At 36.8% G+C, this 72,089-nt stretch overlaps 3 protein-coding genes, 1 long non-coding RNA gene and 1 other non-coding gene across 7 annotated transcripts; 2 read left to right on the top strand and 3 right to left on the bottom strand.

Moving 5' to 3' along the window:
* The first annotated feature begins 9,956 nt into the window (after positions 1-9,956).
* Positions 9,957-10,955, top strand: LOC141706184 (uncharacterized). Its single transcript, XM_074509001.1, has 2 exons — positions 9,957-10,111; positions 10,234-10,955. Exons 1-2 carry the CDS (start codon positions 10,055-10,057, stop codon positions 10,849-10,851), a joined length of 675 nt encoding a protein of 224 aa, XP_074365102.1. The 5' UTR covers positions 9,957-10,054; the 3' UTR covers positions 10,852-10,955.
* A 4,777-nt stretch (positions 10,956-15,732) lies between these two features.
* On the bottom strand, positions 15,733-40,926 carry LOC141706182 (uncharacterized). Of its 3 annotated transcripts, none has more exons than XR_012568696.1 (4): positions 40,583-40,926; positions 39,742-39,851; positions 38,274-38,364; positions 15,733-15,953 (listed from the first exon to the last, which is right to left on the bottom strand). It is a non-coding gene; the product is annotated as an uncharacterized LOC141706182 (long non-coding RNA). The 3 variants fall into 3 exon arrangements; XR_012568695.1 differs by having other exon boundaries at positions 39,772-39,851; XR_012568694.1 differs by lacking the exon at positions 39,742-39,851.
* A 4,918-nt stretch (positions 40,927-45,844) lies between these two features.
* Positions 45,845-46,177, bottom strand: LOC141697364 (uncharacterized). The gene has a single exon (XM_074501693.1). The coding sequence runs from the start codon at positions 46,175-46,177 to the stop codon at positions 45,845-45,847; it is 333 nt and encodes a 110-aa protein (XP_074357794.1).
* An 8,471-nt stretch (positions 46,178-54,648) lies between these two features.
* Positions 54,649-56,414, bottom strand: LOC141697356 (uncharacterized). The gene is made up of 4 exons (XM_074501681.1): positions 55,669-56,414; positions 55,155-55,473; positions 54,934-55,109; positions 54,649-54,820 (listed from the first exon to the last, which is right to left on the bottom strand). The coding sequence occupies exons 1-4, from the start codon at positions 56,412-56,414 to the stop codon at positions 54,649-54,651; spliced, it is 1,413 nt and encodes a 470-aa protein (XP_074357782.1).
* A 1,429-nt stretch (positions 56,415-57,843) lies between these two features.
* On the top strand, positions 57,844-57,949 carry LOC141709335 (small nucleolar RNA R71). The gene has a single exon (XR_012569918.1). It is a non-coding gene; the product is annotated as a small nucleolar RNA R71 (small nucleolar RNA).
* Positions 57,950-72,089: the final 14,140 nt, after the last annotated feature.

Genomic DNA, 72,089 nt, shown 5'->3' with positions numbered 1-72,089 from the left:
TCATGGAGCTACCTCTGTATCCTCCCAAAAGGATACAGTTGTAAAAGAGGGAATTAAACAGACTCTAGAGGCATCCTCTCAATAGGGTGTTTCTATTGAACAAAGCACTCTCCCTAGTGTAATTTGTAAAGAGTCTGCACCACAACTTGAGCTGTCTCAAGTTGATGAAAGAAGAAATAAGGATGGAACACACATTGAGAGCACATAAATTCAAGATCCCTCATCTATTTAAGGGGAGCTGCCAACACTCAATGCTAATATCACTAATTTTATATCTCAAATTCCTTCTTTATACAATGAAACACTTGAATCTACTTCTCAAGTGTTGCCAACATAACTGACACAGTTCAAGAAACTATGATCACCACCCAGGAACCACATTTAGATGGTGAGAGACTACTAGATGGGGTAGACCTTGATGATACCATCAAAACTACAGGGGTTTCATCATTTCTAACTAAAGATCTTGTGGATGTTTCTCAAGCACCTTCATGTGCTAGACAATCTTCACAGATTGAAAGGTTTGAGGGTAGTACTCCTGAGGGGGAGATATCTAAATCCTCTCTAATTCAATTGGAGGTTCCTCAGGTAGGGATTGAAATTGCATTGTCAATAGAATCTAGGAGTAAAATTGCCAATAATTCAACTATTGGTGAGGCAAGTATAGCACATTCAAGTTCCAGTTCTTTGTAAGAAGAACAAGGGTTTGAGGCCATTGTACATGACAGCAACCTGGTCAAATCCCCTCCAATTTAAATGGAGGTTCCCCTAATTGATGAACAACACACTGCCACAACTATAGTTCCCACTTTGAGTTCAACTGTGACTCCAGTCACAGGGTTACCTACTTCGTCAATAACCTCCACCTCAAACCAAACAGACATCCCATCAACCTCAAACACTACACCACAACCTTCTCACCTACTATCTCAATGGATGCAAGATGCTCAAGCCCAACCAACAACTGTAAATGATCTTTTGGTTGAGTAGATTGCAGGCCTAACCAATATTACCCAACAACTCCTTACCACAGATATGTCAAACCAAGACTATCAATCTATTCTACAATCTTACAAGGAGGATGTTAAAAAATAGCAGGAGAAAATTGCAGATGAAGCAGATGGTAATGTGGTTGCATGACTCTTAAAGGATTTCACAACAACCATGAAAGAGGCCTTAGCAAAATTCAGGGAAGAATATAACACAATTTTGAGTAGTAATGCTAAGGTTCTCACTCCTCAGGAAGTGTATGATTTCATGACAGAGGTGTACAAAGCTCAATTGAAGGCCTTTCACCATATTGAAAGAGCCATGGAAAGAACTCTGGTCAAGCATCAAACTGAAGTGAAGAAATTGATAAATGACAGGATTGATAAGCTGATGCCAACATTTCAAGACATCAAGACCAAGTTCAATAGATTCACAGATAGACTTCAAGTCCTCTATCTCACTCTTGTAGAAGAAAATATGTCCAAGCTCAATAAATCTTTCATAGATCTCCATGAAGTTATCCAGAAGCAAATCACTCAACATAATGGTGAAGAATGTTATTCAGAATTATGTTGGTTCTTTGGCAGCATCAAGCCTACAACAATCCTTGTCTACATCAACACCCCTACAAATCCAAAACTTGCAAGCTCAAATCTCATCCCTGCAAACTTTAAATGCTTCTTTGATAACTCAAGTTTCCCAACTGGCAGCTTTGGTGCAGAGTCAACAGAATGATATCAAGTAACTGGTAGACTCCCATAAACATATCCAGATGCAAAATTCTGTATCTCTGGGAGCTATTATGGGGCCTTGAACATTCCTCTTCCTGCCATGCCAAAAGCAGTTAGGCCAGAATACTCATTCCTGCTACTAAGACTAAGGGGGAGATAAAAGCTAGACTATAAAAATCAAAAGAAGCTGGACTGCAAAAATCAACATCACACTCTGGCCAAAGCTCCACTCAAATTAAAATTACTCAAGATGTTAGTAAAGACAGACTCCAAAAAGCTGTAGAAGGACCTTGTTAAGACAAAGAGTTCAATGAGCTACTCACTGTGCTGAGAGTCTCTCTTCATAATAACTGCATCACCTACAAAAGAGCTTTGGGTAACAATATTAACATTTTGAGAATAGTGCTGGTAAAGAATGGGAACTTCATAGACAAAAGAATAGTTGCCAATATCAATGACTGTGGTTTAGATAGGTGTCTCTCTCAAATCTTCAATCCAACAGAGCATATGACCTAGACGTCATCATTGATAGGGTGAATCCAGTTATTCCTTAGGATTCTCAATTGCTTGTAGAACTCAAAAATGCTCAGATAGCTGCTTTTCCTGAAGCCTATCTTTATCCAAGAAATGGGGTGGCCTACATCTGTTCTCAAACCAGAAAATGCAACCACTTTACAATCCCCAAACACTATGTTAGGGGTAATCTCAGATTGATCATGAGATTGGAAACAGATCTAAAGACTAAGAAGAAGAAGACATCTGAAGATTAGGAAGTAATAAGGATTTTGGGAAGATATTTACAGAATGCTGAAACCAAGTTTCAAAATACACAATTCAATACCAAAGATGATTTGGATGATGATGAGCAGAAGAAGAATGAACAAAAATCTTCTGGCTCAAATTGAAGTCAATCTTCTAAGGCAACAGGCAGTAAGGTGGATGAGAAGAAGAAATATGATAGAAAGAAGGGAGATGAAAGCAAGAGGAAGAAAAAGGGAGGAGAAGAAGGTACCAATAAAAATGTCCAATAGATTCAAATCTCACAAACTCAAACCTCCAAACCAAGACAAACACAATCTCAACCAACCCTACCTCAAAAATCTAAATTCTTGTACAAACAAACTACCAATACTTTACTCAATATACCAATCAGATCCAGCCAAGTCACACTAAAGAAAATCACAAACCTACCTTCATTCAAACCTCCAACCAAAACTCACTTCAAAACTGTTGGGAGAAAACCAAAGAAAATGCAAGCTGATGCTAGTGTCATCTGGAATTACTTCAATCAAGATGATTTCCTGCCTCTAAACTTGAGCATAACAGATGATGACTATTTCCAACAATTATCTGAAAAAATTGTCAGAGTTTAGGTTGTCTCTTTTGCGGAAGTCAGAATCTACTATTTGGATGGCTCCTTCATTTTGCTTAGCATGGAGGTAATGGAAACATTTTCAAGCACAGAATTGAAGCGGGTGATTAGCTTGATGAAAGACAAGGATAAAAGCAAAAGGATGTGGAAGGCTGTGAAGTCTGAGGGGCTGAGAGAAAGAAATGAAAGACATGCAAGAATAAGGGCTGAGAAGGAGGAAAGGAAAAGGCAATATGCTAGGGAGGTAGAGATGTTTGAGCAGAGATCAAATGAACTCAAGTCAAGGGAGATGAGTAGAATCTCTAAAGATGGTCATTTTCTAAACATTCAAGTTGACAGATTTTAAGATTCAGGATTGGTTCCCTCAATAATTACTCATTGGATGAATGGCTCAAGCTGGTGGAAGCTCTAAGAGGGACAAAAATAATTGAAGAACTTCAAGTACTAGTAAATCACAAGGACCTCATTAGGAAAGAACCAGACTATGAAAAATTTTCTTGATAGTTGTAATTGTTGAATTATGTAATCATCAACTATATAAAAGTTTGTATTTGTCAATCTGTCAATTTTTATGTATTTAATTTTAGCTTGGGGTTAGTCTTGTTATCAGGCATGAATTTGTGATAATCAATCTTTTCACAATTTGAGGGAGATTGTTGTGCAAGACATGCATGTATAATAACAAGACTAAGTCACATTGACAACCCTAAGATTTAGTTATTTGATAATCAATTTTGTATTTTGTATTGTATTTCTTGAGTCTGTAAAAAGGTTATTAGATTAGACTGAAGGATTTTTTTTATGAACATATTCAAGCTAAGGAATTAACTCTGGAAGAAGATCAAGCCATGATCATGGCTCAAAGATATCGATAAATCAAATGAAGATGTAAAGAACTGGAGATATCGATAAGTCATTTCTGTATGTAGAGAACTCAGAGATATCAACAAGTCAAATGAAGATGTAGAGAACTGGAGATATCGACAAGTCATTTCTGCATATAGAGAACTCAGAGATATCGACAAGTCAAATGAATATGTGAAGAATTGGATATATCGACAAGTCAATTTCTCATATAGAGATCTCAGAGATATCGATAACTCAAAAAGTATATAGAGATCTCAGAGATATCGACAAGTCATTTCTACATATAGAGATCTCAGACATATCGACAAGTCATTTCACATGCAAGGATCTAGAGACCTCGACAATTCAAGTATACTTATAGAGAACTCAGAGATCTCGATAAGTCATTATACTTATAGAGATGTCACTTCTCTATCGAACAAACTGGAGATCTCGACATGCCTCTCAAATACAGAATACAGACAAGTTAAAGGTTCAAGATTAACAGTCAACAAATGATCTATCAACTAGATTGAAAAGTCTACAAAGTAGCTAGAAGAATACAAGATCAAGGGCCAAGATTAACTGGACAAGGGATGGTCACATACCTGCAAGATTCTGCACAGATTTGTTAAGCTAAAAATGGAAATAGAAAAAGGTTCCTTTAGAAAGTAGTTTAATACATTTTAGTGCAAGTCTTGTAAACTCGTGTTGCTAGTCTATAAAGCATGCACTGGTCATTAGTTCACGAGTAACAAAAACAGATCAAATTTTCTTGTATTCTCTCAAGATAGAAGCCGAGTTCTTATATTTTTAAGAACACAAAATTTATAACAAGAAAAACTTAATTAACAAAAATTAAGTGAGTTTTAGAATACTATGCTTGTTGATTTATTTCTGTAAACACAATATCTCTGCAAAACCTAAACTGTTTTTTCAACTAACATGCAAACAAATTTAAAAAGACTAAAAATCTAAGAAACACATTCACCGCCCCCCGCTCGGTGTTGCATTCAATATCTAACATATTTGACGTGGTTAAAACTCTTACAAAAAATAATTTAACTTTTTATAAGATAACAAAAATATTGGATATGCAAATAATGATTTTTTTTGTTATAATTGAGATGTTAGGTGAGTTTGATGTAGTTATAAAAGAGCATATTTGGCGTATCCATAGCAAGAAAATTCATTCCCATCATCTCAGTCACAAAATTGAGAATGAATTAATTCAAATGTTAGTTAATGAATTGAAGTCTTTGATTATTGACTCTAAACATTAGTCATAAGGCGCAAATGACGCTTGTTATTCGTTATTTGGATAACAAATAACGAATCTTGTTATTCCCAAACAATCTAACAAAAAATTACAGAAGGGGGGGTCAATGTAATTCTGGTTTCTTTTCGATTTCAAGAAATTCTATCTCAAATATATAACTGTGTTTGATTAAGGTAAAGTGCTGAATGAAAATATTGAGGTAATCAAATACAAAGTAATTAAACACAAGTATTTAAAAACTTTCTGGTGGATTAAACTTTTCCACCAGAGATATATATAAGATCGAGAACTCTGTGATACAAATATTGTATACAGCTGCTTACAAGTAGAATTATAAAAGAACAGAGAAATTCTTCACAGATACAGCTTATCTATTTCTCTTGTTGATTGCTTACTTACTTCTTCTTTTTTCTACTTGCTACTCTTGGTTTATATATCACCAAGTTACATTGTAAAAAGACAAACTAATAAGCTAAAAATGTCTTGGTCTAATTATATGCTTCTTCATTTCTCCGTCCAGCATCTTTGAATATCTTCAAGTTAGCATGGAAATGGAAATGCTTCTTTGTTCTCTAAAACCTGTACATAGGCTGCCAAATTCCATTTGCATACAATCAACGCATGTGATTGTCAAGTCACTATCAACTGCAATTTGAATTTGAATATCCGTTGAAACTTCATTGGATCATCCGTTGAATGTGTGTTGAATCATCCGTCGAAACTTCATTAGATCATCCGTTGAATGTGACTTGGATCATCCGTCGAAACCTTGTAAAATCATCCGTTGAAAGTCTTCCATAACAGTTAACTCCATTTCACTTATGCAAAATTATGATGCATCTAATATTTACGATTAGCCAACATATTTTGCATATCAATCTAGTAGTCAACATGACTTTCAATATCCTACAACTTCTAGATCTTTAAGGTATTGTAGAATACCGGAATGTGTTACAAAACTTATTAATACATAAGCTACTCTCTCAACAGATGTTAGAGTGATCATCCATCGAGAGCTAAAAAACACTAAATTAAATCTATTTAGGTGTTTTGGTGAATTTATCATCAAGCCTATAACATATTCCTAACAAATCTTTTGTAAATTCTAGAAACAATTCTTCAGCTTTGACATTACAAAGGTTGATGATACATCTGGAGAAGGGCTTTTTGAGTCACTAACAGTTATTTTAGATAAGCTTGATCTTCATATTGATATTATAAGGGGAAATATTATGACAATGGAGCAAATATGAAAGGTAAAAACAAAGGTGTGCAAAACAGATAACTCGACATAAGAATCTTTGAGCTTTTTACACACCATGTGGATGTCATAGTCTTAATCTCACACTTTGTGCTATGGCTAACTCATGTAATTTGGAAATCTCATTTTTTGAAATTATGTAATGTGTTTATTGGTTATTTTCTTCATCTACAAAGAGATGGAGTGTTTTGGCAGAATCAATTAGACCTCGTGGCCTCACTATAAAGCCATTATCGTAGACTCTCTAGGAAAGTCATCTTGAGGGTGTTTCTCCAATAAGATATCAAATCCCAAATATAAGAGATGTACTACTTAAGTTAGCAAATACAAGAGATGATACCAAATCACGGAGTGATGCTGTGGCGTTGTTAGGGTAGAAGGGAATTCTAAATTTTGAATTTGTGCTCGGTTTTATTGTTAGACATGATATACTATTCTCTATTAAGATGTTGCAATTGGTCAACTTGAAGGGATGATTTCTTATTTTCAAAAGGCTAGGGAGAATGAATTTGAGATGGCTATGGAACAAGTTAAAAAAATTGCACCTGATTTAAGGATTGAGCCTAATCCCACTGCTTCACGTGCCAAAAAAAGGAAAAGACAATACGATGAATGTAATGAAGAAGATGTGACATTGTCGGGTGAACAAAATCTTAGAGTTAACTACTTTATGCACTTACTCGATCATGTTGATAAATCATTTTGTTTCAGATTTGACCTATTTAAATTATATGAGCATATTTTTGATTTTTTATGTAGTGTAAAAAAGTTGAAGTCTACAAGTGAGGATAGTTTAAAAGCTTCATGCATTAACCTTGAAAATTTTCTGAAGCACGGTGATGTCTCTGATATTGACAAGAGAGATTTTATTTCTTGAATAAAAATTTTGAGGGAGCTTACCGATTAAAGTTAATACGGCTATCAAGATGTTAAATTATTTGAAAATGATTGAAAAATGCTATACGAATACCACAATTGCTTATAGAATTCTGTTAATTATACTAGTTAGAGTGGCTTTTGCGGAAAAAAGTTCTTTGTAATTAAAGTTGAAGTCTTATTTCTTCTATTCGAGTATGTCACATAATAGATTAAATGGATTATATGTGATATTCATTGAGAAGGATACTCATTCAAATCTTAATTATGAAAGACTTATACATGATTTTGATAGCAAAATAAATAGAAGAATAATCTTTCAGAAGTAATAAAGCGTATATATTTACTGAAAATTTTGTATTAGCAATATTTTCTATAACGTTTTTTCATGTATTTTTACTTAAATTTTTATTTCGTTTGGGACCTCAAATATCTCAGGACCTACCCGCCATGTTAGGACTACTCCATCTAACTTTTTTTTTCTGCTAAATATACCTCATCTAATTTCCTCTGCAAACACCTATACAGACCACAGAAACATAACAGCATTTGTTGCAAACACCGAAAGGGTTATCTACTCTAACTTTTACAAACATAATTTTAAGTTATAAATAAATTGTTCAATGGATCCACACAAACACAAACAACATTCAAGCGGACATCGAGTTTATAAAATTGTACAGCAAATGAACTTACAACTTTTAAATCCATATCAAAATGAGTATAGATATATAGTCCATAGACCTATCAATTTAGTACACTATTAACACTCTAATAACTCTCTAAAATTATATAGCAACTGAATCAAGCACATATCTTTATTAAACATGATGAGCCTACTAGGCGTCATGCAAAGAAATTTTGGTTATCTAAAAACTTGATTTATTATACAACTGTTATACATTGGGAGTTGGTTGAAAATGTCATGTTTAGTTTTAAAATTTTATTTAAGTGCAAACACATTGTGGTAAAGTATAAATTAGCTTTAGTTTTGATAAAATGCGGAATCTGAATGTACATGTGCTGATGTGCATATTACATGCACTGAAGTCGAATCAACCACCGGAAATGGAGGGCCACACTGAAACTACAAACCATCGACTTGTCCAAATTTATATAGAGATAGCCAATGAGTCAAAGTTTGAAATATGGTGCACTGTATGTGTATCATTTTTCATGAACTTTGGAGCGATCTAAAGATCAATCATATTTCATAAACCAGAAAGTTAAGCAACAAAATGAATAAATTAGGAGAATAATAGTGCACCACTATCACTACTACAAAAATATCAATAGACATCAGTCATAAACTGATGTAACTGTTGTCTGAGTTTCAGAACCAATGTGTTCGTCGGTGTAGAGAAATGTTCTAATCTTTTACGTTTGTTTAGAACTGTTGTTTTTGACTTATTAAACAACAGTTCCATTTAAGAACTGATGACTGATAAAAAACTATACTATAGTTTTGATTTTGTTTCCTTTAAGCTCAAATAGATATTCTACTTCGCCCTTCGGTTTGTTATTGTTTCCACTTTGGAAGTTGCGCTCAATTGTTTGCAATGGGGTTTGATGTTTAAATTCACAATTTCTTTGAGTTGATGATCAGGGTTATAGTGCCCGGTGGTCCTTTAAGTAGCTTCGCCCATGCTGCCCGAGCTGGTGCCTCCATGCAGACATGTCGATCCCACTGCAATTTCGTTTAAAGCATAAGTACCCCACAACTTGTAACATTCATCTTCCCGCACTATAGCAACATATCCTTGTTACATCTCTTTACCTTCTTTTAGACTACATTCACTCAAACTAAAATACAATTTATTATGTCTGAAGTAGACAATGCAGTTTTCCTCTCCAGGGAACAGCTTAAATTAGATCCAGATCTCTGTAATGCTATAGAGAGGCAGCACAATGGAGACCCTTCCATTAGTGCACGACTACAAATTATGTAGTAGTATATTGCTATGTCCCATATATAAACAACATTACAGACGCGTCAACCTCGGTTTTATTATCAGTTGCATTGCATGGACGTCAGACAAACAATAGGATATGTTAGTGTAGAAACAAACAACCCTACAATTTGTTACAGTAATCATCAAGTTTAGTGGGATATTTTGCGACTGGGATAATAACAAGATGTTTAATGAGTTGCTACGACAGAGCTCTTGTATAGAAAGTTTGATATAGAATGGAGAAGGAATAATATAATTATTACTTGAATTTACTTATCTGATCAGAGAGATTACAAGGCATATAATTTATACTTGTACATTTATAACTTATCAATGTCATTCTTTGCAACTGGTAACACACAGAAGATGCATCTAGAAATATCAAACTCTTTAGACTTCTAAGATAGTAAATTCAGAAATGCAGTAGTGTTTCCCTATTTTGTTTACAAAACTATTTTATGTGCCATTTTGGTTTTAAAACACAAGATAAATATCTTTCTAGCAAGTGTACATTAGACATTATGAAAGTTTACCGTAAAAAGTGAGTTGTGAAAATTTACCATAAGCTTTTTATTTTTGCATTATTGCAGCACAGTGGCAACCATAAACCATTTCAGATTTGCTATAAATAGGCAAGGACAATAGACAGAAGGTCACACACTCACTCTTATTCTTTAGTTAAGGGTGCCTTCCTCTTCAAGCCCAAAACTCGACTAACCAAATTTCACACGAGACAGATAATTTAACATGGCTTGCTGGTCTGCTGAAAATGCCACCAAAGCTTATCTCAGAACCATCCAAATGGTAAGCTTTTCATAAGTTCTCCCTTGAATTCCTGTATATTTCTTTAGCAATCACAGAGTCTATACCCTTTACTCATGTTAATCTTTAATTAATTGATATTTCTAATAAATTTCATAATGCAGGGAAATAATGATAAAGAACCAAATGTAGCAGAGTTCATTTCAGCACTATCTGCTGGAAAAAATGCACAGATGATGGTGGTGGCTGGTGCTACTGCAGCTGGCTCACCAACGCTTGGACTAGTTGCTGCAGCTCATCAAACTGGAGGAAGAGTTATCTGTATCGTACGTGGTGAAGAAGAACTTTATACTTCGATGGATACACTTGGCTGCAACGCTAGTCGAGTTGAGTTTGTTGTTGGGGAACCTCAAATTTTATTATTAAGCGAATACAAAAATGCGGATCTTGTTGTCATAGACTGCAATCTTGAAAACCGTGAAGAGATTTTTAAAGCTGTGCAATTATCAGCTGGAAGGAATAAGCTGACTAATACTACTGTTTTAGGTTACAATGTATTTTGCAAGGATTCGTGGCAACGTGGTGGCTCCAAGACTCAGTTTTTGCCCATCGGAAATGGGCTGTTAATGACTACAATTGCAGCAAAAGTTGATTTTTCTGGTAGCCAAAATGGTGGTTTGGGAAAGAGAAGTCGCTGGATAGTTAAAGTTGACAAGTGTACAGGTGAAGAGCATGTGTTCAGGGTCAGGTCATCTCATGGCTGCGCTATAATCAAGGCATAGATTATTCCGACATGCTTAATCGTGTTGCTAAGAGAGTGATGACATATATTTATGAATGTAAATAGCAGATAGTCTTCTGAAAATTTAAATTTTTAAAGATTCTAGGCTCTAGCAAGCAAGATCTTGAATTGGTTTCTCCAATCAGATCTGAAGCTGTTCAAACAATGAAGTCATGTAAAACACTTAAGGCTGTATTTACGAAGAGTGCAATTGCAATTACAGATCAAAAAGAACATTGTCATAAACCTAAGTCATTAAAACTAACTGCTTTCGATTGATAACTACTACTACCGTATAAAACCCTGGTAACTCAGTAAGCCACCTTAAATCGCATTTGTGATTGAGTTACAATACTTCATTTCAAAACTTAACAAGGTGCATTAAAGAAAAGGAAGCTACACTTTGAGCAAAAGTTTGTGGAGCCATAATAACATATTAGTAAATGATTATGAATACTATGGTTTAGATGAAACTTTTTTTAGTTCTTAGACATGGAAGGGCTAGTGTGTGCATATCAGCTATAACATGTGTTGGATGCAAAATAGTTTTATTCCCCGGATCACATATGATTATATGAACCATCATATGTTAGAAATACATGATGGACACTTCTTCCTGGATTTTCTGAATAAGAAGCCATGGCAACGTAATACATTGTAAATTGTGATCCTCTTAGGTTAATGATTTACATAATTAGGTGGAGCATTACTTAGTTCTTCATACACTGTTCTAGTTAATGGCATCAATCTGCTCAGCAGAGTAGAAGTCTATTTGAAAGGGAAGGATATGACAAGGGAAACTTAATCAAATTGTTAGAAATGTGAAACTTAATTTATTGGGCGCTGAACAGTTTGAAATTCTGTTATTTGAGTTATTGTCGAATTTGTTTCAGTTATTGTTGAATTTGGGATGAATAGATAGAAAATTTGTTTCAGTAATATCGTGTAAATTTGGAAAATTAAACAGGCTGTAGGATTTGGGATATATGGATAGAAAATTAGATCAACTCATTGGATGGAGTTTTCTGCAGGGTGCTGGTATAGTAGCTTTAATTTGGAGGGGTCACCGGTCCACACGTGAGTCACACGACTAAGCTGTGCATGACATCTGATGGCGACAGGGGATGGGCAGATAATACTTCAATTTATGGGTTTGGGTCATGCATCGCAGGATGATGCTAACTTTTCCTCGCAACTTATGTCAAGTACCCCATCAGTCGTGTGATGATTAACTTTTCTTCCCGATTTATGCAAGTACCCTATCAGTACAGTTAGATGATTTTTGGATTTGTGGACTTCAAAACAGATGTGGATATGACAAGATTAATGTTCAAGCCTATATGGTCCAGACCTTGAATTGCCCGGAGTAATCAAAGGTCTGGAAAAATAAATCGGATCATGTAAGAAGACCTTTAAGTGCCCAGGCTAGACAATGAATTAAAACAGAATACAAAATATCTATTATAATTGTAAGAAAGAAATAATATAGATATACTATTACAATCTTTCTCCACAGGTCCTTAATTCACTAGCTCTTCCCATATGCTGCCCACGCTGGTGTCCCCATGCAAACATGTTGATCTTTTAGCAATTCGTTTAAAGCAACTTGATAAAATTCAGATCTCTGTAAGGCTATTAGGAGGCAAAATGCAGATCCTTTCTTCTATTCTGTTTAGCCGGTTGTTAAAAAAAAAGAATTAATTATGCGTGTAGCTTATGAGGGGATGGCCTTAGCTTATGGCATGAAGTGAACCATCTTCACTATAGTAATTATCTGACTTCGTGAGTACTAACGCTAGAGATCTCAAATCACTATTATCTTTCTGATTCATTTTAATAGCCACTTCATTATCTAATAGCTCTTAACACTTCAACTATATCAGGACCATTCATAATATTTCAGATATGATATGCCATTGGTATTTAATTTGGTATGTTTAGCATTAATCTTAACCTAAAGTCATTTCATAGTGACTGCTAAACATAAGTTACTTTAAAGATATATAATTTCCAACATAGAATTGATGAAGCACATAATGACTGCTTTTGTCATGACTCATGACACACACGGCTAAGCACTGCTTTAAAACCAACTTATTATTAGGACTGGTTTTGTATGCATGTAATGTTATGTCCAAAAGATAGAAGTATAACTCATTCACAGACTTTCCCCTCGAGATCACAGATGAAGAACATTACAGAGGCTTTATATGAATAATTGTGAATATGTGTATTATCAGCATCTAATCTATATTTTGTAAGTTGGAAGTTTTAAATCACTGCATTACAAAGGTGGGGGTTTCAAATTTTAGTGAAAAATATAGGCGGGATTGACTAATTAAAGAAAATTGAAGACTGTGGAGCAGACAACCAGGATAACAATGTTATGTACAAATAAACAATTCTGTAATTTATTAAATAATAGCCTTCATGATCCCAATATATAATGTTGCCGAAGGCTCAAAACCTTTACTTGGGTATCTTTGATAAAAAAAATAATATTTTACTTTTTACAGGAATGTAATGTTAAGAACCAAATGTAGCTGAGTTTATTTCAGCACCATCTGAAGGAAAGAATGCACAACTGATGATGGTTGCTTGTGCCAGTGCCACCACAGCAGTCTCGCTAGCGCTTGGACTAGCAGTTGCATCTCATCAAACTGGAGGAAGAGTTATCTGCCACTGTAACTGGTGAAGAACTTCAATTGTCTATAGATATACATGCTGCAATGCCAGTCAAGTTGAGTTTGTTGTAAGGGAACCTCAAATTTTGTTCTTAAGCAATACAGAAATACGGATCTTGTAGTCATACACTGCAATCTTGAAAACAGTAGAGAGATTTTTAAAGCTGTGCAAGTAACAGCTGGAAGGAGTAAGACTAATGCTAGGGTTTTAAGTTACAATGCATTCTGTAAAGATTCGTGGCAATTGAGTGACTCTGAGACTCAGTTTTTTCCCATCGGAGATGGCGTGTTGTTGACTACAACAGCACCAAAGATGGCGTGTTGTTGACTACAACAGCAGCAAAAGTTGAACTTTCTGGTGGTGAAATTGTTGGTATGGGGAAGAGAATTTGTTGGATAATTAAAGTTGACAAGTGTACATGTGAAGAGGATGTTTTTAGAGTCAGGTCATCTCATCGAAGTACTATTATTAAAACAAAGATTATTCCGATATGCTTGTTAGTGTATCATCCAAGAGAGTGATGACATTTGTAAGAATATACAGAGCATATAGCTAGTCATCTGGCATTTTAAAGTTTTGAAGATTCTAGCAAGACAAGATCTTGAATTGGTTAATTCTCCAATCTGATCTGAAGCTGTTCATACTATGAATAATATACATGCTTTTGTGAAACACTTCGTCCGACTCACAGGGAATCCTTCTCATAAAACTAACTGCTTACAATCAATACTAAAATCTCTGTGAAATACCCCGTCAATCATGTAATGATTAAATTTTCTTCCAAATCAAGTACCCCATCAGTACAATTAGATAGTTATTCGTAAGACTTTAAATTAGATGTGGATAATGTTCATGCGTAAAATTATATCTAACCGCAAGCGCACAGTGTCTATTGCTAGTACAAAGTGGCAAGTGCGGGTCGTATCCACAAGTAGACTAAATTTTAATAATTTCAATTTAACTGTTATTATTTATTTCCGCGAGAGAAGAACGAATATTGAAGGTTTTTAACTAACTTACTTATGCAAATTAAATATGTTTTTAAATCAATTAACTAAAGGTCTAGGGCGATGCAGGTCACCATGTTTACACCAAGCTAATCATAAAAATATAGCAATCCAGTGGGTCAAGTAATTAAAGTAAAATTTAATTTTTCTCAAGCATTAACACTTTCAGAAATCCAGTGATGCTCCCGCTCTCACTTTCAATACTGCTATCTATGTGTGCCTCTAGTGAGTAAAATTTTCCGATCTATTACCCCTAATGCATACAGATAATCTATGATATTGGCCAATTACACAGATTAAGTATTAAAACATATCAACTAGAATTACCTTTTACCCATTAAACTACTAATCAAATTAAAGCATATTCATGGTGCAAACATGGCTTCCCTTTGCGCCCTAGAATAAAACTACTCACTCATAGTAGATGTAAAAGCAATAAAAATAATGATGAACGCCATGTAAAACATATACTAATGAAAACAAGAGAATAAGGAATACCTTGAACTTTAAACTAATGGAGAATAATGAATCCAAGCTAAAATAAGTGTATCCGATGAAAGAGATGAAGAAAAAAACCATTATCCCATATATGGCCTCTAGCAACACCCAAAAAAAAGTGTAAAACTGGCCAAAAAATATTACCTAAAGCAAAAAATTGGGCTATGGTTACACTTTTTTAAAATTTCGTGGTGTTGGATTTGCTCGTGCTACAATAGGGGTTTATGGTAACAAATTTTGAACCTTTGGTAACATAGCTGAAAATGTAACAATAGACTCCATATGGTTACACTTTTGGTATCTATGGTTACAAAAGGCAGGTGTAACCATAATTATATTGTAACACCCTTAAAGATCTAGTAACACCAAAAATATGTTGCAATAAACTCTTTTGCAACATCATATTTGCTATTGTAACACCGGATGATAAAACAGTTCTAATCTTTGGTAACATCTTTATATCCTATTGTAACATTTCTTTTTTAACACTTCTGTATTTATTGTAACATTTTTTCATGTTTTTACCAACATAAAAATATCTACTAATTACACTTGTAACACTAAAAACTTAAATATATATTAAACTTAAAATTTAAATCCAAAGTTCAAATACAATACAAAATAAAAAGTTTTAAGTTAATTAAAATAAACAAAGTTTGCAAATTCATCCAAAAACCACAACTTTTGACCACATTTCTAATTAAACAAAAATATTCTCAAGTTCTAACATCAAATTTATCTTCCAACAAGTTCCTGCCTTGCCACAAACAATTCATGTGCTTCCTCTTGTGCTTTCTGCAGCTCCACTGTGAAGGACTCAACTGATTTGAGGTCAGCTTTCATCCTTGTGATTCTGTCCCTTGATTTTTTATTCTATAGCTCCCATATGAGAAGGCAGCATCTGCAGCTCAAACTGTACAGCAACATGTTATTTCCTTTAAATTGTAAAAGTCTAATATATTACTTTTCCTGCTTATTACTTTTCCTTTATATATAGTTATCAACCAAATTTTCTAGAGCTTAGAAAATAAGGTAAAGGAACAGGCAACCAATATACAGCTCAAATTACAAGTTATTTTGAAAAAAAAACTTAAAATGCTACACTTGACAGAGACGCACAGAGAGGGAGAGATGACCACAAAACCAATATCACAAAGTTTATAAGCGTTTATATATATTATATGCATTTACGTATAAAGCCGCTATCACAAAGTTTATCCTGAGTTCTGAGAATAGAAAGATACGTAAAGGAAAATGTGAGCATCAATAATGAGAACATAAATTCGCAAATAACAGACTTATCATTATTTAAAAATCATTATAATTACAAGATACAGAGCTTAAAATCAGCCACTGTGTGCAACATTTTTAGAAATATGCTGAAGCATATATAGCTGCAACATATAAGTCTCACACTAGATATCAGAGCTTATAGTGGTTGTATAACTAGACTTCAGAATATTTAGATATTACTGAAGCTTAAATGATAAGTGTTGTGAATATGTTGTGTACTTGATGATCACTTAAACAAAATGTCTAAGTAGATTTTACTAAGTGAAATTATGTAGCACTCGACGGATAAGAGTTTTAGTCCCGACTGATAACTCATTATAGTCCCGACGGATGATTAACTTATTATCCATCGAGTGAGTAGCTTATTTAATAATAAGTTTGTAGCACAGTGATGTATGCACCTTTGTATAGAATCTGTAGTAGCATATAAGTCATGTTGACTTTAACTAGATATGCAGAATAGGTTGATTAACTGTACATAAGCAATGTCTTGTAATTCTGTATAAGTGAAATGAAGTCAAGTGCCAAAATAGCTACCGACGGATGATTAACAAAGCTTCGACGGATGATCAAATGACTATCAACGGATGTTTAACATAGCAATCGACGGATGATCAATTAAGTCATCAACGGATGATCTGAAAGTCGACGGATGATCATATCAAGATTCAAACATCAGTTGAACAGTGAAAGCTGACACATAGCCGTCGAGTTGGATACAAACACACTGTGGAAGCCCATTAACTGGGTAATAGAGGACGAAAAGCAGCAAAGATCAAGACTGTTAGATTTTATATTTGTTCAGTTCTTTTGACTTTGTAATCTTGGTAATATATAAACCAAGAGAGTAGCAAATAGAAAAACAACTGAGATAGCTGAGAAACATAAAAACAGAGAAATCTTTGTAAGCACAATCTTTAGCATTTCCTGTATTCTCAGCAGTTCTATTTTGTAAGCAGCTGTGAGCATTTCTGCACACAGAGTCCTCTCGATATATTATATATATCTCTGGCGGAATTGTTTAAATCCACCAGAAAGTTTTTAAAGATTCTTGTTTTTAATTACTTATGTTTTGATTCATTCAAGTTTACATTCCGCATTGTGCTAATCAAAACAAATATATCCATAATCGAGTTGAACATTTTTATTTCAAGAAAAAGGTTCAAGAATTCCATTCAACCCCCCCTTCTGTAATTCTTGCTATATTGTTAAGGGACTAAAAATTGGTATCAGAGCAAGCTCTTAATCTACAAAGAGTTTAAAGATCAAAACAATTCAGTAAGATGAACAAGAAAGATGTTGGAGTCAAGATTCCTTTTCTTGATAAAGATAATTACCATCATTGGAAGGTAAAGATGCATCTTCATATGCTTTCTCAAGATGAGGCCTATGTGGACTGCATATAAAGAGGCCCTCATGTTCCAATGAGAGCTGCAACAGGAAATGAACCATCTGTTCCAAAGCCAAGGCATGAATGGTCTGATCTTGATATTGAACAAGTCAGGAAAGATAATGTAACTCCTTAGTTTTGATGATCACAACACAACAAGCCATCATGTTGTTATTTGAGAATGTTTGCAAGATATAACAGCTTGATATCAGTGCTGTTTAAGTATCATGACAGCAAGCTATCATAAGACAGTAATCTATTTCAGCAAGCTATGATCACGATTGTCAGAATAACAGCAAGCCAAGATGCACAGTCCAGATTCAACAAGGAAGTCGAATTTCATGGAGATGTTATAGGATCTTCATATATATCAGTTGTAAGGACTTCTTTAATATAATATACGTGCATGATATATAGAGAGCTCATTTATAAAACATTTTTACTTATTCAAATTGATTTCCTAAAGAATAGGAGTTTGTTTCTCTTTCAAACTCTTTCTCCTATCTTCTTTTTAAAACGTTTTATCCTCTACTAAATAGAAGAGATATTTTCTGAACGTTGGACTTCTGTGTTTCTCTTCTATCTAACGTATACATGAACGTTGGAAACCATCCCAACGATCTTACACGGTAGAATTGGATTCTAGCCGTTGTAATTTGTTGAGGCTGTTTTCAAATGTTAATGTATGGTTATATATATGTGGTTTCTTGCAGTTTTATGACTGAGGAATTTTGCAAGCAAGAACACATACAACTCCTGATCTTTATTGATTTCAAAATACTCTTGAGCTCTAAATATATACACGTGTTTCATCTTAGAGAGAGTTTATAGTTTGAGTTGTAAACTTTATCACTGATTTGTATTGTTCAATTGTATTGATTAGTTGCTGGATAAGTTGGCTAGGGAAACAAGGGTTTAGTGGTACTTGCTAGAGGAGTTTGTACTACGGGGTAGTATAGTACTTAGAGAGCAGGTTCTTAAACAGGGTTTCAGCAAGCCATTATCAGCAGCTGGGATAAAGGGAGATATATTGTTGTATCTTGTAGCTGTAACCTTCATTGATCAATAATATATTCTCTTACCAAGTTGGTAAGGGACCAGGACGTAGACCATAGGGGATTAGGGGTCGAACCTGGCTAAAATTCTTGTGTGTTCTATTTACTTTCCTGCACATTATTTTCTGCATTGCATTTAGTCATCTCAGCTTACTATCATTGTCAGATTATAGTTCAGTTGGTAAAATCTCAGTAAGCTATTATCGGGTAAAATCTAAAAGTAATCCTAGTTAGCCATAATCACCTATTTACCCCCCCTCTAGGTGTAATTTCAGTTGGTATCAGAGCTTTGGTATACTAATCTTTCTGTAACAGGAATAATATTCGATCAAAATGGCTGACAAATATCCCGAAGGAACCTCAGATTACCGAGCACCTCTCTTGCTTGGTACAGAAAACTATAACTGGTGGAAAGGTCGCATGGAAGTGTATCTATCCAGGGAGCCACTAGCTTTGAGAGTTGTTCAGAAGGGTCCTTTTGAGTTCAATGACAAAGAAGGCAAAGTGAAAGACGTTGATGATCTCACAGAGGCTGAACTAATCAAATACAGCTTCAATGGAAAGGCTAGGAATTCTCTCATGAATGGGTTATGTCCTAGTGAATGTGATAAAGTCTCTTCATGCAAATCAGCTAAAGAGATATGGGATACTCTGGAATTGTATCACGAAGGATCCAAGAGTTTAAGAAAGGTGAAATTGAGTAAACTAATGAATGAGTTTGGAAATTTCAAGCTTCAAGATGGAGAAACTATTCGAGAAAGTCAAGCTAGATTCCAGATAAATCTGAACGCCTTAAAGCAGCTTGGCAAACATATCCCACAAGAGGAAATCAACATGAAGATACTTAGTGCTGTGCCATTTATCTATGAACCAAATGTAACAGCTCTAGAATCCTCTCCAACTATAGATACTATGGATCAATTGGCTGTTTTTGCAGAATTGGAACAATTTGAAAGCAAAATCAAGGAAAGCCAATCAAGTTCTATGCAAGCTCCAGTTGCTCAAATGAAGCAATTAGCTCTTCACACTAATGATAGCTTACTGGAATCTGAAGATGAGTCAGACGAAGAACTAGCTTTAATATCCAGGAAGATCAGAAAGATGATCGAGAAGAAGAACAAGCTGAAAAGAGATAAAGGCAGATTTTCCAACAACAAGAAGCCCAACAAGGATTCTAAAGATCAAACATGCTTTGAATGTGGAAAGCCAGGCCATTATAAGCGGGACTGCTATAAATTGAAGTCAAAACAGCAAACTGTCTTCAAGGATAAGAAGAAAGCTAAAGCTCTAATGACTTGGAGTGATGATGACTCGGTTTCCAGTGATGATTCAAGTGGAGACATGGTCAATCTTGCCCTAGTTGGACTTGATGATGATTCTGTTCGAGGAAATTCAGAAAGTGGATACCTAGAAAGTGATTCAGAAGAAGATCAGAGTGAGGTAAACTCTTGTAAATATAATTTATCTTCTGAAAATATTGTTTTGGAACCACTAACCATGCAGGAATGTAAGAATGTATCTATGGGTGAATATTATTCTCTTAAAGCTGAAAATAGCAAGCTAAAAGAGAAGAATAATTATCTCAAGACTATGGTTCAAGATTTGATGAGCAAAGTAGATACTTGGATTGACAAGAAGGTACCTACACAAGTTGACAAAGAGGATGAAATCAAGGATCTTCAAGCTAAAGTTAGTCATGTGGAAAACTTCAACAAAATTCTCTTCAAAAGAAACAAGACTCAATTAATGGAGATCACAGAGTTAAAGAAGGAGATTGAAGCAAGGGATGAATGTTTGGAGCTGTTCAAACTCAGAGAATCAATAGATGCAACACTTTCAAATCAAGCAGAAGAACCATCTCAGCAAGCTGAAATCATAAGTCAGCAAGCTGAAAAGATTGATCTGCTCACAAAGGAAGTTGAGGATCTGAAAAAGGGCATGGGATCGTTTGTTCAAGGAGAAGAAAGTCTCAAATCTATGATGAACAACACAAATATTCCATTGGTCAGAGAAGGAATTGGAATGAATGCAAACAAGAAGGACAAAGCTCTAAGATATGAAGGAAAACATGGCATTCCCTATGATTATGCTATGCCTTGGAAGATATACAACAGATGTGGAAAGAAAGGGCATCTTGAAAAGCATTGCAAAGTTCAGAATGGACAAAAATCATACCATGGAGGAAACAAACAGAAAACAGCTTACTATGATCAGAATGGCAGAACAAAGACAGCTTACCATCATCAGGCTGGCAGAGTTAAATCACCTAGATTTATCCAAAAATGGATAAAGAAATCTGATTTACATGTTTTATATGTTTTATCTGCTAACCATGTCGGACCCAACAAACTTTGGGTACCAAAAGGTTGAGTTGTTTTATTTGTTTTGTAGATGTGTCTTGCCGCTCGAGTCAAATCAACTCAATGGATTTTAGATAGCGGATGTACTAGACATATGAGTGGAGACAAAGCACAATTCATGAGTCTTCAGATGAAAAAGGGTGGAAGAGTGACTATTGGTGATAACAAAACTCTTCAAATTCTTGGAAAAGGTAAAATAGGTAATAAACACATTTCAATTGATAAAGTTCAATATGTTAAAGGCCTTAAATATAATCTGCTTAGCATAAGTCAGTTATATGATGATGGTCATACTGTTAACTTTGGTATTGATAAGTGTATTATTACTATTGGTACTAACAAAGTCCCCCTAGTTGCTAGAAGGGAAGGAAATATATATATTTTGGACTTTGAGTTGCAGAAAACAGCTTGCTGTCTTGCTGCAATAGACACTGATCCTTATGTTTGGCATAGAAGATTGGGTCATGCTCACATGGACTTACTTAACAAGCTTTTAAAGAAGAAGCTAGTCAGAGGTTTACCCAAAATCAAGTATGTCAAGACTGAGGTGTGTTCGGCATGCCAATTAGGCAAACAAATTAGAAGTACTCACAAAGCAAAGAAAATGGTATCTACTTCTAAACCCTTAGAACTTTTACATTTAGACTTATTTGGTCCAGAAGCTTATAAAAGTATAGGAGGTAAGCAATATGGTTTTGTAATTGTTGATGATTATTCTCGTTTTACATGGGTATTGTTTCTTAGAACTAAAGATGCTGCTTTTAATGAGTTTGAGAAACTAATTAAATTACTTGAGAATAAGCTCAATACAAAGCTTGTAGGAATAAGGAGTGATCGAGGTGGTGAATTCCAAAAAGACTTTGTTACTTATTGTGAAGAAAGGGGAATATCACATAAATTCTCGGCTCCAAGGACTCCACAACAAAATGGTGTGGTGGAACGCAAGAATAGGTCACTGCAAGAGATAACAAGGACTTTGTTGCAAGAAAGCAAGTTACCTAGAAGTTTTTGGGCAGAAGCAGTCAACACAGCATGCTATGTTCTGAATAGAGTATTGATAAGACCTATTTTGGACAAGACTCCATATGAATTGCTCAAGAAAAAGAGGCCCAACATCAGTTACTTCAGAATCTTTGGCTCAAAGTGTTTTGTGCTCAAGACAATTGGTAATGATGGTAAATTTGATGCTAAATCTTTTGAAGCTATTTTTCTTGGTTATTCTATGAATAGTAAAACCTATAGAGTTTATAATTTGTCTAAGCATATTGTTGAGGAATCTATAGATGTTACTTTTCAAGAACCTAACAATGATCTTCCAAGAGAAGAGGAAGATGATGCAGGTGAAGCTGGACAACAACAAGCTGAAACAGAGAAGGCTACTCCAAAATAGCAAGCTGAAATAGAGACTGATTCTGGAAAACAGCAAGCTGAAATTGAAACTGCCTCAGGAAATCAGCAAGCAGAACCTTCTACTCCAGTTGATGATGCAATTGTAAAGATGGCAAAGATGACTCTTGATGGTCCTAGAGGAAATAGAGCAAAGGATAAAATGTCAATCTATGATGGTGAAGACTTAGCTCCTCCATCTAAGATAAGGAAGACTTCACATGAAGATATTGCAAAGCATTCATTGCCAAAAGCTACACGGACAGTGAAGAATCACCCTCCAGAACAGGTTATTGGTGATATTTCTGATGGTCTCAAGACAAGAAAAGGCACTGCAAACTTTTGTGCTTATGCTGCATTTTTAGCTCAAGAGGAACCCAAGAATGTCAAAGAAGCACTTGAAGATGAAAATTGGATCACGGTTATGCAAGAAGAACTCAATCAATTCGAACGATGTGATGTTTGGGAACTGGTCAAGCCACCAAAGGATGCTTCAATCATTGGTACAAAATGGATTTTCAAGAATATAGTGGATGAATTTGGTACTGTTACTCGAAATAAAGCAAGGCTCGTAGCACAAGGGTACAACCAACAAGAAGGCATTGATTTTGATCAAACTTATGCTCCAGTAGCTAGATTGGAATCAATTAGGATGCTTCTTGCTTATGCATGCTACAAGAAGATCAAGCTACATCAAATGGACGTCAAAAGTGCTTTTCTTAATGGATTTCTGGAAGAGGAAGTTTATGTCAAGCAACCCCCTGGTTTTGAACATGAACAACATCCGGACTATGTTTACAAGCTCAAGAAGGCATTATATGGCTTAAAGCAAGCACCAAGGGCTTGGTACAAGAGGCTTAGTAAGTTTTTGATCAAAAATGGCTTCATTCGAGGTAAAATTGATCCTACTTTATTTACTAAGCAAAATGGTAATGATATTTTGATTGTCCAGATATATGTAGATGATATAATCTTTGGATCCACTAATGATTCTATGTGTGAGTGGTTTTCTAAGTGTATGAGCAGTGAATTTGACATGAGCATGATGGGTGAGCTCAATTATTTCTTGGGGCTCCAAATTAAACAATCTAAAGATGGAATTTATGTGCATCAATCAAAATATGTCAAGAATTTGCTGACCAGATTTGGTTTTGACAATGTCAAGCGGAAATCTACTCCAATGAATCAAAATAGCAAGCTGACATCGGATGAAAAAGGTAAAGATGTAGATATCAAGAAGAATAGAGGTATGATTGGTAGTCTTTTATATCTTACTGCTTCTCGGCCAGATATTATGTATAGTGTTTGTGTATGTGCTCGTTTTCAAGCTAAACCTAAGGAATCACACTTAAATGCAGTTAAAAGAATATTTCGATATTTAAGTGGGACTATTAATCTTGGGTTATTTTATCCTATTACAAGCATATTTGATCTTGTGGGGTATAATGATGCTGACTATGCAGGTTGTCAAACTGATAGAAAGAGTACAAGTGGTGTTTGTACATATTTAGGACAAAGTTTCGTATCTTGGCAAAGTAAGAAACAAACTTCAGTTGCATTATCCACAGCAGAAGGTGAGTATTTGGCAGCTAGTAGCTGTTGCTCTCAAATTTTGTGGATGATTCAGACTCTACGAGATTTTGGAATCAAGTGTGGCAAAGTTCCAATCTATTGTGACAACACTAGCACCATCAACATATCAAAGAATCCGGTTAATCACTCAAGAACAAAGCATATTGATGTTCGTCATCATTTCTTGAGAGATAATGCTGCCAAAGGTAAGATTGAATTAGTTTTTGTACCTACTGAATATCAATTGGCAGATATCTTTACAAAACCCCTTGGCGAAGCAAGATTTTCTACCATTCGAAGGGAACTTGGGATGTGCAGTGTATAATGGCAAGCTATCTTTGGAAATTTGGTAATAGTAGCTTACTATCAATTTTCATCTTAGCTTACTATGATTGTTTATTAAATGTCATAATTTGTGTTTAATTTGATTTATTAATTTTGACATGCCATTATCTGTTAATTGCTGCTTACATGTTTGTTTGTTTTGATGCTTGATCTTACACTTATGATCAGCCCTCAATCTAGATCTTTTTGATGCTTTAAGGGGGAGAAATTTAGGAGACTTATTTTATGATTATGTTTATTTCTGTTTGGTTATTAAGACTATCTGTTGGCTTATGTTTAATCTGTGGTTAATCTGTGGTTTGCTACTTGGTTTATGATGCTACTTGGTTTATGTTGGCTGTTATTTAAGACTTAATTGTCTTTTAGTTTTTAAGAATTGATGTAATGATATAATGCTGCTATGTTGGTTATTTTGGATATGCATGTGTGTCATTTATATTTTAATTGCAGTAACAGGTTATACAATTTTGAGATATGCATAGATTTAGGGGGAGTTTTTATAATTCTCCTAAATGTGTGTAATCATCAAAAAGGGGGAGATTGTAACTCCTTAGTTTTGATGATCACAACACAGCAAGCCATCATGTTGTTATTTGAGAATATTTGCAGGATATAACAGCTTGATATCAGTGCTGTTTAAGTATCATGACAGCAAGCTATCATAAGACAGTAATCTATTTCAACAAGCTATGATCACGATTGTCAGAATAACAGCAAGCCAAGATGCACAGTCCAGATTCAACAAGGAAGTCGAATTTCATGGAGATGTTATAGGATCTTCATATATATCAGTTGTAAGGACTTCTCTAATATAATATACGTGCATGATATATAGAGAGCTCATTTATAAAACGTTTTTACTTATTCAAATTGATTTCCTAAAGAATAGGAGTTTGTTTCTCTTTCAAACTCTTTCTCCTATTTTCTTTTTAAAACGTTTTATCCTCTACTAAATAGAAGAGATATTTTCTGAACGTTGGACTTCTGTGTTTCTCTTCTATCTAACGTATACATGAACATTGGAAACCATCCCAACGATCTTACACGGTAGAATTGGATTCTAGCCGTTGTAATTTGTTGAGGCTGTTTTCAAATGTTAATGTATGGTTATATATATATGTGGTTTCTTGCAGTTTTATGACTGAGGAATTTTGCAAGCAAGAACACATACAACTCCTGATCTTTATTGATTTCAAAATACTCTCGAGCTCTAAATATATACACGTGTTTCATCTTAGAGAGAGTTTATAGTTTGAGTTGTAAACTTTATCACTGATTTGTATTGTTCAATTGTATTGATTAGTTGCTGGATAAGTTGGCTAGGGAAACAAGGGTTTAGTGGTACTTGCTAGAGGAGTTTGTACTACGGGGTAGTATAGTACTTAGAGAGCAGGTTCTTAAATAGGGTTTCAGCAAGCCATTATCAGCAGCTGGGATAAAGGGAGATATATTGTTGTATCTTGTAGCTGTAACCTTCATTGATCAATAATATATTCTCTTACCAAGTTGGTAAGGGACCAGGACGTAGACCATAGGGGATTAGGGGTCGAACCTGGCTAAAATTCTTGTGTGTTCTATTTACTTTCCTGCACATTATTTTCTGCATTGCATTTAGTCATCTCAGCTTACTATCATTGTTAGATTATAGTTCAGTTGGTAAAATCTCAGTAAGCTATTATCGGGTAAAATCTAAAAGTAATCCTAGTTAGCCATAATCACCTATTCACCCCCCCTCTAGGTGTAATTTCAGATAAAAAGGCCATGAACATTCTGTTCAATGGTGTTGATGCAGATATGTTTGATAACATTATCAACTGCAAGACTGCCAAGGAAGTTTGGGACACAATACAGATAATCTGTGATGGTACTGAGCAAGTAAGAGAAAATAAAATGCATCTCCTGATTCAGCAATATGAGCATTTTCACAATGAAGAAAGTGAGCCACTCACTGACATTTTTAGTAGATTCCAAAAGCTACTAAATGCTCTTAAATTGCATGGAAGAGTCTATCAGACTAAAGACTCCAATCTGAAATTTCTCAGATCTCTTCCAAAGGAATGGAAACCAATGACAGTCTCATTGAGAAACTCACAAGATTATAAGGAGTTTACTTTGGAGAGACTGTATGGCATTCTGAAGACCTATGAGCTTGAAATAGAACAGGATGAAAGAATGGAGAGAGGAAAGAAGAAAGGAGGATCCATTGCACTAGTTGCTGATCTGGAAAAGGAGAAGGAAGTGAAGATGAAAGCTGTGGAATCAACTTCAAAGGCCTGTGAAAGCAAGGGTAAAGGGCTAGCTGCAGAAAATGAAGATTCATTGAGCCAAGATGACATGGAGGACATTGATGAGCACCTAGCATTCCTTTCAAGAAGATTTGCCAAGCTCAAGTTCAAGAAGAACTTTGGAGCTGCCAAGCCAAATAGAAACATGGTGGATAAATCAAAATTCAAGTGTTTCAAATGTGGCTTGGCAGGGCATTTTGCAAATGAGTGTAAAAAGTCAGATTCCAGCAAGAAAAGATTTGAGTCTGTAGATTACAAGCAAAAATACTTTGATCTACTCAAACAAAAGGAAAGGGCTTTTATCACACAAGAGAATGACTGGGCAGCTGATGGCTTGGATGAAGATGAAGATGTCAGCTATGTCAATCTAGCCCTTATGGCCAAGTCTGATGAAACAGAGACAAGTTCCTCAAGCAATCAGGTAATCACTACAAACCTTGCACATTTATCTAAACCTGAGTGTAATGATGCAATAAATGACATGTCTACAGAATTGTATCATTTGCGTGTTACACTTAAGTCCCTCACTAAAGAAAATGCTAAAATCAAAGAAAAAAACCTGTTTTTGAGTGAGAGGAATAATGTGCTTGAGTCTCAGTTTGTTGAGTTTGAGAAACTAAAAATTGAGTGTAGAATTGCCAAGGAGGAATTAACTGAATCCTTGAAAAAGGAAGAAATTTAAAAGAAGCAGCTCGATCGTGAACAAGAGGTGATTAAAGCTTGGAAAACATCCAGAGATGTTCATGCTCAAATCACCAAGGTTCAAGGAATTGAGTCTTTTTGTGATGAAGCCTGGAAAAAGAATAAGGAGAAACTAGAACCTATTTTGGTAGATGGGTTGCTGACAAATGTAGAGTCGACGGATGATGAGGACTATCCGTCGGATAACAAAAAGTGTTATCCGTCGAATGATAAAAATCCTCATCCGTCGGCTGTAAGAAAACCCATTAGCAAAGCCAAATTAACCAAGCTAAATGATAAGTATGGGTCTGTTTCCAAGAACTTTGTTTCAAGAGAGTCAAGTCAAGCCAAGAAAGGGAAGAAGGCTAATGTTGGTCACATGACTGTCAAACAGTTAAGTGACAGACTTGAGAAGATAGAGGTAAAAACAGAGACTAAAAGGAAAAACAATAGGAATGGTAAAGTAGGGATTAACAAACATAATAACTACACACCTGACAAATATGCTCCTAGAAAAATCTGTGCCAAGTGTGGTAGTGTAAATCATTTGTCTGTTAATTGCAAATCTGCCATGCCAACTCCCATGTCTGTTCAGCCTCAATTCTCTAACATGAATGCCATGCCTCTCATGCCTGTTAATGCTATGCCTCCACAGAACATGAATGCACAGTTTGCTAATATGCCATTTGCACCTAATTCATATTATGCTGCATACAATATGCCTCAAATGCCATTTAGCATGCCTTACTGGAATAACATGTTTGCACCAAGCATGCCATTTCCTGTTAGCCATAACATGCATGATAATTCTGTTGCATTTAGTGGTTTCAAAGGCCCAACCCAAATGACTAAGGAAGAATCTGAAATTCCTAAGTCAAATGAGTTAAGATCTAAGAAACAGAAGAAGAAAGCTAACAAGGCAGGACCCAAGGAAACTTGGGTACCAAAATCAACTTGATTTGATTTTAATGTGTGCAGGGAAACAGAAGGAATCTTTGGTACTTGGATAGTGGTTGTTCAAGACACATGACTAGTGATTCTACCCTGCTCACAAAGTTTGAAGAGAGAGCTGGCCCAAGTATCACTTTTGGAGATGACAGCAAAGGTTATACTGTGGGATATGGCTTGATTTCAAAGGACAATGTCATCATTGAAGAGGTTGCCTTAGTGGATGGTCTCAAACACAATCTGTTGAGTATCAGCCAGCTTTGTGACAAAGGCAACTCAGTAACCTTCAACAAAGAAACCTGTGTTGTGATTAATAATCAAAACAACAAAGTGGTTCTCACTGGTGTGAGAAGAGGAAATGTGTACCTAGCTGACTTCAACTTAATTAAAGCAGAATCTGTAACTTGTCTTCTTAGTAAATCAAGTCAAGATGAAAGTTGGCTATGGCACAAGAAGCTATCCCATTTGAACTTCAAGACCATGAATGAGCTGGTAAAGAAAGAGCTAGTTAGAGGCATTCCTCTAGTGGAATTTACAAAGGATGGACTGTGTGATGCCTGCCAAAAAGGGAAGCAGGTTAAAGCATCATTCAGGAAGAAACTTGATTCAGCAATTGAGAGCCTCTGCAACTGCTTCACATGGATTTGTTTGGACCAGTCAATGTATTGTCAATTTCAAAGAAAAGATTTTGCCTAGTAATTGTAGATGATTTCTCAAAGTTCTTTTGGTCCTATTTCCTAAAGTCCAAAGATGAGGCTAGTGAAATCATCATCAATCACATAAGGCAAGTTAACAATCATCCTGATTTCAAAGTTAGAAGAATCAGGAGTGACAATGGAACTGAGTTCAAGAACTATGTCATGAGAGTATTTTGTGAGGAAAATGGGATCTTGCATGAGTTTTCAGCAGCAAGGACTCCACAACAGAATGGAGTAGTGGAAAGGAAGAATAGATCTCTTATTGAAGCTGCAAGGACAATGCTTGAAGAATCAAAATTACCAACATATTTCTGGGCTGAAGCTGTAAACACTGCATGCTATACTCAGAATATCTCTCTGATTAATCAAGCAAGATGCATGACACCTTATCAATTGTTCAGGAACAAGAAGCCAACTTTAAACTTTCTTCATGTCTTTGGCTGTAAATGCTATATTCTGAGAAATCAAACTGATCAAAATGGGAAGTTTGATGCTAAAGCAGATGAAGGAATTTTTGTTGGATATGCTGTTGGTAAAGCATATAGAGTCTACAATCTAAGAACCAACATTGTTGTTGAATCTATACATGTTGTGTTTGATGATAAAAAGATTGAAGGACTAAAAGATGGAGATTACCATGAAAGCCTCAAATTCGACAATGTCGAGATGGTCAGTGATGAAAGTGATGATGAGAGTGATCAAGAAATAGTGTCTAAGGATAATGCAGACAAATCTACCACAAATGAAGCACAAAACTCAACATCCGTCGAGTTACATAATGCTTCATCCATCGGAAGGCAATCTATATTATCCGTCGGAAGACAACCTGCCTCATCCGTCGGTACTCAAAATTCACCATCCGTCGGGTTATCAAAAGGAGCAGGAAGTCAAGGCAGATCACCCATAGAAAGTACCCCTATCTCAAATCAAAGATCCACAAACTCAGGGGGGAGTTTCTAGCAATCAAAACTCAATCACACATCAAGACAACATTGAGGTCTCTTCATCTAGGGCTAATCTACCTCAACCAAGAAAATGGACAAAAGATCACCCCTTTGAACTGATTATTGGTGATGTTTCTTCCAGAGTTCAGACCAGGAGAGCAACTCAAGAAGAATGTCTATACAGCAGCTTCCTGTCTAAGGAAGAACCAAAGAAGGTAGAATAAGCCTTGTTAGATCCTGATTGGATTTTAGCTATGCAGGAGGAGCTAAACCAATTTGAAAGGAATAAAGTATGAAAGCTGGTACCCAAGCCTAAAGGAAAGAATCCAATAGACACCAAATGGGTATTCAGAAATAAGATGGATGAAAATGGCATAGTAGTAAGGAACAAAGCAAGATTGGTTGCTAAAGGCTATTGCCAGCAAGAAGGGATAGATTTTGATGAAACATTTGCTCCTGTTGCAAGACTTGAAGCCATCAGAATCTTCTTAGCCTATGCAGCCCATGCCAATTTCAAGGTCTATCAAATGGATGTCAAAAGTGCCTTTCTGAATGGAGATTTGGAGGAAGAAGTGTATGTAAGTCAACCTCCTGGCTTTGAAGATCCAAATTTCCCAGAGTATGTCTATTATCTACTGAAAGCACTTTATGGACTAAAGCAAGCACCTAGAGCCTGGTATGACACTTTATCAAAGTTCCTTTTGGAAAATCACTTCACAAGAGGTACTGTAGATAAAACTTTATTTTTCAGAAATGTTAATGGCTCTAGCATACTTGTTCAAATTTATGTAGATGATATTATTTTTGGCTCTACAGATGAGAAACTTTGTAAAAAGTTTGCCAAACTAATGCAAAGCAAGTATGAAATGAGTATGATGGGAGAACTAACTTACTTTCTTGGTTTACAAGTTAAGCAAGTTAGTGATGGAATATTCATTAGTCAAACTAAATATATTTTTGATCTTTTAAAGAAGTTTGATCTAATGGATTGCACATCTGCAAAAACTCCCACGGCCACTGCAACTAAGCTTGAACTAAACACTACTGAAAAGTCTGTGGATATTTCAAGTTATAGAGGCATGGTTGGCTCACTTCTGTACTTAACAGCTAGTAGGCCAGATATAATGTTTGCTACATGTTTGTGTGCTAGATTTCAGGCTGATCCTAGAGAGTCTCACTTGATAGCTATTAAGAGAATTTTCAGATATCTCAAAGGAACACCAAAACTTGGCATTTGGTATCCTAGAGATTCTGGTTTTGATCTAACTGGTTATTCAGATGCAGATTATGCAGGTTGCAGAATTGATAAAAAAAGCACAACAGGAACCTGTCAATTTTTAGGAGACAAGCTTGTGTCCTGGTTCCGTAAAAAGCAAAATTCAGTTTCTACTTCTACAGCTGAAGCTGAATATATTGTTGCTGGCAGTTGCTGTGAACAGATTTTATGGATGAAAAATCAATTGCTAGACTATGGTTTGCAAGTTGAAAGGATTCCTATTTCTGTGACAACACAAGTGCAATTGCCATCACTGAAAATCCAGTGCAACATTCAAGGACAAAGCATATAGACATCAAGTACCATTTCATAAGGGAACATGTAATGAATGGTACTGTAGAGTTACATTTTGTTCCAAGTGAGAAGCAACATGCAGATATTTTTACCAAGCCACTGGATGAATCCACCTTTTCTAGGTTGGTAAGTGAGTTAGGTATGCTTAATTACTCTTGAATTTATCTGAATTATTTTGCAAGATGAAAAGTAGCCAGAAATTTAGCTGATTTTTAGTCTTGGATGAAATTTTGGCTAAGTCAAAATTTGCATCTCGACGGATGACCATTATCCATCGGGTTGAGTCATCCGTCGATATACAAATTGTAAATAAAAATCAATTACTTTTCTGGAATATTTTAAAGCTCGACGGATAATAGTTTATCCTCATCCATCGAAGTGTCTAAATCTTAACCGTTAATTCCCTGAACATTATCCATCGAGTATACTTACAGTTTGTAAGCATTACACAACGGATAATGGGTGGAATTTTTACAGTTTATTTTAAAACGACTATTTTAGGCAATTTCTATTGGGTAATTTAATTCTCTTTATTATTTTTGTCCGTTGATTTTGAGTAAAGTATAAAAGTTTATTTCATTCTAATCATTGTCTTTTATCATTCTCAAATTCAACTGTGTCATTTCATTCTCTCTCAAGAAAAAATCCTCTTTCTCTTCAAGCTTTTCTTCTCTAACAATGGCACCCGTAGTAAAGATCATGTCACAGACTGGGTTCATATATGAAAAGAACAACTTCACTGCTTTGGTCAATAAGGGTATTCAGCAATCAGAAGACTATCATAAGATGATGGACTTCGTGAAGAACTGCAAGTTAAGTTTTGCCATGCTGGAATCACCCACAATTTATTGTGAAGTTGTTGAAGAGATGTGGACAACAGCAATCTACAACTCTACTGACAAAACCATCACTCTGACCATCAAAGGTAATGAATTCTGTATCAATAGTGATGTAATAAAAGCATGTTTCAAGATTCCTGATGATAATGTAATTGCACCACACACTGACACTGATATTGTCAATATGCTCAATTCCATTCATTATGCACTTCCTACTACAAAACTAAGTGACATTAGAAGACTAGGTCTTAGGAAGGAATGGAGTTACATGTGTGATGTTGTAACTAAAGTCTTTTCTGGAAAAATCAGTAATTTTGATTCTGTGAACATTTCCATGCTTAACATGCTATACATGCTAGTTACAGACAAATTTTACAATTTCAGTGACCTTATTGTGTATGAGTTAGGTTTTAAATTAGGTGACTTAGCCAAAAGAGGAAAGAATGTTTACTATGCTAGATTTTTTATGCTTTTGGCTAACCATCTTTGTCAAGAGATTGTGCTTGAGAACCCAAACAACAAATTAGCTTGTTGGGTTCAAGAGAGAAGAATCATTGCAGACTTGAACAGAGCCAACCATCACAGGGATGTGCCAATGTTCTATTTTCCTGTAATGCTGACACCTCAGGTAAGTGAGGTAAGTTCATCCATACCCTCAACTATTCCAATCTCTTCTATTTCTTTGACTTCAGGCATAGCTATGGCAACTGTGACAATGACCAAACAGTTGCCTACCAAAGCTGCCAAAACAATTGCAATTTCTAAATCCAAATCAAAGAAAACCCCCTCTGGTATCTCTCAAAAGGTACCAGTTGAAAAATCTAACAAAGCCAAAGAGGGGAGTGTGAAGGAGGGTAAGTTAGGTGAGGGAAGGGCTGAACATCAAAGAAACCCCAAGGATAAGGTTGGAGAGTTGAGTGAATCCCAGCCTAGCCACACTGCAGTTTCCCAACAAACTGCAGTGCTTAAAAAGGACAAAAGCTCACTTCTAGCTGCATCCTCCCAAAAGGATGTGGCTATTGAACAAAGCTCTCATCCAAGAGCACATGCCAAGAGGGTTAGGGACACAAGCTCACCCCAAACTTACACTAGAAAGAAGAAATCCAAAATAACTGGGGATGCACAGGGCACACACTTAGTGCAAACTGGTGCTAAAGACACAGTCCCTGCACCTTCTCAAATTCAGATTGATGTGGCTCCAATAAATGTGGAGTCACGGCCAAAATCTCTCATTATAGAAGCCACTGAAACACAATACTCACCAACTAACTCACTGGAAGTGGACATGATAAACACTTCAATTCCTGATTCCCCTTCTTTAACTCTGTTGGGGAAGCCAAAATCTAGTGCAAGTGAGCATCATCTTTTAGATGATTTGTTGGCTCACTTGCCAATTCTTTCAGATTCTATTGTGATATCTGTGCCTTAAATAACTTCAATCAACACAGGGTCAACAATAGTTTCTCTTTCCACCTCATTCATTTCTACTCTCTCGATGGATATTGCTCATCCGTCGACTAGTGATTGTATCCCGACGGATAAGCTTAACAGCAGTTATCCGTCGGATAGCTTTACCACTCACCCGACGGATATCACTTATCCGTCGAGTGTCTCTGCACAACTTCAAACTTCAATAATTTCAAGTGCAGAAGATTTAGTGGTAATACATTCACTCTTAGGACTGAGAGAGGAGAGTGTATTGTGTGAGAGGCTGGGTTGCTCCCAGGCAAAAGGAGAGGAAAAGAGTGAATCTCAGCAATCCATTCATTCAGGATTGACAAAAGTGAGTGAGAGGAGTCCCACCTTAGTAGGTGAAGGTGAGGGTGTGAGGGTGGGGAGCCAGGGTGAGACCCTGATGCAACAAAAGAGAGAATATGAGAGAAAGGCAGGTACTGGAGAAATAAGGATGGAACCAGCCATTGCTAGTGAGTCAATGAGTGTGGATGATGCTGAAAAGGAAAGATAATTTCATCAACATTATAAAGCTGTAATTGATAACATTTCCTTGGATGCTGACACTTTTACTCACTCGGTTTCAGCCTATCAATTGTTGGCTGCTCAGGGCAATGTGGAGGCAGAGCAGACTTTGAATTTAGTGCACACCACAGAATCTCTTCAAAGAGATAAAGCTGCTGTGAACAGAATGCCTTCTCAAGCTGGAGAGCCATCTGAAGAATTTGGAGTAAATTCTGATGATGATGACTCTGGTTCTTTGGATGGAAGCATGAACTTAGGGGGAGCTGAAGGCCCAAGTTCTGCTTTAAGTTCACCTGAATGGGCATGGGCAAAGGAATCTACACCAGGACAATTTGAGGTGTCTTTGGTCAAACAAGTAATAGCTATTCAACAGGCCCTTCAGGAAACTTCAGATGTGGTACCAAGGCTGTTCTTCAAGCTCACCTGGACTCTCTACATCTAATGAAGATCCAGCACTTAAGACATAATCTCAGTGTGGATGAATTAAAAAGGGATATAGCTGACTTGAAGACCTATAACTCTGAGAAGCTGGATTCAGTAATGCCATATGGTACCATGCAAGATCTATTACTGAGATTAAGGAGAGAATCAGATTCTGACAAGAAGATAGCCAAGCTGGAGAACAGAGTTCAAGTTATTGAGAATTCAGTGGCTCTACTTCTTCAAAATCAACAGACTCACACAAATCTTCTTATGCAACTGGCTAAAGCACAAGGCCTAACTCCTCCACTTGATGAAAACAAAAAGGGGGAGAGAGAATCAAGTAAGGGGGAGAAAGGACCAACTGAGGGGGAGAAACTTCTAGTTCAAATCAGCAAAGTAATTGTACCTTCAATTACTATCTCCAAGCCACCAGTTGCAGATGGTATAGATCTTATCAATGCAACAGCAGAAAATTTGAAAGATGTTGATAAAGGAAAGTTGACTCTGATCAACTGGAAAAAGATTGATGAGGATATACTGAAAAAGTTTGAATTAGTCAAGGAACCAGTTCAGTCAGCCATCCATCACTCTCATGTCAAGCCAATCAGTGTGAATGAGATGAGCATGAACTATCTGGAGAAAGGACAATCTTCCTGCATCAAGACTACAAAGACTGAGATAATTCTTAAACCAAGGGAAAACTATCCAAAGTCATCTTTGAAGAACCCTATGGATGTTGTGTATGAGACATCCAAGCCTGATGAAAAGAAGCTTCTGTCAAGATCTATTGTCTTCTACAAAGATCCAGCTAATTCAGCCTCAAGAAAGAGAATTGTAAAGATATTCAGAAATGGGAAGGAAATTTGTGTGGTAGCTGGACATCCACAATTTGCTCATGCAAAGAAAGAAGAAAAAGCCAGATTGAAGCAGGAAAAGAGGCAAGCTGCTCTAGATGCAAAGAAGTCTAAACAAAAGAAAGAACAGTTTGCTATCTTGGCCAAGCTACAGGTTGTGAATTCTTCTCAACAAATTCCCTCTCAACCATCTCAAGCTACTGAATCAAAGAAGAAGATTGAAGAACAGAAGAAATCCCCAAGAAAGAAAGAACTGGCTAAAAGAACAAAAAGGAAATTGGATGTTGTTGACAAGGAATTGGAAGATCAATTTCCTAAGGAATCCACTCAAGCTAAAACTCAATCATCAAAGCCCTCTGTGGTATTTGAAAATATAAGGGTGGTGGACCCCTACAGGAACATACATGGAGAGCCTATTGTGCCAAAGGATGAGCCAATAGAGTGGGATAAATTACCAATTCCTGACTTCAACTTGCCAATTCTTACTAAGCCAAGAAGGACAAAGTCAAGGGCAGTCAAGAAAGTGAAGTTGTCACCTCTCAAATCCAAGTCATTAGTCAAAGCTTAACCCAAGGTCAACAGGGGAGACTACTTGTACTTATGTGACATCAAGGAATTCTCAGATCTAAACCTTTATCCGGAGGAGCTGGATGAGATACGGGCAATTGATGCATACAGAAACCTACCTGAAAGGTTGGTGTTCAAGTACAAAGGAGGAAGGGAGATTCAGTGGCCTCTTCACAGGATACTTCAAGAAAGCCAAGCTGTGTTGATCAAAGTCTATTCATCCTTCAAGAAAAACTTTGGGTTCAATGTAACTGCAAGAAGATTAGTATTGAAGAAGATTGAAGAGCTAAGGAGTGTTAGAGCCAAAGATGTACTTCCCAAGACTCTTATCATCCCATACACAGGGAGAAGAGTGCATCTAAGGCCCTACTGGCTGATGGAATTCATGGATGACAAGGGTGTGAGAAGATTCTTCAGATTAGAAGACCAATTGAGTATCTCTAGCAATGAGACTCTCTTGGAGATGCAAGAAATGTTGGATCTCTCAGAATCTGATGAATTAGAATTCCACAGGCAGCTCCAGAATCAAATTGAAGAAAACAACAGAAAGCTTGGAAGAAGATCCAGACCTTTAAGAAACTAGGAAAATCTGCTCAGGCTAGAGGAGCATCTTGAACTGACTGTGAGCCAAACCTTGTACATTTTGTTTAAATTGAAGCACTTTCAGTTTTATCTACTTATCTTTAAAGATATATGTTAAGGATGTTTTGTAATCATCAAGTGTCTCGTAATTTATGGCTACAATTCCAGTAGACATAAATTGGGGGAGATTGTTGTGAATATGTTGTGTACTTGATGATCACTTAAACAAAATATCTAAGTAGATTTTACTTAGTGAAATTATGTAGCACTCGATGGATAAGAGTTTTAGTCCCGACGGATAACTCATTATAGTCCCGACGGATGATTAACTTATTATCCATCGAGTGAGTAGCTTATGTAATAATAAGTTTGTAGCATAGTGATGTATGCACCTTTGTATATAATCTGTAGTAGCATATAAGTCAAGTTGACTTTAACTAGATATGCAGAATAGGTTGATTAACTGTACATAAGCAATGTCTTGTAATTCTGTATAAGTGAAATGAAGTCAAGTGCCAAAATAGCTACCGACAGATGATTAACAAAGCTTCGACGGATGATCAAATGACTATCAACGGATGTTTAACATAGCAATCGACGGATGATCAATTAAGTCATCAACAGATGATCTGAAAGTCGACGGATGATCATATCAAGATTCAAACATCAGCTGAACAGTGAAAGCTGACACACAGCCGTCGAGTTGGATACAAACACACTGTGGAAGCCCATTAACTGGGTAATAGAGGACGAAAAGCAGCAAAGATCAAGACTGTTATATTTTATATTTGTTCAGTTCTTTTGACTTTGTAATCTTGGTAATATATAAACCAAGAGAGTAGCAAATAGCAAAACAACTGAGATATCTGAGAAACATAAAAACAGAGAAATCTTTGTAAGCACAATCTTTAGCATTTCATGTATTCTCAGCAGTTCTATTTTGTAAGCAGCTGTGAGCATTTCTGCATACAGAGTCCTCTCGATATATTATATATATCTCTGGTGAAATAGTTTAAATCCACCAGAAATTTTTTAAAGATTCTTGTTTTTAATTACTTATGTTTTGATTCATTCAAGTTTACATTCCGCATTGTGCTAATCGAAACAAATATATCCATAATCGAGTTGAACATTTTTATTTCAAGAAAAAGGTTCAAGAATTCCATTCAACCCCCCTTCTGTAATTCTTGCTATATTGTTAAGGGACTAACAATAAGTATATGTTATGTTGGCAGCTTACAATACAATAACCTTGAACTGATCACTTGCATGAAGTAAACAAAATTTCGAAGCGTATTTGTCAGACAAATTAAACAATAACCATTATAATAGAAATTAAAAAGGAAAAGAATAGACCTCAGCAGAGTATGATAATCATCATGTCTAGATAGAAACAGTTACTCACTTTCCCTGGTACAAGACACATAAAACAACTAGTTGATTTATATAATATACAATGCTTACCTGACATTTTTAGATAGACATACGATAAAAAGACCTCCTTCAAATGCAAAACATATTAGTTCCTTGATAGCCCCACAAAATTCATGTTGTTCTGCACTATCAAAATCACGAGAATGTAAGAAACTAACTATAAAAATATAGACTATGACTAATTGTGGAAGTGATTGGAAAAAATGAATTCCTAGATTTATTCACAAAAAAGCAAGTAAATGCAAAAAGGCAACGGTGGCTTCAATTATCTATGTAGTCAGATTCTGAATGAGCAGATTATGATCATAAGAAAGATTAACACTAGAATTAACAACAATAACACCTAATTCAGAAACAAGCTCCCAATTTAGAAACATTATTAAGCCCGAGATTATTAAGCATGACGACCATCTAAATCTGCATATTCTACTTAAATTTGCATATTAAAACATTAATAAATCTGCATACCCCTATTTGAATTTTGGTTTTGTATCCTACTCTTCTTATGTCAATTTCACGCTTATGTCGCACCAGATGCACATAGATCAGTCCAGCACTCAAGCTTTACAACTATATAATAATATTTAAATTATATCAAAATAGTAGATTTAACCAAATTACTACAAGAAACATAAATTAGAAGGGTTTTTAAAATGTTGGCTATTAAATGAGAATTGAAATTGATCATCTTGTGTTTACCAGATAATAAGAAAGACTTAATTGATAGTTTAAAATGAGAAAACATGCATGAAGGCAGGCACTCAAATACGTGTACAAGGTGGTAGTAGGCAATATTATTATCTACATACAAGCAAGACAAAAACAAAACAAAAGCAATTGTTCTTGGATAAGGTGGACTTAAACAGCGGGCTACTAAATAAGGTTTCTTGTATTCAATCTTCATATGTGAACCAAAGAAATAGAACAGCTAGCAGTGAAGAGTCAAACGTGAAGAAAAAACATTAAAAAATTAGAATTATAGAAGCATGTACTACATTATACGTCAAGGCAAAAACATATTTTTTTTTTCATATATATTATCCCTCTGTTGCAGATGTTCACGCAATGCATTAGCTGGAAATGATGCAGCTATATTGTCTGTTAGAGAATGATGTAGTAGCAAATAACTATAATTCACCTAGGTAGACTTTTACAGAAGGAAAGAATGCATAAAGGAACAATCCACTTGACACTTAATCATGTATAATTATGTTTATTGTTACACCTCAAATCGCCGCAATTTATTCAATAAATGTCCTTGAACAATTTAAAGAAGACCGATAAATATGCTTGAACAATTCGATAAATTCTAGACTCAGATTTTTTTTAAAAAAATATAGGTTGAAATTAAATATTAAAATCTTACTATAGGGTAAGGCCCTGGTATTCTGAAATATTCTTCTAAAGCTTTTTCAAACCTTCTACTTTAGGACTAAGAAAACACAAGATATGAAAGAATAATATGATGTCTGAGCGAGTTAATAACTTAATATTATACCTAAGTTGGAGTTACTTGCAATAAACTCACCCACTTCCAAGACAATATATTCTTTCAGGAGGGATGGTTATTTCTCCAATCTCTCGTAGTAATGCGTCAGCAAAGCGACTCTAGTAATGAAAAAAGGGATATAGGCATAAATGTTAAGATTAGGCAAGTGTAGATACAATTACAAAACTCACATATTTTGTGGTAATTGTGTAGACTTTTTAGCTTGCAAACTTCAAAGCATCGGATACACCTGGATAAAATCTGCAGGACTTGATTTATCAGATTATTGGATGTATTCCTTTCATTTTTAGGTAAACAGACAAGTCACGGTAGTGTGCATTAAACTATTTTTTCAACCTTTCAGGCACTAATAAGTATTAAGACTACACTAGACCAGCTCAATATATTTTGGCATTTCAACATAATCTTTACTACTGTGCCATTACCGACTTATATGGTAACTATCATAATTTAAAAATTATGTGCTATTTTAGTCGAAACCTTTAAACACTAGCAGATAAACTATAGTAAGCAAAGCTCGTTGTAAATAGTAGTTATTTCCCTGAGTTTCCATCGAATTTACCACAGACTCCAAGAGATTTTCAGACTTACAAAAAAAAGAGAAAAACGAGTATTTAGATTACAGAACATATATATTTGCTGAGACTGCATATGGGAACAATCCACTCTAACAGTTAATCACATTTACTCATCTTTATTGCAACAACTCAAATCACCATAATTTATTCGATAACTGTCCTTGAACAATTTAGATAAGACCGTTACCAAATTAAGGCTAAAATAAGTAAACTATATATATATATATATATATATATATATATAATCTTACCAATCCTTCGATCACAACCGTAATCCGAGAAGAGATTTATTTTGTAACCGCCACTTGCAGGAACAAACGAGCTGTTGTATATATAAATAGTTACCAAACCCAATTCAATTCAATTTAATTTCAATATCACTGTACAAATACGGAGAGAGGGGGGAGTGATAGAGAGATAAAGAGAGAAAAATATTAAACAAAAGAAATCCCCAAATTACTCCTTATGAAACCCTAATTTACTCCATGTAGAAAGCGACTACTGCAAACCCTAATTACAAGCTTTAAACCCAATTGAGAAGAAAGCTCTGAATCATTTTGTTTTAAACCTGATTATGAAGAGTGCGTGTTGAGAATAGAATATGTTCAAGAGTGTTTGAGAATGAAGCATTTTGTGTTTTATATTTTGTTTACAATTAATAGAATAAACTGAGCGGGTTAACATTTTACTTTTTGGCGGCCCAAAATTGGCCAAAATTTGACCGGCCAAATACCCCGCTTGATTTTTAGTTCTATTGCAACACATTTTTTAATAAAAATTGTAACGCTATATTTTATGTTACAATAGCAATTTGATAATAGCTATGATAACATTTCCTAACCTCTACTGTAATGCCAAAATAAAATGTCACTTCATATCAAATTTTATTGATTTAAGGTAACATTTTTGCTGGTAACACCAAAAAAGTGTTGGTAAAGGTCATATATGGTGTAGTGAACCCTAGTTCTCTATAATAGTACGTACGTATGTATCTCTGTTGTTAGATAATAATAAAATCTGAAGTCTAGTCTAATAATAAAAGTATTTTATTATTCTAATAAAATTACAGGTGAGAGTTCTAGACCGAGTAGGATTCTGTAATTAAAATTTGTAGCTGCCTGTTCACTGCAGTTTCTGGGCTGCTCCGGTTGGATTCTCCTTACTGGACCATCTCCTAATTAAACCGAATTCCGTGGGCTTTGCGTAGACTATAAGATCGTCAAAATCGGACTTCTGGATCTCTAGATATGACCCAAACAATATTTGCAGCCCGAGTAGTCCAATATTACGAATTTTCTTCTATTTTCACTCCAAAATAGGACTTTTTGCTCCAAATCCTTTCAAGTCTAGAATTTCCTTGTAACCTACAATAAAACATCAAAACCTATTAAATAAATATCCAAATCAGTGCAAAACAGAATTAATATGAGAATAAAATCATATAAAAAATATATAAAAATATTTTATATCAAACATCCCTACATTAAGCATTTGCACGTCCTTGGGCAAATAAGTGAAATAAAAACTAAGTCCTAACTAGCTAACATTGTTTTTGTAGATGTCACGATTGCACTGAGCAAATTCAACAAGCCGTTAAACCTCTAAGCGGCCCTAGTAGGACGAGTTTTGTCTCGTGAGGGCATGTAGAAGATGTACCCACAAAATCAAATATTTTCAATCACCAAGTCTCTCAAACATGCAATATATCATGGTACTCCACACATTGTAAACCTCAATCACATGACAACCTGAAAGTGTCTGAAAAGTACAAGTACTCTCACTTAAGCATAAATTAATACAAAATAATCCAAGTATGCACACAATGTCTTGATAGACAAAAATATCATGAAATAGACATCAAAGTCACAATCAGTAAGTGAGCACGCTATGGATGGAAATCACACATGATTATCAACTCACACAAGTGTATAGGTGTAAGTGTTTCAGTCAAGTTCAATCAATGTACATGTGTTACCATATGCCTGATCGTCCACTGAATCTCCACTACTTCGTATACATGCATAAATGAATCAAAAGGTCTTTGATAAGGTTGTAATGAGGCTTATATACAGGTAGGATATCAAGAAAATGGCTAACAAGTGGCTAACTTGATAAACCAGTAGAGCATATTGTTCAATTTTAATTAAAGCGCTCAACATGAAAATTAAATCATGTAAAAGATGATAAGTCTCTCACAAGAATTAAATTTCAAAGCACATATAACCCATGTATTTTCCCCACTTTCATATTGTAACAAGAAATGAACATAGACTTGATCTTGTTCTTTTTTCTAATTTTTTTTTTCAAATTCAAGTAATTCTCCAGTGATCAAGGGTAGTGAAAAGTCACCAAGAATGAACTTAATACCAACACATCCATGGATCGTCCCTTTCAGATGACATTTCAATTGCCACCCAATGATCTCAAAGGAGTACTTGATCTTTCTTTCTTTTTTTTCTTTCTTTTTTCAAGATCAAGTAGCTATTTTATGTTTATTCCCACTGAAATGTACCACCTTAACAAAAGAAATCTTCATACTAAAGATTCACCAACCCTGAAGTTAAATCAATTTGCTCTACCAGTAAATCAAGATATGAATAAATAAGTAGGCTCAAGAATTTAGATTGGTGATATATGAAATGAACAGGATATAAGCTCAAGTGGTTTCACTAAGGATATATTTCTCATGGTTACTGTTTAGGTAAATGAGGTTTATCCTAGTGTCTTTATCATTTTCATGCACACAAATATCATATAGTCTTAAAACGGTTTAAAACAAGTTCTAGAGCAACATGCAAATGATGAACATCACACAACAAACGAAATCGATTGATAAAGAATGCATTAATCATAAATTAAGCTCAAATCCTCACAAGAAAAAAGTATGCTCGACTGACTGAAATTAACTAAGAAGTATCTCAAGTTATCAAATTTTCGCAAGCACGCACAAGAAATTTTAAAGCATCAAATGATTTCCACGGATATGACACTCAGAATTAATCATGCAAAATTAATCTACACAATGGGTACTCATCCATGCTAGCATGCTCTTGAGACAAGACAATTATATATAAAATGTTTATATTTTTTATTTATTTTTGGATTTTATAATATATGATTTTTTTTTGAATTTTTTAAAGTATAATATTATTGAGAACACATCCCCACACTAAAGTGGTTCATTGTCCTCAATGAACAAATATGAAAAAGAAAAGAAGAAAAAAAACTTCTAAAAAAACTATATTATAGTACAATATTATAATAATATAATAATAACTAACACAATTCTAAAAAAATATAAAATAATAATAATAATAATAATAATAATAATACTAATAATAATAATAATAAATATACAAAGAAATTAAGAAATACTCCCCTGGTGCTTGGCATGAAGTCCTGGTTGAAAAAGAGTCAAGAAAAGTTACTTCCTTTGTTTAAATTCCAGGACTGAGATTCATTTGATAAGGAAGTTTGTGCACCTACTAACATAAGAGGTGATTTAGCATAGATGATATGCATGTGTAAGTAGAAATCTTGCAAGCACAAGGCCAGGGGTTCAATTCCCCTTCCCACCATTTCTACGTTGACTTGGCAAGAAGATGGAGGCTGATTTGGATGCCATATCACCGCTGACTAGTTACTGATGTGGCAGTTGATTAGGTGTTGAGGTGGATGATGACTAGATGCTGATATGGCAATTGATTGAGCATTTTAAAAGCAAATGCAGACAACAAAAAGGCAGCATATTGCAAGAAACATGGGCTGGAACAGAACAGAGTGGAAACTGCTTGGGCTTGTGTTGCTGGGCCAGCTACAAATGGACTGGAGATTATACTTGAATATGAGTTGAGCTGTACATGAGAGTTGATGGGCCTGGTCCATCAAACTGGGCCAAAATGATTGAGAGAGCCCATCGAACTGGGCCAAAATGATGTGCTATAAACTCCAGCAGTAAGGTGAAGTAAGGTGACACGCGTGAAAGGCAGCATATTGCAAGATTGATGGGCTAGACTGAAGATCAAAACATGGGCTGAAACAGAACAGAGTGGAAACTGCTTGGGCTTGTGTTGCTGGGCCAGCTACAAATGGACTGGAGATTATACTTGAATATGAGTTGAGCTGTACATGAGAGTTGATGGGCCTGGTCCATCAAACTGGGCCAAAATGATTGAGAGAGCCCATCGAACTGGGCCAAAATGATGTGCTATAAACTCCAGCAGTAAGGTGAAGTAAGGTGACACGCGTGAATAAAATGATTGAGAGAGCCCATCGAACTGGGCCAAAATGATGTGCTATAAACTCCAACAGTAAGGTGAAGTAAGGTGACACGCGTGAAATAATAGACAGAGATTTCCAGAGGCTTTGCAAACCGTGAGTTGATAAGTACACACCGTGGGTAGAGGATGAGCGCACCGGGCGCGTGAATAGGATAAATTTCAGAGAAAAAGCATATTGCAGGTAGAGAAACAAGCACCGTGGATTGAAAATAAATATCTTCCAGAGGCTTTACGCACCGTGGGGTGTAAATGTTGCACCTCGGATCGAAATAAAAATCCACGTGGGTATTAATTCTACGCTCCCAAAATATCTTGCCATCAACTTTTTTTTTCTATTTATAATTATGAAACACTTTACACAAAATTTATCAAGGCACCTTACAGGAGTAATAAAAAAAATACTATCCGAAAAATATACAAAAATATTATATTATAGTAATAATAATAATAATTATTATTATAATATAATATAATAAATTACATTACCAACATATTGGGTTGTCTCCCAAAAAGCGCTCCTATAAAGTCATTAGCTTGACTTCTAACCTCGATTTAAAGCTCAGTATCGAGGTTGTTGAGACGAACCGTCTCCAGTTTTCCAACGAATGAACCATTTACATATAATTTCAAGCGTTGACCATTTACTTTAAATTTTCCTCCATCGGGCCTTATTATTTCAACAGCGCCATGAACTTTAACTTCGGTAACATTGAATGGCCCGGACCATCTAGATTTGAGTTTTCCAAGAAATAGTCGAAGCCTTGAATTAAATAACAGAACTTTGTCACCAACTTGGAAATCACGTCGTTGGATCATCTTGTCATGTATTCTTTTCGTTCGTTCCTTGTACAGCCGAGAATTGTCATAAGCATCAAAACGAAGCTCATCTAATTCATTCAACTGGAGTAGTCTTGCTTGACCTGCAGCCTTTAAATCCATGTTAAGCTCTTTTATAGCCCAAAAAGCACGATGTTCGAGCTCAACTGGTAAGTGACAAGTCTTTCCATAGACAAGTCGATATGGAGTAGTGCCCATTGGGGTCTTATAAGCTGTCATATAAGCCCAAAAAGCATCATCTAACTTCAAATACCAATCTTTTCGAGACTTTGCAACCACCTTCTCTAGGATGCTTTTGATTTGAAGATTTGAAACCTCAACCTGTCCACTTGTCTGAGGATGATAAGCTAGACCAATCTTGTAAGTATCGCCATACATTTTCAACAATGTTTCAAATTATCGATGACGAAAGTGAGAACCACCATCACTAATCATAGTCCTTGGAACTCGAAAGCGGGGGAAGATAATATTTTTAAAGAGCTTCATCACAACCTTGGAATCATTGGTTTTCGATCTAATAGCTTCAACCCACTTCGATACATAGTCAACAGCAACCAATATGTACTTTTTCCCACAAGAAGTTGGGAAAGGTCCCATGAATACATCAAAAATTTCAACTTCTAGAATCCGGGTTTGTGGCATCTCATGGCGTTTAGAAATATTACTCGTTATTTGGCATGGATCACAAGCCAGACAGAAATATGTCCTAGATGTCCTAAGTCCAATCATGTATTAGGATTTAGGAATAACTTTTATGTAATCTGTTTTGATTTCATTGATATTAATAAAAGACTTGTTTTGTTTTTATTACGGGCTCTATCTATTTAAGTGTTTAAATAAGATATACCATAGTTTAGAGTAAAGCTTTTATGGATTATGATGAGATCATAATAGTGAGACCTAAAAGATGATAACTCTAAACTTAAATAGTTCCTGGTCATAGGATTACTAACTGGTAATTAATAATCCGCAAAGATCGGTACATACTATGCTTACTTCATTATGAAGGATGTCTGTTCTCATAGACATTTGTGTCGTGACACTATAGCTAGTATGTAGGTGCTTATTATAGAATAAGTTCACTGAACATGACTCGCACAGCTGAACAACTGATGGAGTTCACTCACATGTCAGCAGTTGTTCATATAGTGATAGTTGTACAAATATCCTTAGACTTGAGGTCATCATAGTCATCTTGTGTACACTGAACTATGTTTTGGTTTAGTTCTTAGTCTCCAGGGACAATTATTAGGGCTCTACTGGGTATAGGAAATTGTACACGAAGATAGTGTATGATCAATAAAGGATCTACCCCTTCCAGTGAAGGAAGCGAATGTTCAAGGCTGATCCACTTATGCTAGTTCAGGAATCTCTGGCCAGAGTGAATGAAATTAGAAAGGAGTTTCTAATTTGCATAGAACTAAGCATAGTAAATGGTAAGCAAGTGATTAAATTAGATAGGCTTGACACAAGATCCATGCCTTGTATTTAATCAGGACATTGTAGGGTAGAAGGAGTTTATTGTACGGTAACTATTCACTGAATAGGTTCTTGGTATTCTAAGCAGTGAATTCGTATTATCCGGATAGTCGCGATATGCTGAGAAGTATCCCTCACGATGTAGAATAAATGCGATTAATTAATTAATCATATTTAATAAATTAGAGAATTTATATAAATAATGATAAAATAGTTTTATTATTATTTATTTCTACTATCGGCTTAATATTTAACCTATAGGGTCACACCATAAAAAGAGAATGATTTAATGGTGGAGGAATTAATTAATAATGGCTAATAATTATTTATTTGTGAAATAAATAATTAATTGGAAAATTTAATAATTGATTAAATGAGATTTAATTGATTATAAATTAATTAAGAAAAGTTCTTAATATTATTAATTAAGGATTTAATTTTTTGGAAATTAAATCAAGAGAGAGAATTATTTCTAAAGTGTTTAGAAAAAGGATTAATAATTAAAAGATGTTTTAATTATTAATGAGAATAATAAATGGGATAATAATAATATTTATGGAAAATTTCAGCTGAAAATTTTGCCTATAAATATACTATTCTAAACCCTATTTTTATTCTAACCCGAACCCCAATTTTTAGAAAAACCTAATTCTCTCCACCTCCTCCTCCTTAACGTCGTTTTCTTGGTGGATACCGGTGGAGTGATTCACGTTTGAGGAGCAGCTGCTAAGGATCTCCGATCGTTGCTTTTGGATCGCATATTAAAGGTTAGTAATCGATTCATATGTTTTTACCACGATTTATATGCTTTTATTTGGATTTTGTATGTATAAAAGTGTTTTACCATACCTCCGTTGCGATTAAAATCCAACATTGGTATCAGAGCTTAGGTTGTATGCATATAGATCTGTGGTAAAAATTTCAGAATTTTATGTGCTTGTATGAATTAATTATGATTTTTTACAAGTTATATCATGGATTAATTTTTTCTGATGAGAAATCGTTTCTCAAAATAATTTTGAATGTTGATCTGGGTTCTACAAGTTTTGTAGATCGTCTGGGTATTTTTCTTATATTTTTATGATGTATAGATTTTTTATTATGAATTTTTGAAGTTGTTGTAATTAAATTCGTAATTAAATAATCATATATATATAAATTGTAAGTATATATATATTACACACCTGCTGTTGTTCTGTTACTGTTTATTGAATGCACGGAAAGAAAGAACAGATGTCAGGCACGGCGTTCGAGAATTGTCAGGCGGCTGTTCTGACAGGCGAAGAAACGCAGAAGAAAGGGTGTCGCGCATTCCGGGAATGCGTTACACCCTGTGGCGCATTCACGGAATGCGTTACACCTTTTAATGGCTTAAAAGGCTTGTAACGCATCACCGGAATGCGTTACAAGGCTTGTAACGCGTTCCTGTAATGCGTTACAGCCCGTCTGTTATTTTTTAAATTTGATTTCTGGGAGTTTCGTAACTCGATTTTGGGCGTGCAATATACCGTTGGATTCATTTTTCCGAGACGGATCTAATGGAGTGATCAATTTTAGTTTATATAAAAGTTTTGAACTGTTTATATTTCCGAAAGTGTTTTAAAGCTGTTTTTAACTGTTTTAACTGCTTTTAAATGCTTCATGTGATACATAGAGATGTATAATGCTTAGACCAATATGCTAGATGATGTAACATGTCTACCTTGATGTTTATTCATGTTTATATATATGATATATGCTTAGTTTATCATGCGATGATAGATTTAGGTGAACTTAAATGAACATAAGGCGCTTGTTAGACAATCTAGTATAGTGAAATTGTTTCATAACCTTAAGAATAATATTATGAATACAATCATGAGATTCTTGTGTTTATGAAACACGTAATTGAATATGAATTTTCGATATGAGAGAAAGGATGATTCTGTCAACAACAGATTTCTATCTGTAAGAAAGGGTTATTAAGTGACGACTCTTGACAATGCTCCACCCGATCTGGGAATCATCTGATTATTGATTATTGATTTGAAATATTTAATTTAAAAGGAAGAATCTCTTTATAATATGATTATGATTGTAACGTAATATAATCCCTCTAAAATTAAATAATATCAAGTAGTAATTGGCCAATGACACAACGGGCTTGTGTCGGTCATAGCCTTCCAACATGATAGAAAAGTAGTTCTTATTTTTGAATCATTGTCGGTTCGTGCTACAGCCGAGGGCTTTGATTTCGAAATAAGAAATACTTGTCTATTACATAGAGATGTGTACATTGAATAAGAATCTAAAGGTCAGTACGTGCCACAGCCGTGGGCCTTTGGGGACTGATTCAACTGTATGGAATGTTGGGTTAGACTTGACTTAGAATATTGAGTTTGTCGTGCCACAGCCGAGACTCAATTATTCAAGAGGCTAAAGTTTGATTAGGGAATAACATAAGATGTAATTGACAAGAGTTGTCTGCCTATTGAACATTACATGGCGGTTCGTGCCACAGCCGGGGTTGTGTAATGGAATGTAGGATCCCTATTCCCACTAGCATTATGAATGCTTAATTTTTTACGTAGGGGGTTGAATAAATTAGATAAACTAGTGGGAGCCACTTATGAATAAAGACCCGATTCATATAGTGTTTTAAAATGAAATTGAATATTTGCTAAGTGTTGTTATGTGTTTATCATTTACAGATTTACTTTGTACGTCATGTCTTCTGCACTATCACTTAGGAGCATACTAGATGCTCACAAGTTGACTGGTCCTAATTATGCTGACTGGCTTCGAAACTTGAGAATTGTTCTCAGGATTGAGAAGCTGGAATACGTGATTGACTCACCTAAGCCTACTGAACCTGCTAGCGATGCGCATAATGATGAACATGTTGTGTATCGTAAGTGGATAGATGATGCAAATGTTGCTCAATGCATCATGCTAGCTTCCATGAACATTGAGCTACAGAAGCAACATGAGCATATAGATGCTCACACTATCCTCATGCATCTACAAGAGTTGTATGATGTGGCAGGGAGGACAGCTCGATATGAGATATCGAAGGAGTTGTTCGGTTGTAGGATGTCTGAGGGAACATCTGTGAATGTCCATGTACTTAAGATGATCAATTTGATTGAACGTCTTGGACAACTTGGTTTTGCCATGGATGGGGAGCTGAGCCAAGACTTGGTCTTGCAATCGCTTCCGAGTTCGTTCTCGCAGTTTGTTGTGAACTTTCACATGAATAAGTTGGATGTCAGCCTGCCTGAACTCCACAACATGTTGAAGACTGCGGAATCGAATTTTCCCCCTAAGAAGAGTTCTGTTCTTCTAATTGGTGAAGGTTCCAATCCTAAGAAAAGGAAGAGGAACTCTTCTAAGATGAAGAAAGTAGGTGAAGAAAAGCCGGTTCTACCAAAAGCTGAAGACCCCAAGAGCAAAGTTGTTTGCTTTCACTGTAACAAGGTAGGGCACTGGAAGAGAAACTGCAAGGTTTACCTTGCAGAATTGAAGAAGAAGAAGGGTAGTGAGACTGCCGCTTCTGATTCTGGTATGTTCATGATAGAAGTGAATATGTCATTAAGCCAAATTTCTACTTGGGTGTTAGATACCGCCTATGGTTCTCAAATCTGCAATTCGTTGCAGGGACTAAGGAGAAGTAGGACTCTTGAGGAAGAGGAGGTGATTCTACTGATGGGAAATGGAGCAAGAGTTGCTGCTGAAGATGTAGAATCATTTCATTTACATATGCCTACGGGCTAGACTATTGTTTTTTAAATAATTGTTATTTTTGTTCCCTCGATTGTGAGGAATATTATTCCCATGTTAGACTTGGCTGGATTTTCATTTATTATTGAGAATAATGAATGTTCTATTCTTAGAGATAATATTCTTTATGGATGTGGTACTTTAAATAATGGTCTGTATAAATGTGACATAATTTACTTCAGATTGAACAAACTAATAAAAGAAAAGGGATGATGAAAATCTCACTTCATTGTGGCACTGCAGTCTCCATTTAGTAGACATGGAGAGAGGGCTGCAAATTTGCTAGGAATGGTACACACAGATGTATGTGGATAAATGTCTACGCAATCCATGGGTGGATTTTCATACTTCATTACTTTCATGGATAATAGATCTAGATTCGGATATGTGTTTGATGAAACACAAGTCTGAAGCCTTTGAAAAGTTCAAAGAGTATAAGTATGAAGTGGAGAAATAAACCAAACATAGTATTATAATTCTTCGATTAGATCGAGGTGGTGAATACTTGAATGGAGAGTTTCTGGATTATCTCAAAGTAAATGGTATAGTCTCCAAGTGGACGCCTCCAGATTGGTATCTGAAAGGAGAAATCGAACTTTGTTAGACATAGTTCGGTCCATGATGAGCTATGCAAATCTTCCAGTATTCCTATGGGGTTATGCATTGGAAACCTCGGCATATTTACTGAATAAGGTGCCTTCCAAATCTGTTCCTCAAACTCCGTATGAGATATGGAAAGAAAGGAAACCGAGTCTTAAACCCGTTAAGATTTGGGGATGTCCAGCTTATGTCAAGAAAGTTGAACCAGATAAGCTGGAATATCGATCCGTAAAATGTAGTTTTGTGGGATATCCTAAAGAGACCTTAGGGTATTACTTTTACACCGATCATTGGGTGTTTATCTCCAGACATGCTACCTTCTTGGAAAAGGAGTTTATCCTTGAAGGAAACAGTGGGAGCAAAATTAAACTTGATGAAGTTCAAGAAGCACAAACTACTACGGATCAAGTGGAAACACCTGTTCTGACTGAACAACCTTCTGTGGAACAGCCCATTCGTAGGTCAGGGAGAGTGTCTCGCCAACCTGAGAGGTAATATGGCCTTATCATTAAGAATGACAATGAGTTGTCGATCATTGATAATGACGACCCTGTGACCTATAATGAGGCTATGAGTAGTGTTGACTCAGAGAAATGGCAAAGTGCCATGAAATCCGAAAAGGAATCTATGTATACGGTATACGAAAGAATGATTAGAGCAGATGGACAGGTGGAGACCTATAAGGCCAGGCTTGTGGCAAAAGGATTCAAACAAAGGAAATGGATTGACTTTGATGAAACCTTTTACCAGTAGCCCTGTTAAAATCAGTTCGGATTTTGCTTGCGATTGCTGCTTACTACGACTATGAAATCTGGCAAATGGCCAGATGGTTTTCTTTCCAAGGGAAATGAAAACCTAGTGTGTAAGCTGTTGTGAACCATATGTGGTTTAAAGCAAGCTTCTCGTAGACGGAACATCCGTTTTGATGAGACAATCAAAGAGTTTGGTTTTATCAAAAATGTAGATGAACCATGTGTCTACAAAAGGGTTAGTGGGAGCGCAGTAACATTTCTTGTATTGTATTGAAATAGAGTTGACACACATAACAATATAGCAGACCCACTCACAAAGCTACTTTATGAAAGTCACTTTGATCGTCATAAAGACTAGATGGGTATTAGATACCAGAGTGATTGGCTTTAGTACAAGTGGGAGATTGAAAGGAATATGTCCTAAGTCCAATCATGTATTAGGATTTAGGAATAACTTTTATGTAATATGTTTTGATTTCATTGATATTAATAAAAGACTTGTTTTGTTTTTATTACGGGATCTATCTATTTAAGTGTTTAAATAAGATATACCATAGTTTAGAGTAAAGCTTTTATGGATTATGATGAGATCATAATAGTGAGACCTAAAAGATGATAACTCTAAACTTAAATAGTTCCTGGTCATAGGATTACTAACTGGTAATTAATAATCCGCAAAGATCGGTACATACTATGCTTGCTTCATTATGAAGGATGTCTGTTCTCATAGACATTTGTGTGGTGACACTATAGCTAGTATGTAGGTGCTTATTATAGAATAAGTTCACTGAACATGACTCGCACAGCTGAACAACTGATGGAGTTCACTCACGTGTCAGCAGTTGTTCACATAGTGATAGTTGTACAAGTATCCTTAGACTTGAGGTCATCATAGTCATCTTGTGTACACTGAACTATGCTTTGGTTTAGTTCTTAGTCTCCAGGGACAATTATTAGGGCTCTACTGGGTATAGGAATTTGTACACAAAGATAGTGTATGATCAATAAAGGATCTACCCCTTCCAGTGAAGGAAGCGAATGTTCAAGGCTGATCCATTTATGCTAGTTCAGGAATCTCTGGCCAGAGTGAATCAAATTAGAAAGGAGTTTCTAATTTGCATAGAACTAAGCATAGTAAATGGTAAGCAAGTGATTAAATTAGATAGGCTTGACACGAGATCCATGCCTTGTATTTAATCGGGACATTGTAGGGTAGAAGGAGTTTATTGTACGGTAATTATTCACTGAATAGGTTCTTGGTATTCTAAGCAGTGAATTCGTATTATCCGGATAGTCGCGATATGCTGAGAAGTATCCCTCACGATGTAGAATAAATGTGATTAATTAATTAATCATATTTAATAAATTAGAGAATTTATATAAATAATGATAAAATAGTTTTATTATTATTTATTTCTACTACCGGCTTAATATTGAACCTACAGGGTCACACCATAAAAAGAGAATGATTTAATGGTGGAGGAATTAATTAATAATGGCTAATAATTATTTATTTGTGAAATAAATAATTAATTGGCAAATTTAATAATTGATTAAATGAGATTTAATTGATTATAAATTAATTAAGAAAAGTTCTTAATATTATTAATTAAGGATTTAATTTTTTGGAAATTAAATCAAGAGAGAGAATTATTTCTAAAGTGTTTAGAAAAAGGATTAATAATTAAAAGGTGTTTTAATTATTAATGAGAATAATAAATGGGATAATAATAATAATATTTATGGAAAATTTCAGCTGAAAATTTTGCCTATAAATATACTATTATAAACCCTATTTTTATTCTAACCCGAACCCCAATTTTTAGAAAAACCTAATTCTCTCCACCTCCTCCTCCTCCTTAACGTCATTTTCTTGGTGGATACCGGTGGAGTGCTTCACGTTTGAGGAGCAGCTGCTAAGGATCTCCGATCGTTGCTTTTGGATCGCATATTAAAGGTTAGTAATCGATTCATATGTTTTTACCACGATTTATATGCTTTTATTTGGATTTTGTATGTGTAAAAGTGTTTTACCATGCCTCTGCTGCGTTTAAAATCCAACATCCTCTACATGCTAGAGAATGACAATGCCGAAGAATGTCATTTACTTCAAACTCGGGAACACATTTATGAAAGATACCATCAGCGCACTTTCGATACAAGAAAGGGTCCTCCCAAAAATATTGTTTGGCATCATGATAGAACCATTTTCGTTGTTGATAGGTCAATTCTGGAGGGTGAGATCCACTAACACAAAAATTTGCAAAGTCTGCATACCAAGGAGTTTGAGTAGCAACCACAAATAAGTGATCATCTGGAAAAGAATCGTCAATAAGAGTGTCTGATACAATATCCAATTTGAAATGCAACCGTGAGAGATGATCTGCAACCGTTCTCAGCACCTATCTTGTCCTTAATTTTTAAGTCAAATTCTTGGAGTAACAGAATCCATCGAATAAGCCTCGATTTTGCTTCATTCTTGGCTAACAAATATTTAAGTGCAGAATGATCTGTGTGAATGATGACTTTTGAACCAATGAGATATGTTCAAAACTTGTCAAGAGCATGGATAACAGCTAGGAGCTCCTTCTCTGTAGTAGCATAGTTCACCTAAGCTTCATCCAAGGTTTTACTTGCATAGTAGATTGTGTGCAATACCTTATCTTTCCTCTGACCGAGAACTGCTCCAACAACATAATCACTTGCATCACACATGATTTCGAATGGAAGATTCCAATCTGGAGGTTGTATGATCGGTGCATTTATCAAAGCTTCCTTAATCCTGTAAAAGGACACCAAACAAGCATCAGTAAAGATAAAAGTGGCATCCTTAAGCAATAATTGAGTGAGGGGTTTTGCAATTTTTGAAAATCTTTGCTAAAACGACGATAAAACCCCGCATGACCTAAGAAACTCCTAACTCCCTTGACATTAACAGGAGGAGGGAGTTTTTCAATCACCTCAATTTTTGCTTTATCAACATGGATTCCACGTTCAGAAATAAGATGACCAAGTACCACTCCTTCATTGACCATGAAGTGGCACTTTTCCCAATTCAAAAACAAATTAACCTATTCACAACGTTTGAGCACTTTAGAGAGATTATGCAGACATACATCAAAATCAGAACCATAAACACTGAAATCGTCCATAAATACTTCCATAATAGACTCAATGAGATCAGAAAATATGGGTGTCATGCAACGCTGAAAAATAGCAGGAGCATTACACAATCCAAAAGGCACTCTTCGATATGCAAAGGTACCATATGGACATGTGAATGTAGTCTTTTCCTGGTCATCAGGGTGTATAGGGATCTGAAAGAACCCTGAGTACCCATCCAAATAATAAATGAATTTATGCTTTGCAAGTCTTTCTAACATTTGATCAATGAATAGAAGAGGGTAGTGATCTTTTTTAGTGGCAGTGTTTAATCTACGATAATCAAAACACATCCGCCAATCAGTGATAACTCTAGTGGGAATTAATTCATCTTTATCATTTTTAACCACTGTGGTTCCTCCTTTTTTAGGAACTACTTGAACTGGGCTTACCCATTTTGAGTCAGAAATTGGGTAAATGATGCCCGCATCAAGTAATTTTAAGACTTCCTTTTAAACAACCTCTTACATGTTAAGGTTCAAGCGGCGTTGTCCCTGTATGCAAGGCTTATGATCTTCATCTAGATGAATCATGTGCATGCAAAAGTCTGGGCTAATCCTTGTAAGATCATCAATAGTATACCCAGTTGTTTTTCTATGCATACGCAACACAGTAACAAGTTTAGAAATTTGACCATCATCAAGATTAGAACTAACAATCACAAGAAAAGACTCATTATTATCAAGATACACATACTTAAGATTAGATGGAAAAGGCTTTAACTCTAATTTCTTTACCTGAGGTTTATCACAAGAAGTAATAGTATTTGTTACCTCACAGCCTCGGCTTGGATCAGTCTTACCATCCAAATCAAGAATCAACGAGTCAACGTCAGAATGTCCTTCCCCTTCAGAAGCTTCAAGCATAAGAACTGCTTCCAACACATCATTCAACAAAATTTGTGGTAGCTCATCATGAACAATTTCATCAATGACATCAATCCTGCAACAAGTATTCTCAAACAAAGGGGACTTACGAGCAGAGGTTAGAGTAAAAGTAATTTTATCATCACCAACACTCAAAGTTAGAGTCCCATTTTTAACATCAATAACAGCACCTGCAGTACAGAGGAATGGTCTCCCCAAAATAATGGGAATTTGGCTATCCTCTTCCATATCCAACACTACAAAGTCTACAGGAATATAAAATTTTCCAACCCTGATAGGCACATCCTCTAAAATACCCAAAGGACATTTTATTGAACGGTCCGCCATCTGTAGTGTCATTTATGTGCATTTCAACTCTCCCGTATTTAATTTTTGAAAAATCGAGAGAGGCATGACAGAGACGCTAGCGCCTAAGTCACATAAAACTTTGTCAATAAATAATGCACCTAAATGACAAGGAATTGAAAAACTTCCAGGATCTTTAAGTTTAGGTGGAGACTTATTTTGTAAAACAGCACTACACTCTTCAATAAAAGCTACTGTATCCACCTCACCAAAAGATCGTTTCTTTGTCAAAATATCCTTTAAAAACTTTGCATATGACGTTACTTGAGAAATTAAAACAGTGAAAGGAACAGTTACCTCAGGATTTTTGACAAGTATCATGAACTTACCAAATTGTTGATCTACCTTAGTTCTGTTCATCCTACTAGGGAATGGAAACTTAGGCACAAACGGTGGAGGAGCATTTACAATCTTCTCGTTATCAGCTTTCTTGCTTCCTTCAGTTCCACTCTTGTCTGTCTCATCAACATCATCCACATTGTCATCTTTACTGATTTTCTTTTCTTTCTCAGCAGACACATCAGCAGTAGGCATTGAAGGACCATCATAGGTAAGACCACTCCTAAGAGCAATGGCATTCACATTCTCTTTTGATTTTTTGGTTGTGATGGTAAAGAGCCAGGTTGCCTTGCTGTTGAAGAACTAGCTAATTGTGCAATCTGAGTTTCCATCATCTTGTTATGAACTTTCATATCTTTAATCTCTTGCACCAGTAATTTCAGCATCTCATTTGTCTGATCAGGTTGTGCAGCTTGACTAGCTTGATGAGCGTAATTTTGAGGAGGCTTTTGAAATCCAGGAGGATTCATAGGTCCCTGAGAAGGCTTATACTGTTGTTGTTGAGAACTCTGATAAGATTGCTGATACTGTTGCTGCTGATTAGGCATAGGAAGATTTTGAGCATTATTGTTCCTATATGAGAAATTTAGATAATCTCTCAAATCAGGATTATAAGTGTTGGAGTAAGGATTATATTGCTGCCTTTGTTGAAAAACATTAGCTTGCTCCATCTGAAAATTTTATGAATTCTAAAAATTATAAGAGCATTCATTACCTAAGTATCCTTGAACACCGCACACTTCACAAACAAGATTATTCATAGGATCCATGGATGACAATGCATTAATACTCATAGGAGGATTAGATGATTGTGAAGTCTTCAAAGAATGAATCTCCTGAGTTAACACGACGAGCTGAGATGATAAGAGAGAATAAGCATCCACTTCAAGTTTACCTCCCTTCTTAGGTGCTCTCGGGTTATTAAAGTGATTTGCAACCAAATTTGCAAGAAAAGCATATGCATCATCAACTCCCTTGTCTAGAAAAACACCACCTGCAACATTATCAACAATACCCTTTGTTTCAGGGTCAAGACCATTGTAGAATCGTTTAATCAGAAACCACTTCTCAAGACCATGATGAGGGCATGCACGTTGAAGATCTTTGAATCTCTCCCAAGCATCTTTAAGAGATTCTCCATATTCTTGTTTGAAACCCATCATCTTGTCAATCAAGTCATCAGTTCTGTTTGGAGGGAAATACTCAGTTAAGAAAGCTTGAGCAATTTCGTTTTACTCTGTCACGTTGATGTCATTCAACCATTTTTGAGCTTTATCACGAATAGAAAACCCGAACAACATGACTTTCAATTGGTCTGCAGTGACACCCTGATGTTTGATGGTAGAGCAGAGTTGTTGAAATCTTTGCAGATGAAGTGTAGGGTCTTCAGAGGGAAGACCAACAAACTGATTATGTTGGATCATAGTGCGCAGTGCCGGTTTGATCTCAAAATTTGTTGCTTCAATAGTTGGCATAGTAAGGCCAGTAGGCACACCACTCGGAGTGGGCTGTGAATAGTTCTTCAAAGATTTAGTAGGAAGTTCTACCATTATGATCTTTGAATCGCTGAGATTTTGTTGCCTTTCTTTTCTTACTCGATCTATGTATTGCTGACAAGTAATCCCAAAATCCGGACTAAGAGGAGTTACTTCTGCTTCTTTTTTGGACCAGGACATCAACAACTAAAACAAGAAAAAGCAGTGAAATATGCCTCAATTGGAAGTAAACTCCCAATGAGACAATGGAAACAATCTAAAATAATTAAACTAAAATCTATAGAAACTAGGCGTCTCCTCAGCAGCGGCGCCAAAAACTTGATGTGTAAAATTATATCTAACCGCAAGTGCACGGTGTCTTTTGCTAGTACAAAGTGGTAAGTGCATGCCGTATCCACAAGGAGACTAAGTTTTAATAATTTCAATTTAATTGTTATTAATTATTTTCGAGAGAAGAACGAATGTTGAAGGTTTTTAACTAGCTTACTTATGTAAATTAAATATTTTTTTAAATCAATTAACTAAAGGTCTAGGGCGATGCAGGTTCACCATGTTTACACCAAGCTAATCATAAAAGTATAGCAATCCAGTGGGTCAAGTAATTAAAGTAAAAGTTAATATTTTCCAAGCATTAACACTTTCAGAAATCCAGTGATGCTCCCGCTCTCACTTTCAATTCTGTTATCGTATGTATGCCTATAGTGAGTAAAATCTTCCGATCTATTACCCCTAATGCATACATATAATCTATGATATTGGCCAATTACACAGATTAAGTATTAAAACATATCAACTAGAATTACCTTTTACCCATTAAACTACTAATCAAATTAAAGCATATTCATGGTGCAAACATGGCTTCCCTTTGCGCCCTAGAATGAAACTACTCACTCATGCTAGATGTAAAAGCAATAAAAATAATGATGAACGCCATGTAAAACATATACTAATGAAAACAAGAGAATAAGGAATACCTTGAACTTTATACTAATGGAGAATAATGAATCCAAACTAAAATAAGTGTATCCAATGAAAGAGATGAAGAAAAAAAAACCTAGTTCTCTATAATAGTACGTACGTATGTATCTCTGTTGTTAGCTAATAATAAAATCTGAAGTCTAGTCTAATAATAAAGAAGTCTGTAATTATAATCAAATTACACGTGAGAGTTCTAGACCGAGTAGGATTCTGTAATTAAAATTCGTAGCTGCCTGTTCACGGCAGTTTATGGGCTGCTCCGGTTGGATTCTCCTTACTGGACCATCTACGAATTAAAGAGAATTCCGCGGGCTTCGCGTGAACTGTAAGATCGTCAAAATCGGACTTCTGGATCTCTAGATATGACCTAAACAGTATTTGCAGCCCGGGTAGTCCAATATTACGAATTTTCTTCTATTTTCACTCCAAAATAGGACTTTTTGCTCCAAATTCTTCCGAGTTTAGAATTTTCTTGTAACCTACAATAAAACATCAAAACCTATTAAATAAATATCCAAGTCAGTATAAAACAGAATTAATATGAGAATAAAATCATATAAAATATATATATAAATATATTATATCAAATGTATATGTACAAGATTAATATAAGATTACAACTAATATGAAGATATTGATGAGAAAAGTTAAGAGCTTTTAAGTTTAACATGAAATGTGTGCTGGAATGCTAAACAAGTACTCGCAATCAGAACAGACAAGCTAATGATCAAAAATAATAATTAGAATGCTATATAAATAGCCACTGTTGATTTAACAAAATAGCTTCCATTATAGTGAGTAGAGAATGTACATTGCAATCCCAAAGTAATACGCTTAAAATTTAATTAACCTAACATTCAATCTCTGAAGAAGAAGGTATATTGCATTGCACATTCATATTTCAAGTAGGAGGGAAAATGTGTCCCCAATATCTGATAAAACGTTGATACACTTTTCTATTTAATTAGACAAATTAGGAACCAATCACAGCATAGTGAAAAAAGATTCATAATCCAACATATGCTATTTGCCTCTATATATAAATTAGATATACCATAGCGTAGGAGAGAAAGGGATGTCTTGATTTTCCTGTATAGTGAGACTCAATGGTGCGCTCTTCCATGCTGAAGATTCCTATATCATGGCCACCAGCACGGCCTTTGAGAAAGTTCAAAAATTCAGTCATCCGTAGAATATATACAGTTGCCCTTTATTGTTTCTGATGCGGAGGAGAGAGAGGATGTCTTGACTTTCTGGTGTAAAATCATCATTGTAGTCATACTGAGATGGAAATGTAAGCAAGGGAGGAAGTGGAATTGTTGCTTAGAGAAAGGATGCAAGAGGTTGATTTTTAAATCTCTCCCTAATGTTAGCAACCATCCTTTGTTTGTTCCTAGGATTAATTTCCCAGATGCCTCTGGTAACTCGATGTCATATGTCTTTGCTGTTGAAACACAAAATATACTGCAAATACTAATGACTTGATCACTATTTACCTCATCGCCTTTATTTCTCTCATTATTGCTGCTGACATGGCCATCAACCTCGTCAGATCCTGGTCATAAATTTTACCACACCAAGAATCAGGACACCTCATCAATCGCCAAACCTGTTTAGCTAAAAGAGCTTGATTAAACGCCTCCGTATCCCTAAACACTAAGCCCCCTCGATCTTTTGGCATACACAAAGCCTCACACGTACACCAATAATTTTCCTCTTTTTATCAGAAGAGCCCCACCAGAACCTCGTAGTCCTACGGTGGGGATTTTAAAACAACTCATATAACATACAATGGAATTGCTTCAACTACAGATTTGATAAGAATCTCCTTACCTGCAGAGGAGAAAAGAGGACCTTTCCGCCCTTGCAATTTTTTCCAGATTCTATCCTTAACATACTGAAAAACATTGTTCTTATTCCTCCCAACCGAAGAAGGAAGTCCTAGATACTTACCAAAATTATCAACCACCTCAACTCTCATTATACCAGCCACTTTGTTTCTTAACTCTCGATCTACTCTTCTGCCAAACCACATATCTCATTCATTAAAATTTATTATCTCATCGGAAGCTTTAGAGTATTTCTCCAATAGCTCTAGAAAATTCATACATTCCACCTCATTCGCCTTGAACAAAATAAAACTATCATCAGCAAAAAAAGATGGGACACAATAACATTATTTTCGCAGTCAAATGAGACACCGCTATGATATCCGTCTTGCTCACATTTTCGAATGAGCCCGCTAAGACTATCTTTTATTTTTTCAACTGTTGAGGGAATCAATCTACCAGAATTCTATTGAAGTTATTGATGCACAAAAAAGTTGTGATTTGTGATCATGTTTTGCTATTTCCAGTGCCTCGTATACTTTAATCTTATACTCATTATGTTCCATTTTATTTGTCGTTTGACTTTTCTGCACACATCGTTGACCATATAGTAAAAATTATCATTTTTAAAATATTTTCTTGTAAACAAAAATTTTAGTCATATATTTTTATTTAAAAAAATATATTTTAAAATTATTATTTTAACTGTCGGGTCAAAGCACTTAAAAATGAGTGTAAAAAAGTCAAACCATTATTAAAAAAAAACAAAACTATCAGATCAAGTAATCATACTCTATTAAAGATTAACTCAATTATGGTAATTTGGTAGTATGCATGACAGAAAATTTGATATGCTTTTCCTCCGTGTACTGGCCAATGCAAGCTAAATAGCAAGGTTTACAACTTTAAAGGGTAGAGATTTTGATTAGCAAGGAGAAAATCATCATTGATATTAATACGAGATATCAAATAACAGACTAGATGTCACCTACTTACCCTACTAAGAGTACTAGTAGTTGTTTAGCATTAACATATTAGATATACCATAACGGAGGATCGATGGGACGAATTGATTTTTCTCCAAAGTGATGTTCAACGGTGCCATGCTTTATGCTAAAGATTCCCATGTCGTGGTTGTGGCCTTCAGTAAGGTTAAAGTAGATGCAGTTACGCCTGATTGATCCTGATGACAATACTGGAAAAGACGAAGTTCTGCCTATGAATAAGGATTCGTTTCCTAGATCTTTTACTGGTATCCAAATTGTTCCTGAATTATAATTTAGTTCCAACTTCCACACTAAGAAATAATCTGTGTAATACCAGATAGGGTATAAGAGACCCGGATAGACGTCAACCTGGACTAAAGAAATACAGGCTCAACTGACCTGCTAAGACCCCCCTCCCCAGGCCAATCAAGCATAAGAGCCCAGGCCCGGGTCCATCCTATTGCCCGGATCCGGATCCACCTGCATACCCGGATCCAGATCCACCTGCATACCCGGATCCGGATCGAGACCAAGACCGCCGTAAGGGAGGTCCCAGCAAACACATGCACATCCCACAACCCGCCAAGGAAGGGTACGTGGGCACGTGACTATGACAGCTATCAACAACCAACACACCAGACAAGCACGGCGCGTGTCAGAAGGCCGTTAGGACACTCTGGAGGTGGTCCTCCCCTGGACACGTATAAGTAATCCGCCCAAGTCAGGCGTCCTCCGCTCCCAAGATCCGACGGCCCAGATTTAGAGGTAACTACCCCTAAACCCTACCTTGGGGCTATATATACCCCCAAGACTGAAGGGTTTAGGGGTTGGAAAATACTCACTCTTGCACACTCACACACTCTCATACATTCATAAACACACTGCAGCCATCACATATACACATCCATACATACACACACACAGCAGCCCCTACATTACATATACATACCTTCATCTTCTTCAAGGCCCTATTCTTATTCTTACACCGGAGGCGCCGTGGGAGCCAAACCCCCCTTCCGGTGTTATTTTGCAGGCGCCCAACCAGCAGCTACACCTCATCCATACCCAAAGAAGGTCCAGGAACAGCATCGGACGGAGCCGCCCGCTCACCGGAGTTATCATTTGGCGCTAGAAGGAGGGGCGTTTCATCCTTGGGTCTCGGTGCCCCTGGATTCATCTTCATCAGCAAACTCTTGAGAGAGTCCACTTTTATACCTGTAAGAACATAAGCAACCAAACCCTTTCTTGAATATGAATGTTCATTTTAGCGACGTTTGTGTGAGCTCGTTACTTTAGGCCACGTTTGTGTGAGCCTGCTCTTGTTTGTTAAGTTTTGGTTGTTTAGGGTTTAATAATCTTGATAGTTTTGAAGACTGGGGTTTGATAGTCTTGGTAATTTTAAAACCCAGAACTGTTTTAGCTTGCATATTTTCTTTTGTGTTCAAGAGCCTGCTGTTCTTGTTTAGTATTATTGTTAGCAAAACCCAGAAAGTTTGCTTGCTGTTATTCTGGAAATTTTTCGTAATCTTCAAAAAAGCAACCTCAGATCCACATTTGTAGCCTCAAATCTTGGTCAGTTGTTTGTACAATTGTGGTAATGGCAAGAGCAGGAAAAAGTACAGCTGGTAGGCCTTCCGTCAGTACCCACATTCAGGATCAAGACCCCTCTCAAGTCCAAGAACCTGGAGGAGACAGAGAGACCTTCCAGAAGCAACCACTGACCCAGCATACCCCGGTAAGGGATGCTAGAAATATCATAGAGCTCAATCAGTACAAGTACACCAATGTTCCAGTTGCAGAGGAGCATATGGCTAACTTAACAAGCCACGAACTTGCTGAAGCAATCAGGCTCTACAGAGATGAACAAGCCCGGGCTCAGATGGAATTTGAACAAGATGATGAGCAAGAAGAGTCCGGGGACTCTCAGCAATCCAGGAGATCTGTCTTCGACCGAATTGGGGCTAAGAAAAAAAAGAATCAAAAAGCGCCTAGTAAGAAGGAGACAGAAGCAATCAGAAAGAAAAAGTTAGAAGAAATCAAAGAAAAGATAAGAAAGGAAGAAGAGGAAAAGCTGGAGCAAAAAATTCAGAAAAGAATGCAGCTGGAGGAGGAGAGGCTCCTAACTAAAACAAGAGGCAAAAGAACTCGGAGAGACCCTACCCCCGAACTCATTTCTGATGACGAAGAGGAGGGCTAGAAGGATCTTAAAGATATGATTTATGAGCTCCAGAGAAAGATGGAGAGAGATTCTGGGTTGGAAGTTGGGGAGACCCTCACGCCCTTCAGCCACTCCCTAGAAGCCATCCCTCGACAGTATAATCTCAAACACTACAACTTCGACTCTTTCGATGGACTGGGGGATCCGGAAGAGCACCTCAACTACTTCAAACAAATAGCTCAGATATACTATTACAATGACTTGACGAAATCCAGATTTTTCGCCTCGACCCCCAAAGGGGGGGCTCAAAGATGGTTCAGCAGAATCCCATTAAGAAGCATCCACTCCTGGAAAGAATTCAGGGGACCCTTCCTTAGAAGATTCAGAGCCAATAAAACACATGAAATGCACATGTGCCACCTGGAGACAATCCGCCAGTATGATAACGAAGCACTCTCAGCCTATATGCGGAGATTCCAGGAAGCCATCAACAAAGTTTCAAATCTCGATGAAAGGGAGGCTCTAAGCATATTTCGAAGAAACCTGGATCCAGAACACAATGAGAGGTATATTGTGGAGTTGATAAACAAAGAGCCCCAAAGCCTGGCCGCGGCTTATTCTATGGCAGCCCGGTTCATAAAAGAAACAGATGTTCTCCAGGCGATGAGAATGACTCGGAATGGAGGAAACAGGAACAAATCTTCTGATGACCGACCGAAAGGAGGTTACCATCAGGAGAAAAAGTTCAAACAAAGCAACCAAACCCAGCAAACAAATGTGGTACAAAACACCCCAATATTCCAAGGATTGGGTCCTAAAACAGAATCCAAAGGTGATTCCGGTCCACCTAGGCAGGCAAGGGAGCCTAGGCAAGAGCCAGAATGGACACCACTAAACAGGACCCGGGAAGAGATACTGAAGGAGATCAAGGGAAAGCCATTCTACTACCCTCCGAAGCCAATGCAGACTCCCCCGGAGAGCAGGCCTTACAACAGGCAGTGCGACTATCATGAAACCCATGGGCACAAGACTGAAAATTGTCTCTCTTTAAAATACTTTATTGAAGACCAAGTCAAGAAAGGCAACCTCAATCAATACATCTCAAGGGAGAAAAACCAGAGAGAAGAAAGGCAAAGAAAAGGTAAGAATGTGGTAAATATGGTCCTAGGAGGTTCACACTCCCCCCCTAGGAGCCCGAGCTCAGGAGATGAAGTGTTCTCCATTCAATCCTACCCGGAGATGATGATCTCATTCAGCAGCAAGGATTATGAAGGGGTCAACCCGAATCACTACGAAGCCTTGGTGGTAACACTTGATATCTTTGACAACGAAGTGAGAAGGATGCTGATTGATAACGGATCTTCAGTGAACATACTCTTCAAGCATACTGTAGACAGGATGAGGCTTGGGAGCGTACTCTCCAATGAATGCCAAGAGGACCCTCTGTATGGGTTCGAGAACAACTTGGTCCCGATCCAGGGTACCTTATACTTACCAGTCATATTTGGATCGGGCCCAAACCAGGTTACCCATGTGATAAAGTTCTACGTGATCAATACTCCTTCATCCTACAACGGCATAATCGGGCGCTCAGCCCTAACCAAGATCCAAGCAATCACATCCATATCACACTTGAAAATCAAATTCCCAACTCCAATCGGGATAGGAGAAATCAAGGGAGACTATGAGGTAGCTGAAAGACATTATAGCCAGGCTCTGATAATGGCTGAAACTCATCAAGACAACAAGAGAAAGGCTGTGGTGCTCCGGAAACAGCAAAGTATTAAGAAACATCGCCCACACACAAGGAATGATACGAGAAAAGAAGTTCAGATCATAGAGTCCCTCTCAGACCCAAAAGCAACCAAACAAAGCTCAGAAGAGCAAAAAAGCAACCAAGTCACAGAAGGGATTGAATTGGGCCTAGGCCTTGGCCAAACCAACCCTACTGTGCAAGCAACCAACCCAGAAATTATTGAAGAAAGAAACAATAAAGAGATGACAGCCCAGGCTCAGATTTATATGAAGAAGAATATAGAGGCTCGAATCCAGCAGATGGTATCAAACATGGATCAATCAAAGATAGAGGCAGCTGTTGAAACAGATACAATTCTGATCAATACAAGCGATCCTTCCAAAAAGATAAAGATAGGATCCGGGCTCGAGGCTAATTTCAGAAATGACCTGGTATCACTATTCCAAGGGTACTCTGACATATTCGCTTGGACCCCAAAAGACATGCCCGGGTTGGATGAATTTATAGCGATGCATAGCTTGGACGTCAACCCAGAGAGGAAGCCAGTCAAGCAAAAGAGAAAAAAATTTTCCCCAGAAAGGCAGAAAGCAATCGATGAAGAAATTGAGAAACTACTGAAAGCCGGAATAATATGCGAAGTTAAGTACCCGGAATGGCTGGCTAATGTAGTGATGGTGAAAAAAGCAAACGGAAAATGGAGAATGTGTATCGATTACACAGACCTGAACAGTGCATGCCCCAAAGACCCCTACCTCTTGCCAAATATTGATCAATCGATCGATGTAACTTCTGGGCACGTGATGCTAAGTTTCATGGACACCTACTCGGGGTACAACCAGATCAAGATGAATCCCAGAGACATCCTAAAGACATCCTTCATAACCCACAGGGCGGTCTACGCCTATGTGATGCTGCCTTTCGGATTGACTAATGCGGGAATAACATATCAAAGGGCAATGAATAAAATCTTTAAGGACCAGATTGGAAGGAACCTGGAATCATATATCAACGACATGATTGAGAAGTCTACAAGCATCCCCGGGCACATAGGAGACCTGAGAGAATGCTTCGACAACTTGAGAAAATACTCACTCAGACTCAATCCAGAAAAATGCACATTCGAAGTAGGGGCAGGAAAATTTCTCGGATTCATGATAAGCAACCGAGGAATTGAAGCCAACCCAGAAAAGATAAAGGAAATCCAAGAGATGAAGGCTCCCAAAACACAAAAAGATGTGCAGAAGCTAGCAGGATCACTAGCTGCACTCAGAAGATTCATCTCCAAGCTAGCTGAAAGATGCCTACCCTTCTTTGACCTGTTAAAAGGAGCAACCAACAAGAGAGAAGTTAATTGGAGCCCAGAGTGCCAGAGCACATTCGAAGAAATCAAAAGGTACCATACTCAACCCCCTGTGTTAACCAAAGCTCAACCCGGGGAGCCCCTATCCCTTTACCTGTCAGCAGGGGCCCTGGCAGTTGGGGCAGCCTTGATCAGGGAAGAGAATGGAAAACAGAAACCAGTCTATTATGTGAGCCAAGTGCTAAAAGATGCAGAGACACGATACCCAAGGCTAGAAAAGTTTGCTTTTGCCTTGGTCACAACATCCAGGAAGCTCAGACACTACTTCCAGGGAAGGGAGATACGAGTTGTAGCCAATCAACCCTTAAGGAAGATAATACACAAGCCAGATGTCTCAGGGAGGTTGGTAAATTGGGCAGTTGAACTAAGTCAGTTCAATCTGAGTTTCATTCCTCGAACGGCAATCAAAGCCTAGGCTCTAGATGATTTCATCATAGAATGCAATTTCCCAGAAGAAGAGCCAGAGCCCATGAGCATTCACCCTGAGATGAACACAGATCAAGAAACAGAAGCCTGGGCTCTCAAAGTTGATGGTTCTTCAACCAATGAAAGATCAGGAGCCGGCCTCATACTAAAGAGCCCAGAAGGATTCACAATCCAAACAGCAATCTCCTTCGGCTTCTCAGCAACAAACAACCAGGAAGAGTACGAGGCCTTGATTGCAGGATTGAAGCTAGCAAGAACACTCAGGATCCAGGATCTTAAAATCTACAACGACTCCCAGATCGTGGTAAAGCAAACAAATGGCGAGTACATAGCCAATGATCCAGTTCTAGCCAAGTACCAGGCTCTGGTCCAAAGCTACCTCGCCTCCATACCAAAAATCCAAGTCATCCAAATCTGCAGAGAAGAGAATTCAGAAGCTGATGCACTATCTAAACTTGTTCAAAATTCATCAGACCTGGATTGCTCCGTCTACTTCGAAGAATTGCGGAAACCGAGCACAAAATCTGAAGAAGTCATGGAAATAGACAACGGCCCGAATTGGATGACTCCATTTATTAACTACCTAGAGAAGGGAGAGCTCCCGGAGGATAAAGGGAAGGCTCAAAGGTTAAAGGCAAAAGCTTCAAAATTCTTCATCGAAGAGGGTATACTCTATCGCCGGACCTTCTCCTCCCCGATCCTCAAGTGCATAGGCCCAGGAGAGGCACAGTACTACCTCATGGAAGTTCACGAAGGAATCTGTGGGGACCACATGTCCGCAAAATCCCTAGCTCACAAAATCATAAGACAAGGGTACTACTGGCCCACTATACACCAGGATTCAGTAGACTTTGTGAAAAAATGCAAGGAATGTCAGTTATTCAGCAATGTCAGCCGAATGAGCCCAGTCCTACCCTCCTCAGTCTTGTCACCAATCCCATTTGCCGTATGGGGTATTGATATCATAGGACCATTCCCAAGAGCCAGAGGAGACCTCAGGTACTTACTAGTCTCAATTGATTATATGACAAAATGGGTAGAAGCAAAGGCAATGAGAATAATAAACCAGCAAGATTGCATCAAATTCATGGATAACATTCTGATGAGGTTTGGGATCCCGAGAGTACTGGTCTCAGATAATGGTCCGCAATTCGTTGGTTCAGAATTCGAATCCTACCTTCTAGAACGGGGTATCCGGCACAAGAAGTCGTCTGTAGCCTACCCTCAAGGGAATGGCCAAGTTGAATTAACCAATCGAATACTTCTCCGGGGGATCGAGAAAAGGCTCAGGGAAAGAAAAATTAAATGGCCAGAAGAATTGCCTAACGTACTATGGGCATATAGGACAAGCCCCCAAACAAGCACAGGAGAAACCCCCTTCAAATTGGCTTATGGAACTGAAGCCATGCTACCAATTGAAGTAGGATCCCCCTCCCATCGAGCAATCAACTTTGATGAGATAGCAAATGAGGAGGGGCTCAGAATGAATATTGAGCTAATTGATGAAGTCCGAGACCAGGCAGTGGCAAGAATGGAAAAGTATAAACAGAAAATAAGAGAGCACTTCTGTAAGAAGTCCCGGGTCAAAAACTTTCAAGTTGGAGACCTGGTCCTTCGAGATACGGAAGCTTCAGACCCCACCAACACTAGAAAGCTAATGCCAAAGTGGGAAGGCCCATACAAAGTCAAGGAAGTTCTAAGGCCAGGAACATACAAGCTCATGAACATGGATGAGTCTGAAGTACCAAATACATGGCATGGACTCAGGCTCAGAAAGTTTTACCAGTAGAAAAAGCAACCAAAAGCAACCAGAACTTATAGCCTATGGCAAGCAACCAATATATGATAATGCATTTTGTATGAAAAAAATTTGCAAATCAATGAAAAGAATTTTCCTTTCTTAGAAAGTTATTACTTTTAAATTACCAGTTATGGAAGCAAAAAACAACCCGGGTACGTTCTCATACCCGGGTTGGAAGCAAAAAACAAAGGCAACCACTATTTGCTTAGAAAATTTCTAAGTAAATGGAGCAATCACCAATCCGGATTAGACATACCCGGATTGAAAGCAAAGTTAAAAGCAAAAAACAACCCGGATAAGCATTCAAATCCGGGTTGCAAACAACCATTATGTACTTCGGTAACCCTCCAAGTACATAAAGCAAAAAAGCAAACACCAACCTGGATAACAATTCGAATCCGGGTTGAAAACAACAATTATGTAAAGCAAAAGAGCAAAGAACAACTCGGATAAACATTCAGATCCGGGTTGCAAGCAACCATTATGCAAATATTTTTTAAGTACATAAAGCAAACAAGCAAACATCAAACCAGGTCGGTTTTATACCCGGATTGAAAGCAAATTTCAAAGCAAAATCAACCCGGATAAGCATTCAAATCCGGGTTAGAAACAACCATTATGCACTTATATTTTCTAAGTACATAAAGCAAAAAACAATACTTCAACCCGGGTGGGTATCATACCCGGATTGAAAGCAATTCCAAGAGCAAAAATCATGTTACAAGAATTCAAATCTGGATAAGAATACATACCCGGAACAATCTGGTTATAAAGCCCATCCGGATCGGGGGCCTGATACACCGCCCGGATCAAGGGCATTTGTGCAAGGATCCGGACAGCCTACAAAAATTAAAACTACAGATGGAAAAGCAAATATTTTCAATAATGGAAGGAAAATACAAGGCAACGAAAGTAAAATCTAAATCAGAATCCGGATTGCCTTCAATCCGGAACAAATCCAAATATTACAAATAGTTCAAATCAAAGTACGAGAATGGGAAATCCTAGAAAAAAGAAATTACAAGGGCTGGGCCCGATAAGCTTAGCAAAGCTGGTCCTGATCTAGAGGAAGCTAGGGCTCAGACCATCATAGGGTTCTGGTTCCCCCTGACCCTGCTCCACCGCGGCCTTTGCAGCAAGGAACTCCTGGATGAAGCTCTCCCAGGAAGCCAAGGGGTTGGTCTTGATGTGGCGTTCAGCAACGACCCAGGACCTGCGCACTTCGGGAACCCCGGCCTGAGCAACCTCAAAATCATAAACATCACTGGCCTTGAATTCAGCAATTATAGCCTCCTTGTTCAAGTTTTCTTTGGCAGCAAGTTCGGCCTTGAGCCTTTCCACCTCTTTCGCAAGCCCCTCAGCCCGGTCCTCAGATTCCTTCAACTTCTGGCTTAACCCGGACTCAACCACGTGGAATCCCTCCCGGGCTTCCTCCAACTCCCCCTGCAAGGTATCGGCCCTTATCTTCTCGGTATTGGTCCGGTTGTTGGCCTCCCGGACCTCCGTGTAGGAAACATCTGAGCATATAGATATGGCACTCCCGAGCTGAAAAAAAAAGAAATCGACTAAGTACAAAAAAAAGAATGGGGGATGCAATCCGGAACCAAAGGCATGGAAATTTTGGATACCTGTCCCCATTGCCCGGTGACCCTTTTCAGAGCCGTAGCCATGCTGTATCCCTCCACTTCCTCATAGTCATCTTGGGAAGAAATACTAGACATGAACCCGGCCAGGTCAACCAAGCTCTTTGTCCCTATCCTGATGAGACCCCCGTCCGGGCCCTTCCCCTCAAAATCGCAGACGACCCAGTCCGCAATAACAGCTTTCCCGCGGGGAGGCTTTCCCGGGGCAGACTTCCTCTTCTCTGAAGGGGGATCATCTTCCGAAATTTCTTGGATGTCCGGATCCTCGGCCAAGGGTGCATTGTCCGGATCAGCAACATTCCGGGAGGCAGAAGACTCGGCTTCACCCTCTGCGTCCGCAGACCCGGATCCGGTCCCAGGGGCCCCTTTGGTTGTCTTGTATGCCAATCCCAGGGAGTTGAAAGCTGCTGCATAAGCTGAAGAAGACATTATCGCTCTAGATGCAGGGTTGTAATGCGGCAAACCTGAAAAATTGGAAAAGAAAACTATCAGCACAGGATTGATATAAATGCAAAGACTACCAAATCCGGAAGTAAAATACTGCAGTAAACCCGGATCATGGGAAGATGTTTTATGCAAATTAGCTACAAGTAAAAAGGCAAAATAGAGGTTGATTCGGACCATCAGGAAAAGCAGAGAGACCTGGATCAAAGACTAAAAATAGGGTTTCCCAACAATAATTACAAGTTAAAAGAAAAAGGAACGTAATCCGGATCTACAAGCAGGGATGGGGACCCGGATCACTAACAGAACAGGTTAAAGAAGAACTTACAGCTAAGTTGGAACAGGAGTTTATGGTTCATAAAGGTATCCCGGGTCGGCTGGAACCCGAGACTACCGCAAAATTTCCTAATCTGATCGACAGCCTCCCTCTCTAAGATCTCC

The sequence above is a fragment of the Apium graveolens genome, chromosome 2 (assembly GCF_009905375.1).
Source record: "Apium graveolens cultivar Ventura chromosome 2, ASM990537v1, whole genome shotgun sequence".
In the NCBI taxonomy this organism is placed as follows: domain Eukaryota; kingdom Viridiplantae; phylum Streptophyta; class Magnoliopsida; order Apiales; family Apiaceae; genus Apium; species Apium graveolens.
This window is presented reverse-complemented; position numbering and strand designations above follow the sequence as displayed.

Coding starts and splice junctions, on each gene's coding strand:
- LOC141706184 (XM_074509001.1), top strand. CDS start 10,055: ATGGCTTGCTGGTCTGCTGAAAATGCCACCAAAGCTTATCTCAGAACC. Junction 10,112..10,233: donor ATCTCAGAACCATCCAAATG/GTAAGCTTTTCA, acceptor TTCATAATGCAG/GGAAATAATGATAAAGAACC.
- LOC141697364 (XM_074501693.1), bottom strand. CDS start 46,177: ATGATTGGACTTAGGACATCTAGGACATATTTCTGTCTGGCTTGTGAT.
- LOC141697356 (XM_074501681.1), bottom strand. CDS start 56,414: ATGGCGGACCGTTCAATAAAATGTCCTTTGGGTATTTTAGAGGATGTG. Junction 55,110..55,154: donor TTTATGGTTCTGATTTTGAT/GTATGTCTGCAT, acceptor CGTTGTGAATAG/GTTAATTTGTTTTTGAATTG. Junction 54,821..54,933: donor AGTTTCTTAGGTCATGCGGG/GTTTTATCGTCG, acceptor GTCCTTTTACAG/GATTAAGGAAGCTTTGATAA.